This window comes from Beta vulgaris, chromosome 3, assembly GCF_026745355.1.
Source record: "Beta vulgaris subsp. vulgaris cultivar EL10 chromosome 3, EL10.2, whole genome shotgun sequence".
NCBI lineage: Eukaryota > Viridiplantae > Streptophyta > Magnoliopsida > Caryophyllales > Amaranthaceae > Beta > Beta vulgaris.
The window spans coordinates 4,480,876-4,552,964 of record NC_079204.1 but is presented as its reverse complement, the minus strand read 5'-3'; the positions used below and the strand labels follow the sequence as shown (position 1 = coordinate 4,552,964).

Here is a 72,089-nt window from a genome sequence, read left to right as displayed (position 1 = left end):
AAACTACTGATTAATAATTAATTCAAAACACTCTCCACTATATGAATCAAATTAGTTCAACTTAGAGCTATCATTATAATTACTTCATCTACCACTTAAATAAAGTTCGTACGACCAATTGTCGTCCATGATGGAGTAAATGTTAAGGTATTATGTAACAGAATCTTAAATAGTATGATCCCACCAAAGGATTTCCACCAATTAGACAAGATAACAGGAAGCCTAATTGTGCTACCTTAGTCAATTGTCAAAGACAAATTAAAATTTAGTTAGAAGAATAATATTCGAGATGACTAAAATTATTAAAAAGATATAAAAAGGGAAGCAAAACGCAGAAATTAGGTCTTCAAAAGTAAAATGGAATTTCAACCATAAAGGGAAAATCAATCAGTTCAGTATTAGTGGAGGATAATCATATAAGGGCCTTTTTTATGCTGATGAGTGATGACTACAAATATAAGTAATGGGCACTTTGGGGTAACTCGTGACTCACGAGAACAAAAAATATGGATTTATTATAATGATAATCGATTTTTTTAATAGGAAAATAATTAATATGCTGTAATAATTTAGACGAGAGACCATATAATTCCCCTTTGGCTGAGATTGGACGAGAGACCATATAATTCATTAAGGGCCTGTTTTCTTCGACATAAAACAGTTGAACTGAATTGATCTGAATTGAACTGAATTTAATTGAACTGAATTGAAATGAATAGTGATACAAATGGTCTCTATCAAAAAAAGAAAGATATAAATGGTCTAACGTGAGTATTAGAGACCATAAACTTGTAACTATATATATTAAAAGAACGAGGATATAATTTAAACTTTATATATATGATGGAGAGTGGAAGAATGCACTATAAGTAAGTCTGTTAACTAGTCGAGTCACAATGTTGATGCCTCGCTCGCAGTTGATGGTTGGATTGGGTTGGGGGCTGTCGCTCGAGATTCTCATGGCCATGTTCTATTTGCGGCATCTCGGAGAGTTAGAGCTTACTGGCCGGCGGTAGTGGCTGAAGCAAAGGCTGTGGAAATGGCGGTGCGTCTGGGAAAGAGATACGGGCTCCAACGCGTCAGTGTGGAATCGGATGGTCAACATGTGATTAAACGCCTCTCAAAGCATGTTATCTTTCTCTCTGATTTAGACCTTGTTCTCCATAATATTTTATCTGATTGTGTTGTTTTTTCTTCCATTCGTTTGTCACATGTTAAACGTGACGGAAATACAGTAGCTCATAATCTTGCAAAGTTCATCCCTTTTGGGGTTGAACAAGTGTGGGAGAACCACTATCCTAGAGAGGTGACTCCTTTTGTTTTGATGGATTCTTTATCTATGGAGTAACAGATGCATGCTTTTCCCCTCAAAAAAAAAAAAAAAAAACTAGTCGAGTCAAGTCCTGCTCATTTCACCAATTTTTTTTAATTTTTTTTTTTACTGAACTTGACTAATTTTTATTAGTGATATGCACTTATATAAGTTGAATCTCATTTACTAATTCTTTATTGTTTTCTTTTATATAGTCTAATAATTTTTCTTGTAAAAACTTATTTTCAATGTTAGTGAATATTAATAGCAAATTACACGGGTTAATGTTAGTATATATCTTAATTGCTTGAACTTGAAATATTTTTTTATAGAGAATAAAAAAAGGAAATTCTATATGGTGACCCTCAACTTTTTTAAATTCTATTTGGTAGACATTTTTTATCTTTCCTCTATTTGGTAACCCTCTACTCTATTTTTTTAATTTTATTCAACCTTATTGCATTTTAAAATCATTTTTTAATTTAAAAACTGATTTTTCGATTACAAAAAACTGATTTTAAAATTTAAAAAAAAAAAATCCTCCCCCACCATTACCACCCATCCCACCCTCCTTTCCCCTCCCTTAGCCTGTGACCACAACAAATTCCGGCGACCCCTCGCTCCCCTTCCCTTGTCCATTTCCGGCGCCTCATCCATGTTTCCGGCACCCCCTCCCCTTCCCTTCTCCATTTCCGACGCGTCCTCCCTTTCCCTTCTCCATATCCGGCGACCCCTCCTCTTCCCTTGTCCATTTTCGGAGCCCCAACCCTGTTTCCGGCGCCCCCTCCCCTTCCCTTCTTCATTTCCGGTTCCCCTTCCCTGTTTCCGGCGCCCTCTCCCCTTCCTTTCTCCATTTCCGACCTCGGCCACGCCAACTCCGTACCCCGTCCTCAATTTCGACCCCCTCCCCAACTCCCAACTTCATTTCCGCTTTTCCTGTAGGTTAAGGTTCCAGGGAAATCAGTTTCGTCGAGGTGGTTTTGCAGGAGTAGGGAAAGAGAATGGATTCTAGGAGGGGGTTGTTTTCGATAAGGGAGGAGGTCGGAAATGGAGAAGGGAAGGGGAGAGGGTGCCGGAAACAGGGGAGGGGGGCCGAAAGTGGAGAAGGGAAGAGGAGGGGACACCGAAAACATGGAGGGGGAGCCGGAAATGGAGAAGGGAAAGGGAGGGGTCGCCGGAAACATGGAGGGGGCGCCGGAAATGGAGAAGGGAAGGGGAGGGGTGGCCTCTATTTGCGGTGGTCACAGGGTAAGGGAGGGGAAAGGAGGGTGGGATGGGTGGTAACGGTGGGGGAGGATTTGGGTTTTTTTAAAAAATTTCAAAAATCAATTTTTTGTAATTGAAAAATCAGTTTTTAAATTAAAAAATGATTTCAAAATACAGTAAGGTTAAATAAAATTTAAAAAAATAGAGTAGAGGGTTACCAGATAGAGGAAAGATAAAAATTGTCTACTAAATAGAATTTAAAAAAGTTGAGGGTCACCATATAGAATTTCCCATAAAAAAAAATGAACATCATAAAACTATTTTATTTCGTTATAAAATTAACTACATTATTTCATGCCAATGTGATTATGAGATGTGGTGGTCGTAATAATGGTCTTATACATTCAAGGAGCAGTTGAAAGCGGTGTTACTCCGACACCTTCATTTATCTCAAAAATAGGGTATTGTGTTGCTTGTGTCATGTCCACGACACTTTACTTGGATACTTCATTTTAAACTAAAAACTTGACTTTTTTCTACAAAATAGACGAGCCGGACGCTTGGACACCCGTATCCGAGTAGACACTCAATCCATGTCTGAGTAACATAGGTTGAAAGTAAAATATCTATACACATATATATTGTTAATTTTATCAAAAGAGTCCGGCTTCTTCTTCAATTTTTTAAAATCTTTCATCCAAGTGAATAACACGCTTCCTATTCCATTTTATTAGATCATATTACTAAATACTACTAATAGTTTTATGTCAATACTTCAATGAATTTAACATTTCACTAATTATTTATTTATACATTTCTATAGCAGGATTTAAGGGTAATGATCATAAAATATACTCCCTCCGTCTCAAGTTCTTGTTTTTATTTTGGGAGTCAAACTTTAAAAATTTTGACCAAATATTCTTACTAATGTATGCAAAAAAATAATATTCATGAGGGTCTTGTTAGATTCGTCTCAATATGTAAATTCGTAATATCAACTTTTTATATTTTTTACTAATAAAAAATAGAAGATATATTAGGTCAAAGGTACGTCTTGGAGACTGTGCAAAATAAAACAAAAACTATATTTTGGGACAGAGGGGGTACAATATATTATCATATAATTATCGAACTTTAATATAATTAAGAAATAGATGTATGATAATCGGTAATATTTATAAATATTCTTATTAAAAAAAAAATTCCCTGCATTTTACAAAGGCTAGTTTTCAAGATAAACTCAAACACTCAGCAATTAGTCATCACCATAACTTCATATAAGGCCAAATGAGCACTTTGTGTTTGTTAAGTCTTGAGAAGGCTTGGACAAAAAGAAATACAGCCGCAAAAAGAGAAAACACCAACTATCATTTCTAAAAATAATAACATGAATGGAAATACCCACTCTTTTATGTCGAGTTAATGAACCAAATGAACTGAATTTAGCCATGTACATTTCTTTCAACTTTTTCCATTAAGAAGTTTCCTCACTACGTTTCTTTTTCCCAAACCCTATTTCCTTCAATGAGAATTGAATCCACAATACGTGGGTGAATATTAGAATCGTTTATTGGTTTTAACTAATGTACATTATTCTCATATTACTCCATCGGTTTCTTTTTAATTTACACACTTTCCTTTTTAGGTTATGTTCAGTTCACCTTATTTTTACTTATTTCAGATCTAATCAGAACAGATCAGATCAGATCAAAAAAAATAAGTTCAGATCAGATCACATCAGATTTAAAAATCATTATTACTATTAAATTTCTTTCATTACATATTAGTAAAAATTATAATAATTGAATATTAATAAAGTACTCATTGAGACGAATCAAATAAGATCCCACATGACTATATTTTTTCTTATATATTGAGAAAAATCTAAAAGATAAGATCTTGTAATCAGATCAGATCAGAAAAAATAAGTTCAGATAAGATCAGATAAGTTTAGATCAGATGATTTCAGGTGAACTAAACATAGCCTTAGGGTTTGTTCTCTTCGGCATAAAACAGCTGAACTGAATTGAACCGAATTGAACTGAACTGATCTAAACTGAACTGAATTGAACGGAACTGAACTGAAATGAATAGTGATATGTGAGAGTAAAAGTATTGTCAAGAGCTGAACTGAACTGGTCTGAACTGAACTGATCTGAACTGAACTGATCTGAACTGAATTGAACTGAACTGAAAATAAGTTGGGGAGAACAGGCCTTTAGTCCGTTTCTTTTTAATCTACATACCGTTGTTTTTTCCATTTTTGATAACATATCACATCTACTTTATCCCCTTTTCCACCCATGTCATTCACTTTTTTATATTTTAACCTACTCTTTTTGTTTCTCTCTCCATCTTTTCAGTTTCTCTCTCATACTTTTGTACTTTCTCTTTGGTTCTCCTCCAAAATGAGTGAGTAAATTAAAATGAAATGGTAGGAATATTAATTAAGTAAAAAGAATTTGTGAATCTAGTTGTTTTTTTAATTACCTTTCCTCCTATAATTCACATGCATGATATACTGATCTCATATAGGCTACATTCACTCCATATGATAATGTTTTTCTTGTTATCTAGAAATTAACTATCCATGTATGGCATAGCTACTTCAAAACTTATTAAAATCACCCAAAATACATTTGAAAATACAATTATACCCTTATCTTTATTTTTACTCTCGAACACTACCAGTTACCACCAATCCCACCATCCGGTTCTAGTAGGTGTTGGGATCGATTCTCACCCTTGTCAAGTTGGGATCCCCTTTATTCCCTCAATTTATCAAGGTTTATTCTTACCTTATTATATATTAAAAAAAACCCACCACCAAGCTCAACAAAATTGCTGCAGATAAAGGCAAAACTCTCCAGCAGCTGGAGTGTTAAAAAAATCTCCTCCTCGATGGCCAACACGTTCGGCCACGATGTTCCAGCCAGGGGGGAAATGGAACTTAGGGCCTGTTCTCCCCAGCTTATTTTCAGTTCAGTTCAGTTCAGTTCAGCTCTAATAAGTTCAGTTCAGTTCAGCTCCAATAAGTTCAGTTCAGCTCCAATAAGTTCAGTTCAGTTCAGTTCAGATCAGTTCAGTTCAGTTCAGTTCAGCTCTATTCTTTTATAACCATTTTGTTAATATTATTATTATTATGTTGGTATAATTTATTTTACTAATTACTATTATTATTATTATTATTTAAATATATATCATTACTATTAAGTATTATTATTATTATTATTGTTGTTGTTTCTAATTATTATTGTTATTTCGTGGTCCAACCCAATCATTATTTTTATTACTAAATATTTTTAAGTTATTAAATATAATTATTAAAATAGTAATATTAATTTACTTCTTAGATATTATTGTTATTATATATATCGTCAAGTATTAATATATTAATACAAATAATAGAAAATAATTATTATTAATTATCATTACTATCATTAATTATTATTATTATTATTAATTTATGATTATTAATATTATTTATTTATAACTATCATTTAAAAATATTCAAAATACTACTATTATTATTATTCATTATTATTACTTATCATTATAATTATTATTTAATATTTATATTATTATTGTTTAAAATATTATTTATATATTTATTACATTCAATTTATTTCAATGTAATATAATTCAATTCAATTCAATTCAATTCAATTCAATTCAATTCAATTCAATTCAATTCAGTTCAGTTCAGTTCAGTTCAGTTCAGCTCTGATAAGTTCAGTTCAGTTCAGTTCAGCTCCAATAAGTTCAGTTCAGTTCAGTTCAGCTTTGATAAGTTCAGTTCAGTTCAGTTCAGTTGTTTTATGCCGAAGAGAACAGGCCCTTAATAATAATAAATCAAGATTCTTCGTCACTAGTGAGAATTTCGATCACCAACCTTATTTATGGTTCAAATTGTACCTAGGTCCGTACTTTGGATTGTTCAGGCTATAAATCTTAGTTGGAGCTATTTAGTGCACTAACACTATAATTTAGAGTGTTGATACCAGTTTTGCCTATAAATATATTTCTTTTTACCTTTTTAATATATTTGATCATAAATCATAATGAACATCTTGACTTGTCAATTTTTTTTTTTTGAAAATAGGAAAATGCATTACATTCACTTGGCAATTGGCATGAAGTATAAAGTGTCCCCTTTTAAAGTGAAGCATACACTTGCAGATGGTAAATGTAGGACAAAAACCAAAATTTCTTTCTTTTTGCCATTTTTGGAAAAGCTAGAGAATGAATGTGAAGAATATGTAAAAACAAATGATTGCACAACTGTGGATGTGTTGTTGGTTCCAAAGTTCTGTTTGCTTATTCCCCTTCTTATATCTGGTTTCCAGAACAGAAACTTTTCCATAGTTTTTTTTTTATTCTACTATCCTTTGCATAAAAAATTGACACGTCAAAAAAGAATTTCCAATTATCTCACAAAATGAAAAAACACGCCGAATTAAAGATTCTAGCAATGATATATGGAATCAACAACAAAAGCATTAATTAGCTAGAAGCCACTAGACATATATATGGAGATAGTAGAGTAATGATACTATATGATCTTTTTACTCGTTGATAATGGTGGATTAGCTATACGATGGTAAAAGCCTTGGCGAAGTTGGATGTTAATTAAAATGATTGGTTACTGTTTTTCCCTCAAAAAAAAGCTATATGATGGTAAAACAAACACATCAATATCGACCTTATAATCCTCATTATTTTTCTAATTAAGAAACTACAAACTCTATTTTTAGGTTGGTAAGATAGATAGTGCGTTATTAGATCATAATTTCTTTACTTTTATTATATAAGTCGGGGGAGGAGGTGTAGTGTCCCATTTGAAATGACTTGAATATCCTCTAATAAATTAAAACAACTTTTTTTATAATAAATTTAAAAATGAGAATCAATAATGCAACTTGCCATATGGAATAAGTCAAAAATGGAATATGAAATCACCATTAATAACTTGATTAGATTGACACAATCAGTTCACGAAATTAATTAAAATTTTCAATTTTAAAAAAGTTAGTGATATATCCTGACAACGTAATACTTCGTATTTACAAAGTTCAAATAATATGGTTTATTAACATTTAAAATCGTTAAAGAACTATACTAAAGCCAATAAAGAATTATTAAATCTCGACCAAAATTTTCTAACAGTTAAAAATCGGTCACCTTTAGTTCAAAAGGATAACATCTACAAAAAAAATCTTAATCATTTAAGTCACTACCAAAGTAATTTTAGATTAAAAAAATATTGCCTATTCGTATATAAATCGACGCGTCGTGTGCATATACAACTAGTTTTCTTATAAATTAACTCGACTTAATTACACAAATAAGGTCTCGTTTGGTTGCACTTGGGAAGTTGATCTTCCCTTGATTTTTCACTTCCCATGAAATTTCACTTCCTAAAAAGTAAAATTATTTGGTAGGCTATGGGAAGATGGAATTCACATGGGAAGTGACACTACTTACCTAGGGAGAACTAGGTAAACAACTTTCCCCATTGTATGAGAAGTAGAACTTCCTATGCTCTAGTTAAACAAACATCTACTTATACTTGTACTTCCTAGGAACTTGCAATTCCTAGGCAATTAGATGTCAACCAAACAAGACCTAAGTCTTTGAGAATAGAGGGTAAGGATTCTCATCCTCAAGATATCTCTAAAGAAGGTTGGTCTAACAAGACCAAGTTTTGCTAAATTATTTTAAGAAATTTTCTACTAAAGTAAGGCAATACTGTAATAGTAGCAAGGTACATGTTAGGAAGGGTTTAAGGTTGCATATATATATAAATCAATATACAAGTTTAGGAGTTAGCTCAAGTGGATAGAGCGCTCCCCCTTGGCCCCTGAGGTCAGGGGTTCGATCCTTACCCCCAACATAATTTCCTTAGCATGTTATGCATGTCTTACCAGCCAATGTGTTGGTGTTTCCTACCGCTAGTAGCTTTGTAGGGGTTAGCCCTTGGGCTGATTTAATTTCCTAATAAATAAATAAATATATATATATATATATATTATATATATATATATATATATATATATATATATATATAAGGTTTGCATTTTAAAATTTAATCACATTAAAAATCTTTATGATTCTCTTTATCTTGAATATATATCTTATTTATTATCCCCAAATAAAATCTTGTTGAATACTTTATTTTTAATGAGATTTTGAAATTCTCAACCTATGCGTGCATAAGTTAGAAAAGTCCACATATATATATATATATATATAATATATATATATATATATATATATATATATATATATATATATTATATATATATATATATATATATATATATATATATATTGTCTTACATGTAACAGATGTTATTAACTAATGGATAGCTAAAGATAACAATTTTGTAAAGTGTATGTTAGAAAGTGTGAAAGTCAAAGTCTTGTAACTATCAAAAAACAAATGAAGTGGTATATTACGATTTATTTTATGTTTGATTTTCCATCTCACAATTATCTGATTTTAATATTTTTATCAATTCTCAAAGTTGCATGTACTCTCTCTGTCCCATAATATAGTGTTTGTTTCTTTTTTACACGGTCTCCAAAACATAACTTTGACCTTTAATATCTTCAATTTCATATTAATAAAAATTATAAAAAGTTGATATTATGAAACTACACATTAAGACGAATCTAACAAGATCTCGCATATATACAAATGAGAATATTCGGTCAAAGATTTTAAAGTTTGACCCACCAAAAATGAAACTATATTATGGGACGGAGAAATTAATTAATAAAAGTGGAAGGTGAACATAAAACCTGTTACTGTGGAAAATTAGGACATAAAATGAGGTGGATGATTCTTCCTAATTTAGTCCTAAAGAACCATGAAATGAAAAGAAAGAGAAAAGTTAAAAAAGTTTAGAATTTAGATGCTGAAGAATGTCAGCTCTCTGTGCTTATATTTATGTTACAGCAAATGTATTTTTCTACTGAACTTTTTTTTGTTTCACACACTATGAAATGTCTCCACTTTGGTTGACTTAGTTACAGTGATTAAGTGGAGTGGTAAATCCATTTTCTTAACTCCTCCTTTTTGTTCTCTTGTCGAAAAAAGTTTCATTTTCCACTTGACTCAACGCAGCCAAAGCACTATGTCAGTTGTCACCATTGGTAATTTGGTATCATAAATTCATACCACTATTCACGGATTGCGCGTATTTTTATAAGTTTAGCAGGCTAAACGCTGGATAAGCGCGAAGCGGGCAAACCCATCCCCCAAACTCAAAATGTCCGCCTGTAAACCTATTATGAGTTAAATTGCGAGAGGTTTCAATTTAATAGGACCCTTTGGGTTTGTTCTTTTCGACACTAGTTGCATATGCACGCGATGCGTGCGTCGACAATCTTATGCAGTTATCTATAAATGGACATATTTTTTTAATCTAACATTATTTTGATAGTGATGTAAATTATTGAGGTTCTTTTGTAGATGTTATTATCTTTTTAAATTAAAGGTGAATGATGTTTAACTATTCAATACCATCACTGTAAAATTTGGTAGATGATTTAATAATTTACTTTTCAGCGACTTTAGTATAGTTCTTTAACAATTATAGATGTTAATAAACCATATTGTTTGAATTTTATAAATATGAAATATTATATTATCACGATATGTTGCTAACTTTTTTTTGTTGAAGATTCTAATTGATTTCCTGAATTAATTGTGTCAATCTAGTTTGTCAAGTTATTAATGGTATTGCATATTCTACTTTTGACCTACTTATAAGTCATATGGCAATTTTCATTGATTATCATATTTCAATTTTTTATAAAAAGAAAATTTAAATGATTAGAGGGTATTTTAGTCACTTCAAAAAAGGACACCACACCTCCTCCCTTGGCTTATATAATAGAGATAAAACATCTGAATTGAACTGAACTGAAATGAATGTTGATATATGAGAGTAAAAGTATTGATCTGAACTAAACTGAATTGAACTGAAAATAAGCTGGGAAGAACAGACCCTTCATCAATCTACCATTGCGCGTATTTTTAGGACCCTTCAGTTTTAATTTTAAAAATTTTAAAGAAAAATATGAAGAAAATAAATAATAAAAGACGGGTTTGGTTAAGTGATATAGACTTCATAAACAAAATTAGCTAGCCCAAAAAAATGTCTAATGTTCAAATTTTACTTTTGTTATGCCCAAAAAAAGTTATAAATTATGTTCTAAAAAAGTGAGGCACGCATCACGTGCATAAATTGCTAGTGTTAAACTAATTTGTCAAGAACTCTTTTTTGTGTACCAATTTGGCAATTTAGCTGAAACATATATATTTAATTAATTAAATTAGCTAAATATCTTATTATACCATAAAAGAAGGGGGAATTATGGTGTCCCAATTGAAGAGACTATTTTACTTCGTATATATATTTAATTAATTGAATTAGCTAAATATATGTATATAACTCCAGCTTAATCTTTAGTATTTTCTCCGTTAGTTTTAAATGCAACAAATGAGTATTATTTGTAAGATACGAAATATTCATTTATTATATTTAAAACAAAATCGAGGAAGTTTATTAAAAAAAACCAACTCTATATGTCTTACATTTTAAATTCGATCAGCCTTTATCACATCTCAACAGGACAACGACTCTATGGCTAAAAAGCCATTTCCTTACACTTTTTTTTTCTTTGGGTGAAAGTGCATTTTTCATTTTAAAATGGATTTTTAATGTTAACATCATCACTGAAGAAAAAGGAATGGATTCTCTCTTTACTCTTTCTTGGTTCTTCCGCGTTAAATATTTTGCTGTCCACTTCTAAGGATAAGGTTATTTGATCGTAAGCATGTTTAAAGTATGCATCTGGCGCAGTTGAGAGTCACATCTCATTTCACAAATTCTTATGCGTGACTGTGACACATTGTATGAGTTGATGTATTTGACATCGCCAAAATTTGCATACATAAAAAAATTACTACCATTATAATTAGTTATCGTTTGGTTGCACTTGGGAAGTTGATCTTCCCTCGATTTTTCACTTCCCATGAAATTTCACTTCCTAGGAAGTAAACAAAATTGTTTGGTAGGTTATGGGAAGATGGAATTCCCATGGGAAGTGACACTTACCTAGGGGGAACTAGGTAAGCAACTTCCCCCATTGTGTGGGAAGTAGAACTTCCTAGGAAGTGTAAATTCCCATGATTTTGCCAACCAAACAACTTCATATATTTCTACTTCCTAGGAATTTACACTTCTCATGATTTGTTTTGTCAACCAAACAAGGCCTTATTAAAAACCCTTATGATAGAGTATAAATCTATTCCTAAGGCATCAACCATCAACTTAAACTTTTGGTTGAGTTGATCCTTTGACATGGTATCAGAGTCAGCGTGACAAAAAGGTCACGGGTTCGAATCTCATCCACTCCTCTTTTAGCTTTTGGTTGAGTTGGTCCTTTGACACCTTACAATACTGATAAAACAAACTAAAACCATATTACAAGAAACTAATAGAGTTAAGAGTAACATGCTTTCTCCCATGCATCCTTGATGTAAATGAAAGAAGAAAAGAGATGAAAGAGAGTTAGAGAAAGAGAAAGAAGGGTAAAGAATGAAGGAAAGACTTTTAAAAAGCATAAATAAAATCTAGCGATGAAGGTTAGAAAAAAAAACTTCCAGATGAAAACCGTAAAGGGAAGAAACCCTTCAAAAAAAACCCTAGAAGGAACCTTATTACCTAAGTAAAATCGTTATTTTGAGTAGTAATTTTACATGTATAAGATTAGTGAATTTTTATGTAAGAGATTAGATGGCAAATTGGGTTGTACCTATTATAGAGAAGTGAATGAGATTGCTCATTAATTAGTTGACAAATTTTGGTATTCAAAAGTTGGTTATTTACTCTCATAAATCCTTGAAGAATTGTGTTGGAGGATCTTAGTGGTGTGACCGTGAGTCCCTAATTATCCAATTTAGTTTTTTAGTGTTATTTCCTTCATCTTGTTTATATTTCTCTCATTATGTCCGATAGTTTGTATCTCTCTTTTCTTTGGAGTTGGTTCCCTCTTTTTGAGGAAAAAAAAGGATGCGAATTAGAAATCTAGTATCCATATAATATAAACTGCAACAATATCATCCCATATAATAGCGTTTTAACATTAAGGTTGAGGAATATTGATATTACTTTTCATCTCGTATTCCTGAGTTTTATTGATCAAATTATCAAAACTCATGAGATTCATTTAAGAAATTCTCTTTATCCGCCATCAAGTGAGCTCTCTTCATTTTTTTTTAAAAAAATTATTGCTTTGACATTTGTACTAGCTAGTAAAAAAGTTTGGTCATGAATCTCCAACTCTAGGTGATCACAAAAGTCATGGTGGGTAAAAAAAAAAAAAAGGGAAAAGAAAAGTTATTTTGGTCAAACAATATGATATGAGATCGACAATTCATTCATTAGATTATTAGTGGTCAATTGAAATAAAAAAAAAAATAAAATAAAACTTACTTTCAGAGCAATCACAACATGTAATAGTATATAAAAAAATTCACTCATAATATAAACATACAATTAAAGATATGGTTTCCCCTTTTCTATAGAATAAGTATTATTGGTAACTCAGAGATTACAGACGTATTTTTCCTTGAATAATGCCAAAAAGGAGATTAATTCCCAAAATGTGTGACAAAAAATTTTATTTCCCTGCGTACCGTCCACGTAGGACGGCACGCGAATTTTTTTTTTTTTAAAACTGCAGTAAAACCGCTATTCAGAGTAGCGGTTAATGCATAAAAACCGCTACTCAGAGTAGCGGTTATATTTAAAATCAACCGCTACTCTGAGTAGCGGTTTTCTTTAATGAACCGCTACTCTGAGTAGCGGTTTACAAGATTTTTGGACCCGTTGTAAACCGCTACTCGGAGTAGCGGTTCATTAAAGAAAACCGCTACTCCGAGTAGCGGTTTATAAAAATCCCCAAATCAGACCTAAATCCCAATTTCCCAATTTACAGGTGCTCGAAATTTTTTTTCTCTCACAATCACTTCACCCTATCTCTCTCTTCCGACGACGCTGCTCACAATCACTTCTCCTTCTCTCTCTCTTCCGACGACGCTGCCGCACGTTCCTCACCGCCGGCGACCGACGACAGTCCGTCACTTCTTGCTCTCTCTCTTCCGACCACAACCATCTTTGTGAGTATTTTTTTTGTTTTTTTTTTTAATTTAATTTGTGTAGCATGACATATTTGTTAGATGGAAATTGTTTAGTTTGATTAGTATAATTTAGTTGTTGATGATTAAAAATTTAGGATATTGTGATGGTTGATTTTGTATCAATTGGAAGGTTAGTATAATTGGAAGGTGATTAGTATAATTCAAAGGTTATTAGCATATTGTTTAGTTGTTTGATTAGTATAATTTAGTTGTTGGTTGGTTAAAAATGAATTTGAGCATTTTGTGATGGTTGATTTTGCATGAATTGTTGTGTTTATGTTGTAAATACTACTAGTATAGGTGAAAAATAGTGTTCATATTGTTTGAATATGCAGCTATGTCGAGCATCACATAGGGGTGCGAGGGAGTTAGGTGGCCCTGTGTTGTTGTTACAGATTTGGGCATGGGAGCACATACACATTGGCAGACCTCGGATTTCGAGGGTGCGGGACCCACCTCCACAGTTTGACGAGGCCGTTCCTATTTTAGGCTCCCAGCATGTTCCGGGGATTGACCCCTTAGCTGTCAGGTAATATTCAATGTCTCACATTTGTTGACATTCTTTAGTTTCATTTTTCTCATGGATAATGACGTATATTCTTTTCAGTTGGCTTCGAGTACACATCAGTAGGTCCCACACAGCAGGTGGGCTTCCTTACTACAGGGATGCACTTGACCATCAGACGGACGAGCAGGTACATAGGCTCGTACTTGCCTAACTTATATACATTGGTAGACTCTTCTTTTGCCTAATATTTGTAAGATTCTATTTTTTGTAGATGACTTGGCACCATATACTGATGCGAGACTGGCGTTGTTACCTGCTATATGTCGAGCTGATCGACATGTATGGCGCACAATGGCCCCACTTATCTGTTTCGACATTGTAGAGTTCCATTTCCCTGGTCGAGTTATGCGCCAGTTTGGATTCGAGCAGACGATTCCCGCACCTTCTGATACGAGCACAACCCTTCATGCCATAGATCGGAGGTCGAAGAACAAGAACTATCCGCTCAGACATCGACCTTACATTGCACATTGGATGAGCGCGAGGGACACATAGTTCAGGGCACTCCTTTTAGTGGTCGTACTCATGCCTTTGACGAGTATATGATATGGTTTCGTCGCATCACGAGGTTACGCCTGACGAATCCATCGAGGCGACCACCTTCTACACATTATCAGCCTGCGTCTGCAGATATAGTACTGGTAAGTTCACTGATTTTTAGTTGCACTTTTATTTATTTATACAACTATATAATATGTATTTTTTTCTTTCTATTCAGGCACATACTTTATCTGATATTGCTCATAGTGCGGTACTGTGCTAGAGGCTTTGAGTCATTGCCTCCAGATATGGTGCGTGACTTGTATGCGCAGACATTGCAGACTATGAGGGGACTGTGTGTTGATGCTGTTGGCCGAGCTGGACATGGCCACATCGTACAGGGCGTGCCTACTTCTGCTGGATATACATCGACTTCTACATCTTCTACGTCTGCTGCCCATATATCTACCACGTCAGCTTTGCTTTCACCTCCAGTCACTCAGAGGGCCTATCGACGACGTTCTGACACTACTCCCCCTTCTCTTGATGCATTGCAGAGACTCATGAAACCACACCTAGCTCATCTACACCTTCACAAAAGAAGAAGAGAGGGTTTTAGAAGTTTCATTTATTGTTTATGTAGTTAGTTAACATTATTTTCTCACTCTAACTTGTAACTAAATTTTTTTTACATACATTTGAATGTGTATGAACTTGGTGATGAGTGATCAATGTGTGGCTTATATTTGGTGTTGTTGAATGGAATTTGGTGCTGGAATTGCAGGTTGGATAATGTTGAAATTGGAGGTTGGATAATTGTTTGGAATTGCTGGAATTGCAGGTTGGATAATGTTGAAATTGGAGGTTGGATAATTGTTTGGAATTGCTGGAATTGCAGGTTGGATGTTTGTTTGGGATTGCTGGAATTTTTTTGGCTATCTGGCAGTTGGCCAGTTATGTGGAAACAATGCAGTTAGGTGTGTAGTGGGTACAAAACCGCTACTCAGAGTAGCGGTTTTAATGAATGAACCGCTACCTGGAGTAGCGGTTTACCCGAGGGAGAAAACCGCTACTCAGAGTAGCGGTTCAGTCATTAAAACCGCTACTCTGAGTAGCGGTTTATGTGAATGAACCGCTACTCGGAGTAGCGGTTTTGTTTGAAGTAAACCGCTACTCCGAGTAGCGGTTTACCTCCGTTAAAACAAAAAAAAAAAACTTTTTTTCCGCATGCCGTCCTACGTGGACGGTACGCTGGGAAATAAAATTTTTGTGGCACATTTTGGGAATTAATCCCCTTTTTGGCATTATTGAAGGAAAAAATTCATAAATATGATCTCACACACATAAATATGGGTTGATTGATTAATAGATAACAAGTGTATAAAACACAAAAATAAGAGTTCTTAAAGTACAAGAGAAAGAAAATTCACTTTTTTCTATGAACAGATAAAAATAATTTTTTTTTTATTTTTTAACTAGTTATTAAGTTCGGCCTATGCCCCGGGTAAAAAACATTTCATTTATTAATATAATAATTTATGATAACAACACTAAATACAACTTAGCCTAGTGATTAAAACTTTAGTATATGTACTTGAGGCCGGTCTCCCTACTCTATGCGATTTCTTAATTTATTTATTTTGTACATGGACTACATGAACTAAAACTCCATAAGAAGAGCGCCACGTGACACAATTTCTTGTTCTTGCACGCCTTTTAATATATTTGTATAGATGCTAAGCGTACTTCAACTGCTTAAGCTGACACACTAATTAATATACGCTTCAACAATTTGTTTTTACAAATTGATCCTTGTTAGTGTTTTATCATTGTTCGGGCGGTATATGTGCATATGATTGCAAAACGACCAAAATAACAAATTATATTAACAGATGTGATGAGTCGCAATCAGTTTGTATCAATCACAGGCTCAATTATTATTTGAAGAGGAATAATGGCCAACGCCTTTGTCTTGATAACTCAATGGAGTATTTTTGGTACCCACCAAATTAACCTGCCTTCCCTTATTTTCACTAGAACTTGCACTATTTTGCAGTACTTAGGTACTACAAACTCACATTATAGTACTTGGGTAGTACAAAACTAAACTTTGTTTTCATAATAAGAAATGTATCATCTAAAGTTCTTAATTTCTAACGGTTTTAGCTTCTAATTAAGCAATTAAGCTTTGCTTCTACACATCATCACATGAGTCATTTCGTCATTTCATCAAGCTTTTTCTTTCATGATATCGGAGGGTTAAATATTCAAAATATTCGCAATTTTTTGTTTTCCATAGTAAGTATTGTAGTTTAAAAGGCAAGCTACCCTTTTTATAAAAGTGGTTTTTAACACAATAAAGTTAGAGTAGTACCTAAAACCTAGAATTAAATATTAATATATAATCTACATCAGTATGCTTAGTTGCACTCTAACACTAAACACAATACAAGGTAATACAAAAATGATTATTTAAAAAATATTTACTTTAGAATATCTAAGGGTATTTAAACATGAATACACAACAAACAAAAATTTTATTGTGTGAACCAATCCATACAAGAATTACTACATTGAATTACCTTACCGCGTTTTGGGCATAATACCCCGAGTCTTCCTCCCCTTTAGGCTTTAGTTGCCTAGTAAAGTTTTTAGATAAAAACGTGAAGGCATGAAGTTCCTTTTTGGCAATTAAGGCATTGTTGCTACAAGCATCTATAAGTTCTTTATTAGTTCACATACACAACCATAGTATGAACCCTACTGTTTTAAAAGAAATTCTATTGAACTCATTAACACTTAACAGTTGGTGGAGTCGACTAATGTTATGTTAGTTAATGCTATATGTCACAAACTTCCTTAATTAACATGATTAACCTTGCTAGTATAAAAACCGTTAAGATAAAACTTGCTAGTATAAAAACCGTTAAGATAAGAGACCGATAAACCTCCAACAGCTTCACAGTTTTAATAATAATTTTTTTTACATAGTATTAGAAGCTATTAGTTTTACTCCGTAACAATGAAATCTGAATTACCTATGTCTTATATGAGATAAGAAGTGAATCATTGATTAGATTTCCAACCCTCAATATACGACATCTTGAATCTATATAATCATATAGGGTATGTTATCAAGTATCATGATGAGTCATAAAATTCTCATCACAAGAACAATAGTTTGGGAAGGTATGCATTACACCTATATAATTTAGAAAGGTACACTCAAAAAAGTTTTGGAAGGACCTTTTCTAAGGAGTTAGGACCATTGCAAAGTTACAACCACCTTCCCCAAACAAGACATAAATAATAGTGGCATGGCATCTTGAATGTGCATATGAACTTTTAGAAGAAAATGGCATTTTGATAAGGACCTATGTGGCATTATTAGCCACGTGTCGCGATGTGGTTGGGGACATTTAGAGTTGGGAATGATGGTTGCATTACTTCCTCTATGATATGCCTCTCTACGGCTCTTCCTTCCCAAAATTGTCCACCCATTCCTTCAACTTGAGGAAATTCCACCACAACAATAAACAAGTAGGCCATCTTTGCTCTATGACCCTCCAATAATAGCCTTGTCAACAAATATCAAACAAAATTTCAATAACTGTTAGTGTAACATTATTTCAATCATGTATGAATGACAAAGTGGCATTTTTTCCCTTTTTAACTAAAGAAATCTAGGCATTGATTTTGATCATCACCATAACAACTAATTAACTCTTAACAATTAAAATCTTTTGATTTAACTTTTGGATTAATGTGTTTATATATACAAAAGAAAATAAGTTTTCATGTTATTAAGATCCAGTCTAAAAGTTTGACGAATTTAATATCTTTTAACCTCAATATCTTTTTGACGTAAATTTAACTTAAAACCTGAACTCTTTAAAATCTAAAGCCTACATGACAAATCTAAAAAGTAAATATTTGTTCCAAACATAATTTACCACGTTCTAAATCAAATTATCTCGACTCAAAATTTACGGACTCCAAACTAGATTACCCAATTACCAATCGTGCAACTAACCATGTTGAATACAAATGAAGCCTAATGACTCCCTTCCAACTTAAGCTTTAATTGTGCTATTTTGGTATATGCTCCAATTATATGCCATATCATAACATTTGAAAAGTGTTCTAAAGTGTAACTACAATGGGAAAAAACTTTATCTACCCAGTAAGTCAACAAACCACTACTAATAGAAATAAATAAAAAGTGGAATCCAACTCATCAATTCTAATAGTTTCTTAATACTCTATTTCTAGTGTGTTAAATACCCATCGGGTAAATGTAGCATTGCCTGCTACAGTGCTACTAATCTACTACTCCCTCCGTCCCATAATATAGTGCCTATTTCATTTTTTGTGGGTCAAACTTTAAAATCTTTGACCGAATATTCTCATTTGTATATATAGAAAAACATATTCATGTGGGATCTTGTTACATTCGTCTCAATGTGTAGTTTCATAATATCAACTTTTTATATTTTCTATTAATACGGAATTGAAGATATTAAAGGTCAAAGTTGCATATTGAAGACTATGTAAAAAAGAAACAAACACTATATTATGGGACGGATGGAGTACCATGGTAGTCTTTCATTTCCAAGAGAAATGCATTCCGTCATGATTCACAGAAATGACAAGTCGACAAGTAGTTTAGCAACTGCTCCAGCATTTCATAAGTTTGTCCACGAGACCACGACCACATGTAGCATCACTTCTAGGCTTGCGGGATTTCAGACTTTCATTATTAACAGACAATCAGCCCTCTCAAGTTGTTGTAACAATATTAACCCCCACATTCATCGCACGAGAATTCAAGTTGTAATATACTTCTAGAAAACAACAATGAGCTCTCCTTATCCTAGTCATTCACTTCAATTATTACTTTCATCAATGCAAAACGTAAATGATTAAAAATGTGGTTGATTAGACGAAAACATTTACAACAATCAATGATTTTCAGAAGAAAACTCAATTCTAAATTCATTTTCATTTGTGTAGTTGCAAGGAAACTGACGTTTAACACATATTACCTCTGTTTTTTTTAGTTGCAACAATCAGACATAAAATGTGAGTAAAAAATGTCTAATCGTTGCAACAAAAAAACAATTTTCCCTTAGCCCAATTCAAACCAAACAGAGAAAAGTGTTTGCATTCTCTTCACCTTACCTAAAACATCATCTAAATCACGTTATGAGAGAGACAAAACAGATTAAAAGAACGAAATCATAAAAAAAGAGTCATACTTGCAGCTATAACATTACATATATGATTGAACAGGACCCGAATCAAGCGCAGGATGCACGAATGTACTGCTTAGCAAACCGAATATCACTTGCATATAAATAAGAGTTAAACAAAAAGCAATGTTCCCCTCTTCATGAGACATCTACCCTAGAGACTGTAACTACTATGAACAAGCTCAGTATTAGACATAACAAAAGCTTTCTTCAGTTCCTGTTTCGAGAATTTGCCACCCAAAAAATCATAGTCCATACCGACATCGATATCTAGTTAAACTTCGCGTTAGAAAAGTCCATTTCCGGATGCTGCATCAATTCACAAATCATAAATTAGATATGTTCACTGAAAATTTAACAATTATACTTTCATTCTCAAGAATGAACAGTTCTTTTTTTCCTTCATTAAGGAAGAGTATCAACAAACACTAACTAATTACCTCGGACATGAACTTCTTCAGCATGTCTTGCTTCTGCATATCATCACTTGTGGGCAAGCCCATGGATTTTTGCCTTTGGTCAAACTGCATAACAAAAAACATAGATCATGAGATTCATGATTATCAGCAATCTAAAATGAAAATACTTCATTTCTTAGTAGCTGGAACTTGGAACAACTACTAAGAAATTATAAATGACTTATCATTTCTTATTGGAATTATAAATAGGCGATATTTCAAATACATTAATGACTTCATAGCGTATTTGTGTACTGCAAACTCATCTGAGTTCTGGAAACGGACAATCAGTTGTTTACATGAAGAAGAATTTCAAACTCAGAATTGGCCTAATTATTCCAAACACAATTCAGAAGGCCCATTGAATAGTGAATTCGAAATTACATTTGTACTTCAAGTTCACAACTGATACAGATTCCTATGACTTTCCAAACCTACTAGTGGAATCAAAATTCTAGACTTCACAATTTCATTGTTTTTCCAAACACTGGACTTGACATTATATTTCAATATCCAGATATAAATTCAAGAAAATCAAAAGAATTTTGAGTTCCCAACCACTATCTGAGGTTAATCTAACATCATCTTACATAGTAACATTTTTTTTTTGCAAGTTAAAAATATGGTCAAGTTAGTATACAGTATAGAAAAAGACATAATACAAGTTCATTATTACTAGCAATTCAGTTACAAGTCGGTTTCATATGAAATCTTACCATCATCTTCTCAACAGTTGACCTTGTTTCAGGGTCCAAGTCAGACAGCTTACTGCTCTCAGGTTCAACCTTCTGAGTGTCGATTTCAGGTTCACCTTTGACCAGACTTCTCCACCACTCCATTTGATCATGCTTTGTTAGCAGCATAGAGATTGACTTTTGATCCTCTGAATAACAAACAGAAAAATATCAATTACCAAAGCATTCAACCTGATTTTGTGTGCGCAATATACAACGATGCTAGTGCAAAATTCAGCCCCTGCCAAGAGCTTGAACCAGGGCAACTCAAACTTGGTGATGATAACCCTTAAAAGGTTAACCTTGATTCAAGTTACGGGATACTTCACTACCTCCCCAATTCTTGCCTCACTCTCTTTAATTCTCTCTCAGTGATTTTCTTTGGCACCACAATCAGTGGTGGGACCAGAATTCATACAACATTTATTACGCCACAAACCTTGTTGCTTTTTTCAATGGACAATGTTGAAGGGCTGAGAAAGGGTAGACGAACGGGGAAAAAACCCTTGGATTCAAATTGATTAGCAAGAACATCAAATTCACGGATGAGCAAAGTTCAACTAAAAGTGGTGATGGATAAGCAGCCTACAATATAATGATGATCCATAAATCACAGAACCAGATTTTATTTAAGTAATATGTAATACGGTTTCAGCAGAAGAGGACCAATTAAACCTGGTTCCATGACTTATTACTTGCTATTAAGGTGTACAAGAACGAAATTTACATATTCACATGTAAGAAAGGATAATAAAGAACACTAACAGGCAAGTTCAGTTACAGAAAGTTAATAGCCTTAGAATGAAGCAGAGAGGAAGAGATGTGGAAAGATATGTACATACCCAAACTCCAAAAACAATCATCTGGCTTAACAGGCTTGAACAATTCACCCTGCGGCAAATAAAGATCAAAAGGTCAGAAAAGATATAACCAAGCACGCAAAAGCTTGGATTAAAATTGAAGAAACCCTACATCGATGATGGGAGGCTGACCCTTGAGGCCAACTTTCAGATGATTCTTCTTTATCTGACAATCGATAAACCTAGACTTTGTTCCAGGTGGAACAGGAACATTAACAGTAACTTCTTGCAAGGACTGTATCCATGAGTAGTTCTCGAGATCTTGACCATTCCCACTGTTTGGAGCTGAATAAAAAGAACTGTGTCAATTATGTCTCAACAATTTCTAACATATAGACAATGATATCACACATGATCAACATAAAACTATCAGTAAGTGTTCCCACACAAAAAATAAGGTTACAAGGTTACCATAGACGGAAAGCATAAAGTATACCAAACTCAACAAGATGCACTCATCAGAGCAAACTTGTTGCTCACCCTGGTTTCATGGCATTATAAGTTAGAACCTACCTCAATTGCAAAATTTCTACCACTTTTTGGGTAGAACCAAATGTGGTGCATATCAACCTTTAACATTGATTTCAAAACCATGAATTGTACACGTTCCTTATGCGATAACACAAGTAGAATGACAAATCATACTTTGCTGCATCTACATGGAAGAAGTATGCACAGGCAACTACACAAGATCAAAGTGTTTCTATCTGTCATGTTCGATTAACTTTTGGAATGGAGTGAAATAAAGGGGTGGAACAGTATGTTCAGTCACACTCTGGAATACGGAACAAAATTGAGGAAGGTAACATAAGATAAGGAGGGTAAGAGCTTGGTGAAAAAAGTTACCCTAATGAAACATAAACCATCATCCAATCCCTCATACCAACGAACGGGGTTCACTGTTTCCGTCTCCAACACTTGAAATATTCTCATACTAAGCATGCGCTTAGGTAACTATCATTGGATCGTTTAACAAATGTAAGTCCCATGAAGAAAAACGCGGCCATTGTTCTCTATATCACTGTGAAACTTTCTCAAGTCCCCATGATAGTAACAGGATAAACTCTACCAGAATCCCCCAAAAAAGTACATGAAAACCACCAGAAGACTCACTATTATGTATCAACAGCAGGAAATTGCGTACATCAATGCAGTAATTAAAAAAATACTTCAGCAACATTGTCTACAATCAAGACAATCATAATTAGAGATTGATTCACACTCATTCAATTTACTCAGCAACATAATAAAAGTTAGCCAATTTCAAACATTACTGTATCCAAATTACAACTTACAGATTCACAATCTCCAATATCAGCAATCAGATACTCTCAAGCACCAAAATATGCCAAATTAAACAGAAGAAAACAATTGCCAAGCACGAAAACCATTACAAAAAGTCACATGAAATCCTCATATTTGCAGAATTAAACAAAATCCATGCCACATTATAACATAACAAAAACTCTTCCTTTCCTATTTCTTCAGATTAGGATCATGAATCAACGATATAATCAACAGTCAATCAAAGTTCAACATAACAAGCAACAAATCTACACCATAATAAATTAATAATATAACAATGTAGCCGTAATCGAATGCATAATCTCAACAATCATATTAAAAGTAATCAGATTCATGAATCATCAAACCTTTGTACTTAGATTTCTCTGTCTCTTCCGCACTCTCATTATCATCAACCTTCTTCTCCAAATCAGATGAAGACGACGACGCAGCAGCAGCAGCGGCGGCGGCGGCGGCGGCAGATTCATCTAGAAGCTTCTTCTTCTTATTCTCGACTTCTTCAATGTACTTCTCCTTCACTTTCTGAACCAGAGAAACAACATCTTTCGCAGATGATTCCTTAGCGAAAAAATCGGACTCTTTTGAGACGAATTCGAGAGTAGATTGAAGAAACCCTAGCGGATTCGAAGGATCGAAAGTTGCTGAAAATTTCTTTGAAGGTTGCTTCTTTTCTGGTTGTGGTTGGTGTTCTTCTTCCTCGTAATCTGAGAGTATCGCCATTGTTGTGATTTAGGAGAGAGAAAAAGAGCTTTTTTTTTTTTGGACCGAGGAAAGTGAAACAAGGAGAAGAGTTGAAAAGGGTTTAAGGGAGTTGTATATATATAGAGAGAGATTGAAGAGGTGAAGAAGACTAGAAGAGTAGACCTTTCAGAAGGTTCCGGACTCCTGGTACGATTAGGAAAATATAGCCGAATAGGATCTCTATTATATAAGGCAACACATGGGGGACACCAAAAAATAGAAAAAGGAAAAAAAAAAGAAAAAAAAGAGGATAACTAACTATTTCATTTGAACGGAGGGGGAAGTAGGACATTTAAACTCAACATCAGTTTTTTGAGAAAATAAAATGTAAAGATAGTTTTTGTATCCAATTAATTTTATTTTTTCTACTTTATTTGTTATCACGCGTTCGCACGCATTGCGTGCATGTAAGACTAGTTTGGATATAGTTAAACGTCGCTCTAAAATTTCTTATAAATTGTTGGATAATGTTATATGTAGCCCTTAGGGCTACATATAAGCATTAAATACATTTCTTTAAATGGAAACAGTTTAAGAATTCAAGACACATTTTCACATCAATTGAGGTAATAAATGCTTGATTTAATATTTTATTTCCATTATAAGCACCTTATACATAGCCCTAAGGGCTACATATATCATTTTCCAAAATTGTTTCGGATTTACTTTTATTTTACTTTTTTTATTCGGATTTGAGGAAAGTGAAACAAGCATTTTATTTTTTTTCGACCACTCGCCAACTTCTGCCAACATCTTAAAAACTCTATTTAAATTAAGGAAAATGATATATGTAGCCCTTAGGGCTATGTATAAGGTGCTTAAAATGGAAATAAAATATTGAATCAAGCATTTATTACCTCAGTTGATGTAAAAATGTGTCTTGAATTCTTAAACTGTTTCCACTTAAAGAAAATGTATTTAATGCTTATATGTAGCCCTAAGGGCTACATATAACATTACCCTTAAATTAAAGATATCTTGGCCTAATGGTTAAGATTAAGGTGCAGTAAACGATAAATTACAGGTTCAAATTCCCACTCTCTTCTTTGCACTTTTTTTGGTTTTGTTTGAGAGGACCCTTCTTTGTACTTTATAATGCCTTCATGAGTCGTGACTCATATGGAGTAAAAAAAAACTCTAATTACAAAGAATTTTTTTTTTGAATAATGCAAAAGTGGTTTTTAATTCCCAAAATATGCCCCCCCCAAAAAAAATTCCCTGCGTACCGTCCACGTAGGACGGCACGCGAGAAACTGATTTTTTTTTTGTTTTTGCCCAGAAAAACCGCTACTCACAGTAGCGGTTTATTTAAAAATAAACCGCTACTTCAAGTAGCGGTTTATAAATATAAACCGCTACTTACATGGGCAAAATATTGCAAGCACATATCAAACTCTGGAGTTGGGGATTACTTCAGTCACTACTTGATTAATGAACCGCTACTTGAAGTAGTGGTTTACACTAAACCGCTACTTCAAGTAGCGGTTTTACTTAAGTTGAAAAAAAAAAAAATTCACGTGCTGTCCTACATGGACGATACGCAGAGAATTTATTTTTCTTTTTAGCATATTTTGAAAATTAAAACCCACTTTTACATTATTCAATGAAAAAATTCAATTAAAAACCCACAAATCATTGTTAAGCAGCCAATTAGAATTTACAAATTTGATATAAACAAGATAGATCACCTTTGACCAGATTCATATGCATATGCATGCAATAATAGAATGAAAGGAATCTGATCATTAATTTAATGTTGTATTGTTTTGGGAAAAAAAAGTGTGTATTGCTCTATATATAATTAATCTATTCGTGTAAACAATACATTTGTTCTAATTTCTAGATATGGAAGATTTTCTTCTTTTGAGCTGCTTCTTTTGCAAATGCAAGAAATTCCTCAATATCATCACATAGTCTGTGTGGTTCAGGAATCACATTTTGATCAACTGCTAGAACCAAAGTCATTTGATCCATATAACTCTGAAAATGGACTGTCAAAGCCTGCAACAGACCAGATAGAAATATTACATCAATACCATATAATTATTTGACCTGCATAGAAGTATATCTTATTCCCTTATTGCACCATCCTTTGTTCATACACAAACAACAATGCACTTTTTTTTTTTTTCTATTTTACCATCTATAATAGACTTTATCCTTGTAAATCAACATGGGTAATAATTATCTGATTATGTTAATATTGCGAGGGTGTGATAGAAAAAAAAACTCGTCAGTGTAGGATTGTAATTTAATGTATTATTATCCAAATATTATTGGTTTCTGTTAAGTTTCTCCTTCTGATAACTAATCATAATCTTAATATCGGTCATTCCTTTTTTCATTAATCAATCATCTCATTATACTACAAGGTTTAGGAAACTCCGTTAAAGCACTAGTAATAGTGGACTTCTCTTATCGCTACAATAGTATATCATATATGATATTCTATCAAGTAGGATAACTACGTTATCTTTAATAGTTTCCTAACATGTTTAGGACTTATATATGACTATCATTGTAAATACTTCTAAATATGATCATTAGAAGAATACTTAGAGTTTTCCCTAAATCTATTAAAGTTTTTAGGTGATCGAATATATACTTTTTTACGTGTTAAAACCATTTCTTTCTAAACTATTAACTTAATTAGAATACCAATTCTAATATCGAAAAGATAATGAATCTAGTGTAGACAAAAAAAAAAAGAGTTTATTGTGAATGATGTTCCATATGAGATTTTGTAACATCTTTATGCAATTACTAATTCTTTTTTTTTATTAGGAAAGATAACTAGTCCGAAGATCAATCCCTGTAGGCTACTAGCCTGCAGGGCACACCCGCTCAAAAGCTGGGTACAAGGTTAAACAATCCAGAATTAAATGTCCAACATATTTTGTGATGAAGATTCGAACCCTGGGCAATGCCCTGAAATTCGGGGTGGTACTCCATTGAGCTACCACCTCTCCCTCATGCAACTATTAATTCAAAACAAAAGGTAATACTTATGCATGGTAATTGCTACATACATGTGGGTGGCCGTAAACGCTAGGAGCAAGGAAAGTCATGGGATGACCATAAAAGCTTATTTCTTCCTTTGGACCGACTACATTTGAGAAGGACAAGGTAGCATTGGATAGAGCTCTGTGTGTTATAGTAGCAGTAACCTGCAAAACTATGAGGTTAATATTACTTTCATACAATCATATACTTACTCCGATTCATTTTAAATGCAACAAAGGAGTATTATTTGTAAGATATAAAATATTTATTTGTTGCATTTAAAACGAAAAGGAGGAAGTAGTATATTCATTATGCTTTTGAGCAAAGTATCATATATACATACCCCAAGGCCTAGTGCCTTTAGAATAAATTCCGCGCATATAAATGTGAAAACTGCTTCGAGAGATTGTTTCTTCTTGTCGATGGTGGTCTTAGCTTTGCGTATGTAATCTAATGGGTCGTCTCTTAATGCAATGTCGAATGGGAGAAGGATGTAACCAATTGAGTTCCCCCATTCCCATTTTCTCTTGGGATCGTTTGATTCCATTTGTTCTGCTAAATCCTGTATAATTACCCGTGTTACTAAGCGAATTATGCGCCGGGATAACTCAAATTAAAGGATGTACAAGGTGACATACGATATATGTAGACGACTCATTTTTCAGGGTCCAAAAATCTTAAATAAATTGATTATTTATTGGCGTAGCATTTTGAGGTACTACTATTATCTACCAACTAATGCAATTATATAAATAACTACCAACTTCAGCAAGAACTATCAAGCCCTTTTCGCTTCATCTAATTTAAACTGAACTAAACTACAAAGTAATGAAAGTATAAAGAAGGGGAGGGAAATTCAAACATGTGACCTAAAGTTCACATCACCTCAATCTTAACCACTAGGTCAAGACATTCTTGATATTTACGTCGCTTGTAATTATAAGCAAATACAGAATTGTTGTAACATGATATGTCGGAGCAATTTCAAAAGCAGAATTAGAATGAGTAATGCTGCTAGACTCAAACCTGAATTTTGGAAGTTGGTCTGATGTTTACAAGGAGGGTTGATCTAAGGCGGATATGTTGAGGCAAATGATTTTGCTGGACATTTTGATCTCCTTTAGACTCACCTGAATGTATGAACATGTGCATTAGCAAAATTATTGATGACATTTTCTTATAACTTACAGTTTCATAAAACTCAATTAATGAAAATTCTAATGTAAGCTTGTTGAAGACTGACCATACTTCCTGTTAAGGTAACGCGACAGACCTGCCTGAGTAATCCCCACAATCACATCGTTTATCGTCTGAAACAAGCATCAGCACCAGTAATTACATTAGAACAAACTAGCTACATTTTACTCGGAAATGGTCACAAAAACCACCCAAAACTTGTAGGTTTCCCAAACAACCACCCTAGAGCCTAGAGGTGATCAAGGTGAGCCCGACCCGAAAATTAGCGGGTTTTGGGCACACGTTTTTGGCCTGTGATCAGACCCGACCCGATTTTTTGGGCAATAATTCCAGGTTACGGGAAACCTAGATTTGAAAAATTAGGGTAATTTTCAGCCCGACCCGAAAATGTCCTGAAAAGCCCACTAGACCCAGCCCGAAAGAACTGGCTTTGGCGCGAATTTTTTGGCCCAACCCGACCCATGATCACCTCTAAACCACCCCATAGATCAGATAGGCCTCGACAACCCTATAGGCCTAGGGCAACCCACCGGTCAACTTACAAACCTAGAGGAGGTTCCATACTAAAATCAATAGGCAATATAAAGAGTAGCTCCTCTAGCTTATAATGTAGTACTTTCTTTCTTCTTTCTCTAAAGTGGGACAACTCACATGTGCACAACAAACATGGAGTTCAACGGTTTTCAATAAACCTAGCTAGAAACTCAAAATGCACAACAACAACTGAATATAACTGATTAGTTTCATTAGTAAACCTACAAATTATGGGTGGTTTCTTTACACAATACCCTTAAATTAGTTCTTTTAAGTAAGCATGTAGTAAAAGAAAACATACCACATTCATGACATTCTTCACCAACTTGATATCATCCAAGCTAAGAATCCTATACACAAACTTTTTAGGACCCTTTTCAGTCCCACGAGAAGCTTTCACAGGAGTGTTGGTGTCCTTGAGAAAAATCATAGTAGCCAAAAAGAAGCATAAATCTACAATAGTATTCCACAACATCTTCAAAGCAAACCACAACCACAAGAAGCAACTTAACAACCAAAATGAGCTACTATTCTCAAACAACTTCTTCTTCTTCTTGTCCTCTGTAGGAAACGTAGGAACTGCGTTCGGATCCGAGGTTTTTCGAGTACAAGCAAGGACTAGGGACATAAGAGAAACACCATCTCCTATTGAATGGTGTATTCGGAAGATTGCAATGGAGTTAGCATCCTTTGTTTTGATGTTTAGGATGTGGATTTCCCATAGTGGCTTTGTTAAGTCCATGGGAGTTTGAGTTAAGTTTGTAACATAGTCTTCAACAAATTTATCTGGTGAGTTTATATGAGAATGCAAATTCGGAACAATAACATGATCATCTACGTTCACCTTGGTACGAATCCATCCAACTGGTTTGCCATGTTTCTTGGGATGAAATACCTACTTTGGTTAATTCAATAACATGGTAAAGTTAATGCAAATTCAAAGAAAAAAGTACACCTTCTTATACAAATTACTGAATTAGAACAAATTATTACTTCCATTCTTCCATAAGATGAAGGTAAAAATGTAACAACCACTAAGTTATGTACTCCTTCCGTCCCAAAATATAGATCCTGTTTCTTTTTTTGCACAATTATTGTCTGTTTGTTGTTTTTGTTTTTTTCGTAAGTTATTTCGATGTCAAAAAAAAAAATTATTCTTCAAAAATACAGTTTAATTTGAAATCTTGAAAATTTATCCTTAACTTCCTCCCTTCTGTAATAATTACGACATTTTTCATTGACACGTTTTAAAAAAATCCATGTGAATAAAAAAGAAATAGCGATAAATGAAAAGTAGGATCGTACGTCGTACCAATATGATAAGATACAAATAGAAAGAATACATTACTAAATAAAGGAATGTTGTAATTAACATGAAACTTTCTATGAAAAAAATCTTGTAATTAAAAAAGATGGTAGGTTATATTATAAAATCGACACAAAACAATACTATTTCTGTTTTTTTTAGTTTATCCGTTTCATTGGACACACATGCTAATGTACTATTTTAAACCTCTATATCTATAATAATCAATAAGCAAAAATTACAAAAAGTTGATATTATAAAAATATACATTGAGATGAACCTACAAGATCACGCATGACTATATTTTTTTTTCCTTAAATACAAATCACATAAAATAAATCAAAGTTACATATGTAAATAGTATCAAAACTCAAAACGGATCCTCTAAAAAAAACAAAGGAATAATTCAAGATATCCATAAAAAGCAAAGTATTATTTTCTCAATTTCAAAATATAATTATCGTTTTTATTTTGAAAGTCAAACTTTAAAAACTTTGACTATATATTCTTATTAATGTATACAAAAAAACATACTTATGTAAAGTTCTGTTAAACTCACCTCAATGTATACATTCATAAATCAACTTTTTATATAATTTTTTTCTAATTCGAAATAGAATTACTTCCTCCGTTTTTATTTAGATGTTACATTCAAATCACGGATTCCTAGGTAATTTTTGGAGAGGAGAGAGATAGAGAGAATGAAAAATAAAAGGGTCCCATGTAAACATGTGATAGGAGAGAGATAGAAAGAAGTTATTACCCAAAATAAAAGTGTAACATCTAATTTAAAACTTCCTAAAATAAAAATATAACATCTAAAAAAACGGAGGAAGTATTATATATCAAAAGATACATCTTAAATACCATACGAAAAGAAATAAGAACTACAATATATTTTAAGATGTCGGATGAAGTATAAAAGAAAGACAAGGTTGACTTTCACGTGGTGCTAGAAAAAGAATGTAATAGAACCATGGAAGTTAAAGCTGTATTATAAGATAACTTACCAACTTGCTGGAGATCCGAGGATGCTTAACCATGGTTTGGTTAATCCCATCTTTAATAACCTCAACATTAATCATGGTTTTACACCCAACCATAGCTATTATACAGCAGTTCAGCTGCGGCGCGTGGAACAAACGCGACGCCGGACTTAGCGGCTCCACCACCTCATCTTCTGTTTTATTTCTTGTTGTGTTGATCGGCTTCAACCACTGCCCACACGCCATCTGGCGTTAGGTTATTGGACAGATAAATCCCTATTTTTTTGGTTTCTAATTTTTATTTTCTGACCATATAAGTTAGAAGTTAGGAGAAGAGAAAGGAATATGAACACAACTACTATAATTTACATTTTTTTTTTTATATATAACCCAAGTTTTTTTTCCTTTATTTTATTTTTATGCTTCGCTGTCATATGAAAGCTGTATCGAGAACATCTCATAGCTTTTAGAGCTGCTCCATCAAGGGTGATTACAGAAAGATTTTTGGATAATTTTGTTCTATTTTAGTAGAATACTAGCTTATTGATAGAGAATGGGAAAACTAACTTTGTCTATCTATTAGAGATCGATAGTAATAATTAGTGGAGTTCAACTTAGTAAAATTAATTATTTCAATTTATGATTTTTAATGGGTAGTTTACCACCATAGAAAACTAATACTACTACTAGTTTCTATTTCGTAAGATTATTCAATGGTATTAATTTATAAGATATCCTTATATTAGATCCTAGAGGTTTTGAGTTTAACGAATTATCGTTTGGTTTGGGGTTTTTAGGAAAGGATAATGGAAACAAATAGGTTGATTTCCTTACTTGTTGTTTGTTAGCACATTTTAATAATTCCCTTTACCCTTCCTTTTCTCCCAAACTCCTCTACTTCCATTACCCACACCCCAAGATTTCACTTACCCTTTCCGTCCTCTACTCCATGGTCACTTTGACCAATGATTGACCACCACCCCAACCACTAGAACAACCATCCCAACCACTAAACAACCACACCAACCATCGTCGCACTACCCCCAGCCATCGACACCATCTCTCATCGCCACCCTCACCACCAAACCACACCCACCGCCAACCCTCGACACCAGCCCCACGCCAACCACATGCCGGAGATTCTCCTACCCCCACACCCGAACACCCACCCCAAACCCGAAAACCCACCCTCATTCCTGAAAACACCACCACGACACCCAAAAATCCACCCATATTCTCGAAAACCCATTACCACACACCGACAATCCACCTCCGACAATCTACCCCGAAATCCAGCCATACTCACTAAACAAACGAACCATGACCCATGAAAAACCAACCACCCCGGTAAGTAGATCTAAGAAATAGAGAGAAAAAGTTCCTTCACCGCCACACAAAGGCCACTCATCCACCTATAAGCATCACCATATTAGCAATGAAAGAGAGAGAGAGAGAGTCAATCAACAACGAAACAAGGGAATGGGTGGGGCAACGACGCCGAAGGAAGGAGAAGGGGGTGGGGGAAGCAACGCCAAAAGAAGAAGAAGGCGGTGAGGGAGGCGCCGCTGAAAGATGAGGACGGTGGTGGGGGAGGCGGCACCGAAAGAAGGGACGGGGGTGGCAGCAAAGTGATTTTATTTTGAAGTAAAAGTGTGGTGGTGGTGGTGGTGGAGGTGGAGAGGTGGTGATATATTAAGGTTTTCCTTAGATATCTTGAAATAAACAACATAGTATATCTAAGGGTTTGCTTTTCCATTTTCCTTGTTACCGTTTCTTAAACCCTTACCATTTCCCCTCTGTGAACCAAACGCCCCCATCAACACTGATAAAGAAAAAAGTTAAATAATGGCATAAAGGAATCATAATTAACGAACAAGAATTTTTTAAATCATCATCAACATGCTTTTGCTTAGTAAAAAAAAAAAAAAAATTCCCCGTCAACAATAAAAAGATAAGAAATTCATACAAGGAAAATGATGATAAATTTTTCCTTGAATGTAACCTTTTATTAATGTAAGTCTTGTGTAAGACTGTCTTATCATAAATTAGTGTAAGTCAATCTCACTTTATTTCGTAAAGATTAAAAGGGTCATTTTGTACGTTAAAAATGTCATTTTGTATATGTTAGAGGGTCTTTCAATGAATTAAATTAGGTCACTTTGAGATAATGCGTCACCCTTGTCTTAAAAGGGTCGTACTATAAGTGGCTCATTTAAGACAACAAACCCATGTCTTATCATAAATCAAATCATGGTAAGACAGTCTTATATGAAACTTAGAGAATTATTAGATCTTTATAAATTAACAAATTTTACCATGATAAAAGTCCCTCAAGAAAGAAAACAAAAGCTTTTATTAAAGCCATAGATATAAATAATTCATTTTTTTTTTTTTGTATAATTAATTCCTTCCCAACACATTATGATAGTATAGTTTCTATATAAACTCTGCTGTATTTAGAAACAAGTACACTCAAGGCATACTTGATATTTCTAGATTTTTTTTTATAAGGATAAAAAGCTTAGGAAACTCCCTCAACCAGGAAGCCAATCTAAATGTTTTATATTTAGAACTATCAAACTAGTAAGTAGATTTTATCCTAAATAATAAATATACTCATGGATATACTACCATGTTGCTCAAATAGAAGAAGTCAAAAGATAGCTAACATATACAGATTAAAGGTGAAAAGAACGCATTCTAAATTTGTGAATGATAATCATTTTCAACATCAAAGTTAATTTACAAGGTATAAACACCAAGAAAGATGAGAAAATATACAAAGAGTAGAAGAAATTACATACCCATATTAACCATATGACAATTGTTTTAAGCATATTAGAAAGACAATATGCTTTGAGCATCAAATAGCGCATAATTATGTGTATTGACTATGATCAAAAAAGTTGCTTTAATCACAACTATTTCCTGCTCCTATGACTTGATTTAAGCAGACTTTGAAGTCACAATTCTGGCACACACCTCACGTCCTCACTGATTGCATGACAATGTAATTGCATTGTTAACGGAGTTAGTTATATACATTATTATGTGTATCTACCAAAAACAGATTTATATTAATTCACAAAACAACCATTTGTTTTTTTTTTTTCTGGACAAGAAGTTCATGGAACCTAATAATAATTGTATGTTAGCCTTTTGATGTTGCTAATAGAGGTTCTTTCTATATGAGTTATTATCACTGTGTTATGTGTATAGTAGATAATACTATAATAGTATGTAACTGTAACACAACTTGACATCTCTAGTTGATTCCACTCTGGCGCGTTTTCTTCACATAAGTGACCAATGAACCTTAGTGATGCAAGACTCCCTGGTTAAGGATCTCTTTAGCTTGAATGTATCCTCTATTTTGATCTTCCTCTTTTTTCACGAGCATGAGCAAGACTTCTAGTGTTGGGAAAGTCACAACCTCGTGAATATTACAACTAAAGAGGTTTGTGTTAAGCTTGAAATAATTAAATTAATTAAATTAATCTGAACCAAACTTATTAGACCTTGATTGACCTTTATTGAAACTTATTTTTGAGTGTTGTATTAGACCTGATCAAACCTAGTTTGAAATTATTGCACCTAAAACTTATTTTTTAAGGTGAAAAGAACACACGAACAAATGGACTAGTTATGTGTGATAAATCTACCATCTTCTCTAGATAAACGATCTTGTAACATTCAACTCATTTGTACTCTATCAAAGTTTATGAACTACGAAGAAAGATGAATAAGGAAAGTCAAAACTCTTACAAGCAAGCTGAATATAACTTATTTGAAAATATTGATCTCTCATTATTTTTAGAGTTTTTCAGTTAACAATTTCACCATGATAAAACTCCTTAAAAGATAATCTAAATGTTGCAACTATTGAAACATGGTGTATGTTTGTCTTTTCAATCAACAATTTCACCATGATAAACCCCTTAAAAAATAAAGTCAAAACGTTGCGACTATTAAAAACGGAGGTGGTATCCATTAATCCATATACGAAGTAAATAACCAAGTAGTACTTGGTCTAATAGTAAGATTTGTATCTCATAACCTCACTAGAGGCACTTTGAAAATGGGATAATATACGATCTAAATAGAGTTTTATCTTAAATATACTCGAGTGTATAATAATACCATATGGCCTAACGGACAATGTCAGGACATTGAGAGCTAACCCCTACAAATTTGTGAATGATGAATATTTTGAAGATCAGAGATAAAATGTTTGTAAAAAACAACATATCTATAAGAACTTAAGCTCTGTAATGATACTCCATCTGAAGTTATCCACAGACAATTCAGATCATATGTTTACCAGGTAATACAAGTCTTAAAATCGAGCTATAAAAGCACAGAAAACTGTGAGCTTCAACCTCGAGTGTTACACACTTTTCTGAAATATAAACAATAATCATGTAACATATGAATATTAAGTGATGACAAATTTGATGTTCTTTAGTCTTTACATATGACTTCAATTAAAAACATGTGCAATTGAGATCAAGAATCATGCATCCATAGATCAGTAAGCCATCATTCAATAGTTGGCTTAACAGCTCCTCTTTCTCTATGTTCTGTAATTTCACAATGCAAGTATGCAACTTGTAATTCGAGACAGAGGGAGTATGCAGACATTACCTATCAGGTGAAATCAGACTCGGAGTATAGCTCAAGACGCGAATGCTCCTTTGCTCGTTGAACTTGACAAGCCGAGTGTACTCTTTAGGCGATGAGCTTAAATCAACAAGTCCAAGTTCATGATCACTTGACTGTATCAAAAACTTACCAGCCTTACTAAATCCAAACACAGCACAGCAAGATCTTAAGTCCATGTCTCTATATAATCCAATGTATTCAATCTGTCCATTATGCTTTAAAATCGATATACTTACATCACCACGGTTGGTGAATCGAACCATGGCTAAGAACCCTCCCATACAACCTAAGAATCGAAAACTGCTTAGATACGCGTCACCAGGAATCAGCCCGCGGATTTCATTAAACCTTTCACTTGCTAAATCGAAACCAAAAATCCCTTGTGAACCGCCACGTTTATTCATGATCCAATACAGAGTCTCATTGATCAAAACCCCAGCCAAACAAGGCATTGAATGAAGGGTAAAAATAAAATCATCAAGTTTATCATCATAAATTTGCTTCCATTTCTGGGTTCTCAATGAAAAGACATGAACTAGTATATTTTCTTCTACTTGGCTTATTCTAACAACCTTATAATCATCAATTGAAGTTACATACCCAAAACCCCAAGCACAATTTTTACAACTTTTCAATAATGGGTATGAAAATTTACTCCATTTTTTAACAATAGGGTTCCAAATAATCAAGTAACTCAACAAAGAATGTAGTAACAATAACAACCCATTACATGATCCAACTACAATAATCTCATCATCTTTGAACAAACCATCAAAATCAATGTCTAATTGAAATAAACCCTTTTCATAACTAGCAGAAATATCACATTTTTCCACATCTTCATCAAAAGAATATAGAAAATAATCATTGCCAGATTGAATAAAAACACAATTTACTGGGGGAAATTGGTGATAAATTGGGGATAATTTGAAGTGGGTATTACCAAAATTTGAAGAGGAGAGAGAAAAGTACCATTGTTTAGAAACTGACTTGAATTGGAGTATGGATTTGATGGGTAGCCTTGAAATAATGTCATATATAATCAGATCATGAGGGAGGTCCATTTTTTGGATGAAAGTGATCATCTTTTTTGTCATCAAAATGTAAATTACAACTCCATTTAACCTGCATTGCTTGATATTATTTCCATTAATGGCAGTTACCCATCTCACAATTTTGCTCAAAAGATTTACTTTCTCTCTCCATTATCTTCTCCTACTTGTCCACTATGTAGCTTATCCTGGTTGTATTTATCATTGTAACTTTTGATGGGTTCAAGAATATAATACTTCCTCCGTTCCGTACTTTTTCACGTAATCCAACGCGCTTCTTTAGTCATTAATATCTATAGTTGTGTACGCGAAGGCCCGGCCCTGGGACAGGGCAGGCGGGGCGCCCGCCCAGGGCCCAGAAATCTGCCAATGGTTAAGTAGTTAATCCAGCGTTAATGGTATATATATATTTGATTGGAAAGATGGTAGTTGATTTTTGCGGGAATGTTGAGACCACAGGTACAACGGTTCGAATCCTATTATTGTAGTTGTCTATTAATTTTGTTAATTGTTACTTTCCTTTTCTTTTATATTTTATTTTTACAATATTTTCAACTTATTTCTTCATTCCTCTCTACTATCATATTATATTATTTTATTTTTTTAGTCAGTATAATTGTATATCTTATATACCTTGAAATTGTAAATTATTTTAAAAAATAATGTCTACAATCTAAAGCCAATACTTAGATTCTTAATATTCTTTATAGGTGTTGGGTGATAAAATATATTTCATATTTTCGATTTTATTCGTCAAGTTATTAGTTTATATAATTTTTTAAAGGCTACTTCATTCGTCCCACAATAGTTTGAACGCTTTGTTTTTTTGTTTGTTCCATTTCAGTTTTACATACTTTTATTTCTGGCATAGGCCCACTATTATTATGTGATCTCTCTCATTTTCAGTAAAAGATACCCACCAACTCCTATTACATACATCTATTTTTTTTTAATAAAAATAACATTTGATAACCACACTAGAACTTATTTCTTAAGTTACGTGACCTAATAAGTGTACTGATATTTCTAGGATGGAGTGAATATTAGACATATATTAATCATATAAAAATGAAAAAGTTTTTGTTTTAAGAAATAGTTGTTGATAAACATGAATTAGTCGATTCTCAAATATTTTTTATCCTATAAACATGCATATTTTGTTAAAGATATTATGCATTAAGGGCCCTTTTTTCATTATTGCCCCGGGCCCAATAATATTCAGGAACGGCCCTGTGTACGCGTAAAAAATATAAAAAAGTTATAATTTGATAGTATGCATCGAGACGAATCTAACAAGATCTCACTTGACTATGTTTTTCTTTATATAATAGCGATAAATTGGAGTCAAAATTGATCAATGAATAGTGTCATTTCATCCAATGTTTCATTTAAAACAGAACGAAGGAAGTAGAATAGTTTATTTTAAAAAATAAATCAAAATTTTTTTGGATCGAGAGAAACTGAAGCGAATGAAACTCAGCTGAACTAAACTGAGAGGATCTGAACCGGAGAGAATTACTGAAGTGATATAATTGAATTTAGAGAAACTGAACCGCATGTAATAATTAATAACTAAATTGAACTGAACTCAGCTTTTCTTTTCGGCATAAAACAACTAAATTGAATTGAAGTGAGGGCTTTTATTTTCGGCATAAAACAACTAAATTGAACTGAACTGAAATGAACTGGATTGAATTAAATTTAATTGAATTAAACTGAATTGAATTGGATGTAATAAATATGTAAATAATATTCAAGTAATAATAATATGAACATTAAATAATAATTATAATGATAAGTAATAGTAATACTAAATAATAGTATTTTGTATATTTTTAATGATAGTTATAAATAAATAATATTAATAATCATAAATTAATAATAATAATTAATGATAATAATGATAATTAATAATAATTATTTTTATATTATTTTTATTAATATATAAATACCTGATGATGATTTTATAATAACAATAATATCTAAGAAGTAAATTATTATTACTATTTTAATAATTAGATTTAATAATATAATAATATTTAGTAATGAAAATAATGATTTGGTCGGACCACGTAAAACTGCATCATAAACCGTTTTGACGCAATTTGATTGGTTTATGGGCTAAAAAATGTGGGTTTATTTGTGCTTTTGATCTAAACTTTGTTCCTCCTAATAATAATAATAATGAGTAAAGCTATAATAAACAAAATAATATATAGAAATAATAATAATAATAATAATAATAATAATGATAATGATAATGATATAATAATAATAATAATAATCATAATAGAATAATAATAATAATAATAATAATAATAATAATAATAATAATAATAATAATAATAATAATAATAATAATTAGACCAACATAATAATAATATTTAACAAAATGGTTATAAAAGAATGAAGCTGAACTGAAAATAAGTTGGGGAGAACAGGACATGAACAAAATAAACTAAACCGAAAATAAATCCAAGAACTGAGCTGAACTAAACTGAACTGAAATAAGCTGGGGTGAACAGGGCCTGAACGAAATAAACTAAACCGAAAATAAATGTCATAAACGTAAAGTAGGGAGATATGATAACAAATGATAGATTTTGCAAGGGAATTCTTACTTGTTAGTCAATTAATCATATACCGTAACTAATTTTATTAGGAAAAAAAATCAGTAACAGAGCTTTTATTATTAAAAAAATAAGTAAATCCAAGTAAAGGTAACTATTTTCAAAATTAAAGTACTCTTTTAATCAATTTCTAGAAAAATAAAGAGTCTAAAAGATGGAATTATAGTTGATATACAATACCTAATTCAAGTAGAAAACTTATGAATTTGAAAATCTAAATACAAAACCAATTATGAGTCGGATTAAACTTCTCAAACTTTTTGTTATATAAACTCTCTATATATTTCATTACATTCATAGTATTCATCAGTGCAGAAAAAAGTTGATCAATTTGTATTCTATTGACACAACTTTAGTGCTTTCAGTTAATACCAGAAAATTTACCATGGCAAAAGGTACGATACTCTTTAGTCTTTGTTTCTTTTTTAGTAGTATTACACCATAGTTTTTTATTCTATCTAGATAAAATTGTATAATTGGTTTAGTAACACCAAATCCATGAAAATAGAGAAAGATCGAAGAACTTTTTCTTGTAATGTGATCGTACCATTCGTTACCACTATGTTGTTAATGACTAATAAGGGAGAGTAGGAAACTCGTGACGACTTACAATGTTAGAGTTGGATGAACTTATGGCATGCATTTAAATTTCTAATTATTCGAAAATTTGCATTACTTAAATAGTTTTTGTACTAATATTAACTTTATGTGTTGTTGAAGATGAAAAAATACATCTAATATTTCTAATGTTCTTATTCAAGTCATACTAATGTTTCTTTTTTTCTTGTTCTTGAAGGTAATCGTAAACCAAAGACTTTGGCCAAAAAAGAGATACGTAAATGGAAGAAAGATGTAAAGAAATTAAATAAGTTGAGTTTACCAAGGGATGAATTTTTACGTATCATTAAACGTGATTTTCTTGGAAGAAAGATGGATGATTTACAAGAGAAGAAGCCTACAACAACAACAACATCTAGTGATGAATTCACGAAACATAATTATGTTACTATAACAGGGAGGAAGAATTTGCGAAAGTTGATATCATTTGAGATGAAAAAACTTCAAGAGGAAAAGAAAGAACTTGATAATGCCAAAAGAAGAGAGAGTAGTTAGGGTTGATCATTGTTCAAATGTGAAATAAGCATGCAAACGTATAGAAAATAGTTTCATGTTGTTTAGATATTGTTAGATAAGCATGTAAAAATATAGAGCATACATTCGAAAAAGTTGAAATTTTGAGGTGTTTAGATATTGTTGATTTCAATAAATATTTCATGTTGAATTTATTTTATTTCTATCAGTTTTAGTTTTTATCATCTAATATGGAGTGATAATACTCGTACTAATAAGGACCCGTTTGGTTTCCGTTGGAACTTAATTCTCATGGGAAGTCTTATTTCATGGGAACTAAATTCCATTGTCTATTTCCTATAAAGTAGTTTTGGGTGTTTGGTTGAGCCTATGAATTCTCTGTTTCCTGCATACCAAACAACTATCTTATTTTGTACTTCCTAGGAAATCCAAATTGTAGTGGAATTTGAGGTGAACAAAACGACCTCTAAGTTTATTATTAATGAGTCGGGTTTGTATATATTAGCCTGTATCTTGTATATTTGGAATATCCTATCTTTTAGGAATATATCCTTTTAGGAGTTTAGGTTTCCTTGTATTATACGTATATATACTTGTGTGATCATCAATACAAGGTTAAGCCGTTTTCTCCAATATTTCTCTGAGTTTAACATGGTATCACAGCCTCTCTAAACTAGAGATTATTTTCGATCCTGTTCTTGAATTTCGTTTCTCTTTGTTTCTTCCGCACAAACGAGATTACAGCTTCACAAAATTTTTTTTCTTTCCGGTTTTGTTTACACGCAATCTTGCGTCGGGTTTGGTTTTGTTTCCACGCAATCTTGCGTCGGGTTTGGTTTTTTTTGCCGGCGATCCTTGTCGTTCCACGGTGGTTCCGGTGTCGTGCTGCTGCTCCGTGCCCCTGGTCTTTGTTTGTTTGCCGTCTCGTTGGTGTTGTGGAGCGTGAGTTGGTGTGCCCTAGCCTTCTTTCGCTTGTTGTTTTTTTTTTCCTGCCATATTTTCTTTGAGGTGTGATGGGTGACGCAACTCCATCCAAGGGGACGCTACTCCCTCCAAGTATGAGCCTTTCACAGATTATTATCTTCATCCTAGTGAGGGTTCCCAGTTAGTTATTTGCCCCGTCTTGCTTACCGTGGACAATTATGAAGAGTGGTCCCGATCCATTCGCAATAACCTGCGCTCCAAGAGCAAGCTCGGCTTCGTGGACGGTACTATCTCTAAGCCTGCTGCCACATCTCCGGATTATCGTCAGTGGGGTATTGTTAACTCTACTCTTGTTGCTTGGATTTTTAATACAATTGATTCTAGTATTCGTTCCACTATCATTATTCCTGATGATGCAAAAATATTGTGGGATGACTTGCGGGATCGTTATTCTCTTGGTAACGGTCCCCGCATTCTTGAGATTAAGAATGCTATTGCTGATTGTAAACAACGCGGTCGTTCTGTTGCAATTTATTATGGTGAATTAAATAAACTGCAAAATCTGTTGTCTAGTTACTTGAAATTGCCTGCTTGTACTTGCTCCGCTGCTGCTGAATATGCTAGAATGCATGAAACTGCGATGTTGCATCAGTTTGTATTGGTTTGGATTCCCAGAAGTTTGGGTCTGTTGTGTCTACGTTGTTGATGAGTGATCCTTTGCCTACTATGAATGCTGCTTATGCTAAAATTATTGCTGATGAGCGTAAGCAGTCTGTGTCTGCGGCTCAGGAGGCCACTTCTGCTACTTCTGTTGGTTTCAGTGCTACTGGTTCTGCTTCTGGTCGGTCTTCGGATCGCCTGGAATGTAGTCACTGTAAACGGGTTGGTCATGATAAAGACCATTGTTATTCGCTTCATGGTTTTCCTGAGGGGTCGTGGTGGCCGTAGTGGCCGTGGTGGTCGAGGCGGTCGTGGCGGCCGGTCGACTGGTAAAGGCAGGGGTGATTTTGCTGGTTCAGTTGGTAGTACTGCTCGTGGCGCCAATGAGCAAGTTTCTGATTCTGATCGTGGGAGTGTTCCTACGCTTTCTGATACTCAATGGAAGGAGCTACTGGCTGCCTTAAAGGGTTCCAAGTCTGGTTCTGCTTCGGATAACACTAAACTTGGTACGTTTAACTCTATTGAGTGGCTCATTGACACTGGCGCTTCGAATCACATGTCTGGTAACATTGATTTATTTACTTGTTTGTCTGATATTTCTTCGCCTGTTGGTTTGCCTAACGGCAAAAGCACGACTGCCACTAAAGAAGGCCGAGTTATTTTGTCTGATGGTTTAACCCTTGATAATGTTCTTTATGTCCCTGCTCTTCAATGCAATTTATTGTCTGTGTCTCAATTATTAGAAAAACAATCTTATTTTATTATGTTCACTGACAAGCTATGCATTATTCAGGACCGCAATTTGAGGAACCTGATTGGAGCGGGGGAGCAGTGTGATGGGGTCTATATTTTTCGTCCTGTTCGTGCTCGGAATCTGCAGGCGCATAGAGTAGTTGTTTCAGATGCTAGTTTGTTGTGGCATCGGCGGCTCGGGCATCCGTCAATGCAAGTTGTTTGTTCTCTTCCGGGTGTTACTAGTAGTCATCATAGTACTTCTGGTTCAAGTTGTTTGTTTGATTGTGACATTTGTTTTATGGGGAAGCAACCCCGAAACTCTTTTCCATTAAGTTCCAATAAAGCATCTGATATTTTTGACTTAATACATTGTGATATTTGGGGTCCGAATAAAATTGCGTCTAGTTGTGATGCACGTTATTTTTTAACCATTGTTGATGATTTTTCTCGTGCTACCTGGGTTTTCTTGATGGTTGGTAAATATGACACTGCTCCATTGATTCGTGAGTTTTGTGCTATGGTTGAGACGCAATTTCACCGCACAGTTAAAGTGGTGCGCAGTGATAATGGACAAGAGTTTCTCGGTTTGGGCTCATTTTTTGCTGCTAAGGGTGTTTTACATCAGACGTCGTGTGTTGACACGGCACAACAAAATGGCAGGGTGGAGCGTAAACATCGTCATATTTTGAATGTGGCTCGCGCCCTACGGTTTCAAGCCAAGCTTCCTAAGTATTTTTGGGGTGAGTGTGTCTTTCTGCTGTTTATTTGATTAATAAAACCCCTACACCTCTTCTTCATGGAAAACTCCGTATGAGTGTTTATTTGGTCAAGCTCCATCGTATGCTAATATCCGTATCTTTGGATGTCTCTGTTATGCTGCAAATCGTCCTCGTGTAAAGGACAAATTTGATTCCCGTTCTCGAAAGTGTATCTTTGTTGGTTATCCCAATGGAAAAAAAGGGTGGCGTTTATTTGACTTGGAGACGAATGAATTTTTTGTAAGTAGGGATGTTCAATTTTTCGAAGACAAATTCCCATATCTTAACTCGCTTCCGGATGAGAAACGAGCTCTTTGGGAAGCTTATTTTGCTTCTCCACCGGTTTGGGAGGATGCTAATGATGATGATACGCCACCCACCGCCGGTACGCCGCCCACCCGCGGTCTCCCGCATCAAACCGCAGCCAGGTCGCGGACTCTACTGCTGCCTCTCCACCTTTACGGCAGCTTCCAGCAGCAACCGCGGCTTCCCCGCGGCACCCAGCCCCAAACCGCGGTCCTACCGCGGCGCCTCCTGCTGCCCCCACTTCGTTGCTGCGTGTCCCAGCAGCAACCGCGACCGACCCGCAGCCCGCAGCTCCGAACTGCAGCCCTACCGCGGTCCCTACTGCTGCGTCCTCAGCCCGGGTGTGCGACGCAGCCCCCAGCTCCTCCGTGCTGCTGTCCGAGGGTCCCTCACCTCCCCTTGGACAGCCCTGTCTTGGTCCTAGTGATACATCTTCGGTTGGTGATGGTGGTAATACTACAGGGTTATCTGAATTGAGGGGGAGTTCATCAACGGGTGATCGTCGTAGTGATCGTGAGAAACGTCCTCCTTCGTGGCATCGTCATTATGTTATCAATACTGTTCTTACGGCAAATATAGACCCCTCTCCATCATCTGTTGCTCCTACTCCTTCTTGTTCTTCAGGTAAACCTTTTCCTATAGCTTGTCATGTTGAATATAATAATTTTTCTATGAGACACAGATGTTTTTTGATGGCGATTACCAAAGGAAAGGAGCCGTCTTCTTTCAAAGAGGCGGTTAAGCATGAGGCCTGGCGTCAGGCGATGCAAGCTGAACTTGATGCTCTTGAGCGTAATGGTACTTGGACCATTGTCGACCTTCCTCCTGGTAAGAAGGCGATTGGTAGTGGCTGGGTTTATAAAATCAAATACACCGACAAGTCCACGGTGGAGCGTTTCAAGGCACGGTTGGTTGTCCGTGGCAATCGTCAAGTTGAAGGTGTTGATTATAACGAGACATTTGCTCCCGTTGCTAAGATGGGTACGGTACGCCTTTTTCTTGCTGTTGCTGTTTCTTTGAATTGGGAATTGCATCAGATGGATGTTCACAATGCCTTTCTTCATGGTGATTTGGATGAAGAAGTTTATATGCATTTTCCCCCTGGTTATGGTACTCCTTCTCCTGGCAAGGTTTGCAGGCTCCGGAAATCTTTATATGGTTTGAAACAGGCACCCAGACAATGGTTCTCAAAACTGTCTACTGCTCTGCGGAATTTTGGCTTTAAGAATTCCTACGCTGATTACTCTTTGTTCAGCTATGTCCAGGGCAGTGTTTCGTTGCATGTTCTTGTCTACGTCGATGATTTGATTATTGCCGGGTCTTCTCATGCCGCCATTCTTCGGTTTAAGACATATCTGTCTCAGTGTTTCTTCATGAAGGATTTGGGTGTGCTTAAGTACTTTTTAGGTGTTGAGATTGCTCGTAGTCCGGAGGGTCTTTTTCTCTCTCAACGCAAGTACTCGTTGGATATCCTCACTGAGGCTGGCATGTTGGGATGCAAACCGATTGATACTCCGATGGAGCAGCACCATCGTCTCGCTCTTGTTTCAGGGGAGCCGTTCGCGTATCCAGATCAATATCGTCGGTTGGTTGGTCGGTTGGTTTACCTCTCTGTCACTCGGCCGGAGTTGAGTTACTCGGTGCATGTTTTGGCTCAATTCTTGAGTGATCCCCAGGTTTCTCACTGGGATGCAGCCCTGCGTGTCTTGCGTTACCTTAAGGGTAGTCCGGGTCAAGGCATTTTGTTACGCCCTATGCCAGATTTACGATTGACTGCTTTTTGTGACAGTGATTGGGCCGCTTGCCCGTTGACTCGGCGCTCTTTGACTGGCTATCTTGTTTTCTTGGGTCGTTCTCCAGTTTCTTGGAAGACTAAGAAACAACCCACCGTCTCTCGCTCTTCCGCTGAGGCCGAGTACCGTTCTATGGCTGTCACCACTTGTGAGTTGAAGTGGTTGAAAGCTCTCCTGTGTTCTCTTGGCATCGATCACTCTAAACCTATGCAGTTGTTTTGTGACAGTCAGTCTGCTCTTCATATCGCCAAGAATCCGGTGTTCCATGATCGTACGAAACATATTGAGGTCGACTGTCATTTTGTTCGGGATGAGTTGTTAAAGGGTAATGTCTCCACCTCCTATGTCTCGACGACTCATCAATTGGCGGATATTCTTACGAAAGCCCTTGGCCGACAACAGTTTGGTTTTCTCTTACGCAAGTTGGGCATTCGTGATTTACATGCTCCAACTTGAGGGGAGTATTAATGAGTCGGGTTTGTATATATTAGCCTGTATCTTGTATATTTGGAATATCCTATCTTTTAGGAATATATCCTTTTAGGAGTTTAGGTTTCCTTGTATTATACGTATATATACTTGTGTGATCATCAATACAAGGTTAAGCCGTTTTCTCCAATATTTCTCTGAGTTTAACATTTATAATCAAATGATATCAAATCAGTTCATCTTCTAATAAATTTATTAAGAAGCTAGCCATTTGTTTTTTGACTCCATATATATCATATATGTAATTATGTTGCTCTTTACCAAGCCATCATTAATATATTTTGCGTAAGCACTGTTTGGCTAGAAGTTAGACATATGAGAGGTAGAATATAAAATGGCCAAATCCTTTTGCAATAATAAAAGTCAAAATTAGGCTTAGTTACACATATTCCTTTCATTTTTTTTAATCTGAAATCGTTTTACACATAGCCCGAGAAAAATATAATAAAGTAATAAAAGGTGAATTAAAAACAAGTTAGATTCAATATTTTAGAATTTTTTCCTTAGATAATGCAAAAGTGGGTTTTAATTCCCAAAATATGCCCAAAAAAATTACAATTCCCTGCGTACCGTCCACGTAGGACGGCACGCGAGAAAATTATTTTTTTTTTGTTTTAACCCACGAAAACCGCTACTCAAAGTAGCGGTTTAATTTTAAAATAAACCGCTACTCTGAGTAGCGGTTTATAAATATAAACCGTTACTCGGAGCGGTTTATAAATATAAACCGCTACTCGGAGTAGCGGTTTATAAATATAAACCGCTACTCCGAGTAGCGGTTTACCCTGGGCAAAATATGTAAGCAGATAGCAGTTTTCATAATAAACCGCTACTCGGAGTAGCGGTTTACAAAAAAAAAAAAAAAAAAATTATTTTTTTTTTTTTTTTTTTTTTTTTTAATTTTATAAACCGCTACTCCGAGTAGCGGTTTTACCTAAGTTGAAAAAAAAAAATTCTCGGCACTTGTAAACCGCTACTGCAAGTAGCGGTTTTACTAAAAAAAAAAATTCTCGCGTGCCGTCCTACGTGGACGGTACGCAGGGAATTTTAGTTTTTTTGGGCATATTTTGGGAATTAAAACCCAATTTTGCATTATCCAAGGAAAAAATTCCAATATTTTAGGCTTAAAGGGAACGAATTCAATTGCTTATTCCCTTTCGTCTTGTTTGGTTCATTTCCTCTTCAATCTATTACTATTACTCGATGGTGTACAAGATGAATTTAATATCTTTCCTTCCCCCTCAAGTAAAAAAAATTATTTTTTAATGTTAATGGTTATCGTTTCCTTCCATTTCATAACTTGAACAGTTACACTCGATAAGGTAACAAATTTCATTGTCATTTCCCTAATCTACTTGATTATATTCTCTTTCCATTTCTTTCCATTTCATAACTTGATTCAAAAAAGCACGAAAAGTAAAGAAAAGTGGAAGGTAGAGAAAAGAGGAGTAAAAATAAAAATTGGTGGACAAACATATAAGGGAAAACAATGGAGGTAGTAACTTTTAACACAATCCCCACAACGCCAAGGTGCTATTGTTTTGTACTTTGAAGTTTGCGACGTAAATTTCTTATTAATGGACAATGGTAATAATATTGCAACCGTGTCGTAGTTTAAATTCTAAACTGTAGTAGATGAAACCATAAATTCTCTGCTGAGATCACATTTTAATGAGACTTACACAAAGATTGATTAATCTCCCAATTACATCAATTTCTAAAAACTCTATTTTCCTTGGTGTTTACATAAACATGAGTAATACATGAGATGAGATCATAGATGATAGTAAATGATATAATGAATACATACAAAGATTATGTACAAGACCACCTTGACATGCAATATGGACAACATCTATCTCTGGTTGTCTTCTGGTTCTGCGACTGAGGTGAGCAGCATTCAGCTATACTTCAGTTTGTAAGATAAGTTTTAAGCTCCATTGGCTTTATCATAGATCAGGGAGGCATACTTAGATATCGTTCCTTCAGGTGATTGTCGAAGTTGGGCTATCACCTGAAACAACTCTGACGAACGAATGCAATGTCTACAAGGCGAGTGCGCAGACATCTTTGTGAGAGCAAAGAGTACAATTTTTAGAGGAGATTCATTCACCGCATCCCTTCTTGGGGGATTCAATGCTACTGTAGAGCACTCAGAAACCACCTTGAGTAAAGCCTGCAGGATTTTATGAAGATATGAAAGTGAAAATTCATAATCATATGTACCTGAGAGATCTATCTGTCTGAAACAGATATTCTTCGAAAACAAACCTGAACTAGAAGACCTCAAAGCAGTTTTAGCAAACTCATTTTACAAAAATATTCATAAACATGATTGATTACCCTTATTAGTTTATAAGGGGGCATAATCTGTTTAGCAGAAGACATATGGAGTAATTGAAAATACTTGATGTAATATGGGGCCTTTTCTGCTAGATTTGTGGAGGAGCCTTTTTTTTCTGGTGTGTATAGGAATCAGTGTTCCATAGGGACCAACCTCAACCATATGGCTAAATAAACCCCCTTCGTTCCTCGCTATCTCCACAGTCCACACTACTATATTTTGTATTTCTACATTTTTCTGTCAGTCTGGTATCCTAATGCAACATATGTGTGAACTTTAATTATGATATTATATTTGAAGATTGATGCAATGAGTAACAAGTCTTCAATCTGTGTGCATTAATTAAGCTGCATTATTCTAGATGTAAGCATATAGGGCAGTGATCTTCTAGCATTTTTGTCCACCAGCTGCTCGTGACACAATATGTGCTTTCCTCCCAAAGCCTAAAGCCCAGCCCCAACCAAACTCAATATCAACAGCTATGAATGAAACAGCAAAGAGGCAACTAAAGCAAGCATATGATCTCCATAATATCGTCATAGAGCAAACCTGGATAGCACCATTAGACACAATATCGTCACATAGCTTGTTAGAGTTTCGGACAAGATTGCTTAGAGCGCCAGCAGCATTTGCTTTTGTCTTATCCTCCTCAGGTGAAAGCAGCAGATTGGTTAGTTGATGAATGGAACTTCTTAATTCTTCATACAGCAAATCGTTATGGTAGGCTGCATTTCCAATCTGTGAAACAGCATTTAGAAGAGTAATATTATATCATAGAGTTTTGGCAGTTCTTATTTTTTTTCAAGGTGATATATTGGAAACACTAAAATGGTGTGTTATTTGGTCTGATTAAAGTATTAACAAGTAATAAAACACAAAACTAGATGTTGAGGTGAACAAATCTTACAGCAAAACAGGCAAATTTCCTGGTACGCTTGTCTGGGTCGGCACATCGATCAATGAGTAGACTGATGATACTATGCCTTGCCTAAACAATTAGGAAACACATACAAGCCTAAACTTGTTATACGAATGCCACAAACAAAATTATGCAATCACAAGTCATTCATAAGGGTTGCTTAGCAATATTAACGCTAAAAAGGCAAAGTTTCAGTCTTGCAACCCACCAGTGGATCATAAAAGTAAGAGCTATGCCGACACATATTTCCTATAGCACTGCAAGCCTTTGCACGCAAATCAGAATCTTTAGAAGCGAGGAACTCCTTTAAGCGTGTCAATATGTTTGCTTTGTCGATGTACTCGTAGAAGCCCTGCAAAGCATAACAGGAATACAGTATATTAGGATCCTTTTCAGCAGATAAGATCAGAGCAGTTTTAAGCTGTCATCTGTATCTGCACTTACGGGAGATTATAACTTTATAAGACCCTCTTAAATTCAGTTCTTAAGAAAACAATTACATAAATTTATAACATTCAGTGAAGAAGAGCGATTTCTTAGCTTGAATTTACAAGTGCAAACTTTGTATTCTGTATAGCGCAAAGACTAATATCTATGCCTTTGAAAGAAGGACAATGTTAGGTGATGTATGAGGCAGTCTAGTGTACTCTCAGGGAATAGTGTTTAAGGAGATCTAGGTTGCCAAACACATATTCCACAATCGATAATATCAAGCAAACTTGCTGCACCAAAAGAATATAGTCCATAGATTGTGGAGCTGAAGAGAGGGAACCGGCACTAATTTTCATACAAATCAAATTTAAGTAACATCCTTTGTGATCTCTCCTGGCAAAAAATCAAATACAGTAACATAACAAGGTCTCAGAGGTGCACCTCGGGAGTCTTAAGATGCATGATATTCATTATAAATTGCTTAAACTAGAGCCATAATGTTGTTTATCCTTTACCCCCTTAGGGTGACAGAGCTTAATTTTGTCTCAGGCAGACAAGCACACATGGAAGTTCCAAAAAGCTCATTATCTACAGGCAAATATGATGTTTAGAATTATGAATAGAGCTCAAGGCCAACACTAGTATTTTCACCTAGACAAAAGCTAATAAAGCAAAAATCTGAATTTTACAGAAACTGACCTTGTCCATACGAGCTAGTTCAGACACTATCATAAGGACATCCAGGATGACCCCTTTCGGGCATGATCCATCAAGCAATCTTCTTATTCTGGAAGCTTCCAGCATCCCCTTCCCCACAAGATGAATTGCCAAAGGTTTATTACTGGTCATTTTCGCAAGGAATGCCACTGGCCTTTGCGTGTCCTTCAACTCCAAACCATCAGCACACCGCAAAATTAAGATAGGTATCCCCGCCTGCAAACTCAGGAAAGGGATTACAAAATTATGGAAATATTTGGAGGGATAGCATAGGCGCTGCAGAAGGCAAAGCTTTCAAGAAGTTGCTTCAATATGATATACTTAATGCTTCTCTCTTGCATTTTACTTGCATATACTTTGAAAGATGGATCAAGAACAGCAGTTAAATAACAAATAACTCATTACTCACACAAAGTGATAAGTACGCTCTCTACAGATATACTCCAGATACTAGGACGGATGCATGAAGTACACGTGTCAATGATCAAGAAAATGCCCCTAAATTAGCTTCCGGTCTACACATAAAGCTTGGAATAGTAGCAAGGTTTGTACTCTGAACAACCTTGAGGTTGTGAGATCAAACCCCACTAGGGGCACTTTGGAGGTGAGGATTCCCTTACCTCTTAGAGGTTTTAGTATGGTAGGGCAGTTCTTTTCACCATTTTATATAAAAATAGAAAATAAAAGTTTAATAAAGCTTCGACAATTAATGATAAAGGAAGGTCATAACCAAACTTTCATTGGAGATACAGAAATTGCATAGTTTGGTTTGAAAAAAAGGTGAAAGACTATCTACCTCTAGAAGAATCTTTGTGTACTTTTCTGTGTTTTCTTTGATTGCTTTCATAATTTCTGAGTCTTTGCTGCATACTTTTGCACCAGGTGAACCTACATTAAGGAGATGCCCACTGCTCATAGAAGCGTTGGCAGATGGCAAACTAGTAGCATTTTGAACAGCAACAAAAGGGAAGGCCAGAAGATCAATCACTGCATTTATGATATCCCTAACTCCGCTCTTCCCCCCGCCAGGCCCAGCCCAGATTTTAAGGAGCTTCAGATGAGCATCAGACACCAAGTCACGAATGCATTCGACATGTTTATTCTGCAGTAATATCTGTCGAAATGTCACAGAGCCACCTGGAAGGCAATGACTTAGACATGAAACAGCCCAGAACACTCCAATAGGAGATAGCCCGACTAGATCCTGTGCAGAATCTGTTGCTTGAGTTTCAATAGGAGGATTGTTACCCAGCAAATCCATAAGAAGTTGTGGGAGTCCACTAGCACAAGATTGTTGGACAGCTAAAGGTCCTCCCCATTTCAATCTATATTCAAGCAAGCCAACAATTCCATCCCTCAACCCATGCCAATGAGAAAGCATATAGGTAGCATTGCAGTTGCTCTTGTGCTCAACTTGATAATTTATTTTAAGGAGGTCACACAGAGTAGCAGTGCGAGGAACAAAAGGCATAGAGCTATCAGATAATGAAGACTCAGCTGAAGTCTCGAGAGATAAAATAGATGCATAAGCAAGCATGACTGCTGCAGAATGAGGTTGAAATGAGGATGAAACTCCATCATCAGAAGAAAAAAGTTGAGCAAGTGATGAAAGCCTTGACTGTTGTTTCTTTGAGGAGGTAGTTAGAATAGATGTTGAGTATCTTCTCCCGACTGACTTAAAAGATTGAGCTATCGTTGCAAGCAGCAAGCACGAATGCAAAGCAAGCCCGTGAGGATTACTGAATTTGCTCTTTGAGCCATTAGCTTCACCAGCTTGTGAATTTTTGCTCAAAGATGATCCACAAAGAGATATTATTGAAAATATCTCAGAAACAAGCGTGTGATCCCCTCCACCGCTTACCTCAGTTGTAGCAGGCAAAGTACTGGGAAGGCCACAAAGTACGCTCGGTACTATTCCACTGTGCATAGAACACCTCATTAGGAGCTGAAACAAAAGGAAATCTCATATTCAGCTTGTTTAATAGTATCAGTGAACATTTTATTCATTTACAATTGCAAATTCAGTTTCTTGAGTCAGAAGGTGATTCCTTGCAAGGAAGCTTCTACTAGTGTTTAAATCCTTTCACCATCCCCACCATATATATGGTATGATATGATATCTGATATCGTATGCCTATACAACAAACTATAAATCCAGAACTTTTTTGACAGCAAAAGACAATGATTCATTACCTCTATCACTAAGCACTACCAGAGGACTGTTGGCTGTTGAGCAGTAATACTAAAAGACCTGTGTTATTACTATGTAAATTGTAAAGTATGATTTCTAAAATCTTTTAAAATCTGGAAGTTTATAGAAATTACAAGGCAATGATAACAAAGAATTCAAATATAGACCATCTTACATTCCTAGCCATCAGCAACAAAGTGCCAATTCATAACGAATGATGAATTAAAAGAAATTTGAAGTGAATGCATCATATCAAACCTGGATACCAGCTAACAGCACACCTTCATTACGCTGTCGAAGGCAGTATAATATAGCACAGTGAACTGGTTTGGAATCCAAAAATGCTCTTGTTATAGCATCAAGAACTTTCTCACAGTCGGTTCCAATATCTGGAGACCTGTCATGCTCTCTGATGTCAAGTCGGACTAATGAATGGCTGCGCAGAGAAGTCAGTGGACATGTTCTAGCATTTTCTTTGAGGTATAAACTCTCCAATGCATTTATTAAAAGCCAAAGTGCTCTGCAACCTTCTGCAGCAACACGTGACAAATTAGCAGAACCTGAAATCATACTTGTTCCCGATGCTGCTAAGCACAAACAAAGGTGATCAACCAAACCACTTGTTTTAGCATGATCAAGGATTTGCTTCAGTATATCAATAGCTTTAGGAGGGCCAGAAAGAGATAATTTTTTAATAGCTGAAGTAACTTGATTTAGCATGACAGTAATAGAGGAGGTAGATTCATAAAGGACCCTGCCGCTCGAATCTTCTGAGCTACTAACGACCTGTCAAACAGGTAAGAACTTAGTTTCGAAAATTACTTGTAGTTTGCTGAAGAATAGTTAAATGAAATGAGAGGGACATACACAAAACGTATTGCTGGCAAAATGTTAAGTGCTAAAATTGTAGTAAATAAGGTTCATAAGTTGTTATTCTTTAGAGCGGTTTACTTCTTAAAAATATGAAGCATAAAGGGTAAAGGCGTTATCTATATCCCTATAAGATGTTCCATAAACTTGCCAACAAACATTTTCAACATAACTCTGGAAACCAGATCTACAACCTAGCGTTCTATTAATTGCAAGAATTTAGATTTTTTCTAAAAAATAAGTTGAATGGACATAGTGAGAACCAAAGAAAAGAACAAAAGTAATACCTTATCTATACATAAGCAGTTGATCAAGGATAGATTAGCATATGAGAGTAAAAGTAACAACCACATCAATTAAGCACCAAATTTACAGTAGTAGTTACGAGAAAATTTCCAGTACAGAAGGACCACCATACATGAACAAGGTATTAAAATCACATTGATATTTTTTGGTCCAACATTGTGGTCATAGGTGTAAAGTTAAACTAGTAGTTTCTCTGGCAACTGACATACTTCATGACTTGAGCAAAATACCTATCTCTCAATGCTCTTCAGCGAAGAAAATATGGAACATGATTACACAAGAAACTTCGAAATCAACAAGCATTTTTCTGATGAATGTAAATTTCTCATATAGACAGTGCAAACTGTAAGAAACCAAAATTAGAATACCAGTCATAATATTTTTATCAGTTGATCCTAGTAAAAATACAATGTTTATCGGTAGATATGTACATAAGCTAAAATATCTATAAAATATCCAAACGCGTTAAAATCCTACTGGAAATAAAAGAAGCCTACCTGCAAAAACAGCTCAACAAGGGCAACCCACTGCGTAAAATATGAACTGCCAAAGCTGTCTCCACCACCATCAATCAATTTTCTAATCACCAATAAACTCTGCATAAACAGAAAGCACTCATCAAACATTCAGTTATTGACATAATAGATAGTTTCACAGTAAGAATAAAAAATAAATACATGAAGCATCTGTCTGACATGAGAACATATAAAAATTGATATTCCCAAGTGGAGCTAATTTTTGTTAAGCTGAATGTGATGGCAATAAGGTAGCTCAACAGTCACATAATAGCCACCCCTTTAATTGAAAATCTAAACATGCTTAGTTCTATAACTCCGATTGTGTGAACCATGTGCATCAGTCTGGCATAATTACAAATCCTCATATCCACAGGACCTCACTATCATGAGTCAATTACACAACCTTATGTAAAATGTCAAAGACTATTCAGCTGAGTGACACTGAAAATCACAAGACAATTTATTTGTGCTGTTGGGTTTCTCAAAATGATTATGTTTCTCCCATGAACCTTTCGAAAAGTAGGGCCTAAAAAGGAGATTACCAAATTGTATATGTGCTCATAGAGTATTGAAATTTCCAGAACACTTATTGCCATAACTAACAATGTCATTGAAGCAAATATTGTCTTCATTCCAGAAAAAAGGTCAAGACTATCAATAAATTGAATATTCGGTACCTATAAAGCTTCTTCAACACATAATTTGTTTTGCTTGGTTCACTGGCTAGTTGCCAATAGTTCAATATAGACAGGAATGTAGAGTATTGGTTTGTAAAAATTAGAGGTCAGAAACATTTCTTTCTTTTCCAACATGTTTATTACCCTGCACCAGAATGCATAGAATGTAGTTCATTTTTCTTATTTATTTGTTGTACCATGACGATTATATATGCTGATCCCAAATAATTTTGGGACTAAGGCTTTGTTGTTGTGGTTGTATATGTTGTAATACGACAGCTTTGCTCTTCTATTTGTTTGCTAGTACTGTGAGCTGTATGGTTTTTATAGGACAGTGCCTTGCATATAAGATTATAATTTATAAGGTATTCTTTTAGGGTGTGAAGAGTACGGAGCAGTATAGAGATTGCGATTGACTTCTCCCAAAAAAATTGCTTAAAAGATCAAAGCAAACCCAAATAAACAAATAATAATTCTGAAATAATCAGAATTTCACATATGTTTAGCAGCCTAATGACGCCAACCTAGATTGCACTTAAAAATCAGATTTTCCTTTTATTAAACATCTCCTTTGTTTGAAGAAGAGACTGAATCTAAACAAGGGTTCAAAACACCAGCAAAAAATATTTGGAAGGCAATAAAGAAAATGTGCTAGTACAACAAAATGGAGGCACTCAACAAAATTGATAGATATTAATCCAATATCTCATTCAAATCTAATATAGCACTACGGGTACTTAATAAATGTGCTACACTAACATTTCTAATGAATAAATCTGGTTGCAGCTTCAAGTATGAAACTCAACGGGATTTACGTAGAAAACAATACTTTCTGAAGCATAGAACTACTTGAAATTTGCAATCAACCATCGATATGGTATCGAAGTTGAAAACAAATCAATGGACTGAATCTCCAAATTCTTTCCTAGAACCAAGAGATTTATGACTGGGGATTTGGTCCATATAGAAGCAAATGGATTTGCGGTAGCAGAATTTCCAAGAACATTTGGAACATTTTGAAGAGCCATATACAGCTCTTGCTGTAAAGATTTCATATTATTTACTGAAAGGTGATGATATTGGTGTCTAGTTCCAATAAAAAAACAATAGCACATACCTTAGCAATCGAGTCATAAGCATCAATCTTATTTTGGCTAAGAAGGGTAGAAGTCAGCCCGAGAAGCTCAAAAATTATTTCATCCCTGCTGGTATGTGCAATAGCATCAGCTGCAACTAAGTTTGAAAGAATTCTCAGGGACTGATTCAAGTTGAGGATGTCTTCCTTCCTGCCAGAGTTAGAAAAGAAAATTCATTTTTCTATGGCATAAACAAGTAATTATCAAGTTTTGACGTATCCCAGTAGAAATTCTTTAGCAACCCCATCCATTAGGGATTAATGCTCTGATATTCTTCTCGCAAATTTCTATAAGCAAGCCAACATATTAATGTTCAAGATATTGAAGCTACCTTCAAAACTAATTTTGAAGAATTTCATTACCTCACAGGGTTCCCCTTTCCTTTAGAAAAAGTTTGAACTGGTTTCAGAATGAGTGTCAGAGCCTCCTTCTCTTGGCCTATAATTTTCGCACCTTTGACGGTGCGAGAATTACTTTCCAGCCTATCTACTGGTTTAGCACCTGAACAACAGATCCATTCTTGATATAAGTGGACAGAGTGAATAACTACAAGATGATAATAACAATAAAGTCAATCATAGATAAACAATACATGCGAAACACACACAGTAGCAGCAAGGTAGCGATGTAGCATATATCTGAATCATATCAAACATAATAGGTTGACTAGAGTATAATTCTTTTGCATAAAAGTTCTAAAAGAACTGGAAGACATAGACTTGAATTTGCCAACAGTCTTCTGTAAGATTAGAATCGATATGACCTTTATTGGTCAATTTCACATCAACACTCGCACCAATGTGTTGGCATGTCGCCACCAGATGATCTGAATCTTATCAGTTAGAAGAGAAGTATGAGGCTTTAACAGATAGTTTTAACCCTTTGAAGTGCAGGATGCAAGATTGATGCAACTGACCACAAAGGTCATTTGTATGTGCATCGGTGGCCAAAAGATAATCATGTAATGGGTTCGTATACCAGAATAAGGTTTTTCAAAGAAAAAACGGAGATATTAAATAAATAAAATTCCAACAATGGTGAAAAGGTTCACCAAAAGACATAATAGAATTTCAGTGCGATATGACAAGATTTTACTAACCTGTAGGCCCAAGAGATGCCTCTGTCGAAGCCAAGTCAGACTCATTGGGTTGGGCATCACAAGGTGCACTTGACGAATTTTCGTTACCAATAGCACAACGAGAATGATTTTCATCTGTGGCAGTAGCAATTTATGCAGTTCAGAAAACAACAAGAACCTTAAAACCAAGCTGATAATTGCAGACATCATTGTTGATAAAGCCTTACTTTCAGAAGTCACAGTGTTAGAGCGCACAGGCAGTGGAATTTTCGGAGCTTCGCCTTTCCAAGCAGCTTCACACCCCATCGATGGCTTTGTAGCTGAAACCAACTCCTGAGGATACAGGGAAAGTTAGAAAGGAGACCTATAACAGTCATTTGCCACAATTACTTTCAAAATGTGTTCACTTGCAAAGTAAACCGGGACCACAGTACCCTTGTCTCCAAGTTAGCAGAAAAATCTTTGATAAACGGGTGCTCAAGAAGGCCAGGCCAAGAGAGTCGTTGTTGTGGAACCTGATTCCAAGAATGAAACAATCCTGTCAGACTATGGTTGGACGATCAGGAGAAACACAACTGATGATGAGAATAACCTTATTAAGCAATCCTTTCAAGAAGCTTTTAAATTCTGGGCTCATATTCTCCGGATATTTAACTGGATCCTGCATATAGAACGAGATAAGGTCACATGTTTCTGCAGAGCCGTATAATTTATGTCCTGCACAGCATCAACTGTTTACAGAAGTACCTTGATAATATGTCGTATAAGTGCATAAACTGAGTTCGTATAAAATGGAGGTTGGCCAACAAAAAGTTCATACCTGGTGCACAAACAAGTTAGCAAACTCAGATTTGATTGGCTTTTTCCAATGTAAGATACAGGTCTAAAGGTACATAAAACACTAGTTTTGTTCATTTGGGTAGGCTGTAGGCCAATAATATAATTCAGGAGATTGAGGTAATAATGGGGTTGAACTGATCTTCAGCAAGATAATGTCAAGGTACATACAAAATCACTCCAAGAGACCACAAATCAGCTGTGTGATTGTATGGTTGTTCGCGAACAAGCTCAGGAGCCATGTACAATGGAGTACCTGATACAGGCAGATGCAAACTGAGAAAGCAAATAACAGTAGAAGCTGTTCATGGATATACAACTTCTCTAATCCCTCTCTTTATTGCATTTGTTGCTGCTGAGTGGACAGTTACCATAAATTACCAAGTGGTTTGACAATATAAAAGAAAACCAGCTTAATAACAGAAATAGAAATTAAGTCTACAAAAGAAAGATGCAAAAAACATTTGCATCAACTATAACAAACTTGGAAGTTGGGTCAATTTTTACTCACAAAGCAAGCAAATGACAATCCTGACCTTTGATCGAGCGAAGTACAACAGTGTTCATTGACATGGCACGTGCAAACCCAAAATCACAAAGCTGAAGTAAGGAAAGAATACATGTAAGATGACAAGTAGAAGCAAAATCCAAAAGGTCAAACTGATAGTACTCAACTACTCATACCAATTATCATCCACATTCACACTACCCCATTGCCTCTAAGAAGTCGACGATCCTTGGCAGGGAAAGGGGAGAAACTATAAATTGCCTTACCCTTGTGCTAACCTCTAAAAGAGAAATTGTTCCCAGTTAAACCTAAATCTGAGATGCAACAGCTATAACTACTTCATAATAAAGATAAACAAAAGACCCAACAAATAGTGAATCTTTAACTCCAATAAGAGGACAGTCATAGAATTATAGCCATATCAATTAGACTATGTAGATCCCTAAAAATATAAGCGAGGTGACTTGAAACTGAGGAGCTCAAACAAAATGTTTCTTGAGCAATAAAAATAAACTATTACGAAAAGAAAATGACAACGGAAACTATGGATGGGTAAAGGGCCAAAAGGAAATTTTTCTGATACACATGGAATAATATAGTTCCAGGATACCTGACCTTAACAATGGAGCCTGAACCAATAAGGATGTTTTGCGGCTTCATGTCCCTGTGAATAATTCGGTTGGAATGCAAGTAATGCAGTGCTCTCACCTGGATTTTTCATCAGCAAAACAATTGAAACCCTTTTATTCCCTTAAAATGTTAAAGCCATAAAACATCACAAGGTACATCTGAGGCAATTATAGGAACTTTTTCACTGTAAAAAAAAATATGATAGACAAGTTAAGAAAAGTAACTTAAAGAGGAAAGAATACCAGCTGCTTTGCAATTGCTTTAACTTGTTCTTCAGGCAGGCACTTATCGTCCTCAAGAACCTCAAAAAGTTCACCCTAGACATTATAAATCCATCAGACACTAATAAATGCATTATTAGATGACTTTAACAAGCTTGTACAGCATTAAATACATTTAATATTCCTAGAAAAATAAAGTCTAGCATTATAAAGATGTTAATGACATGCAACAGCAGTATTCCGTTCAGGTATGTGAAGAATGGGGGAGGAAATAACCTGCGCGAATTCTGTGACTACACAAAATTCTTGTGCGGTCTCGAAGGAGTCAAGCATTTCTATTATATTCTCATGTTTCAGCTTCCTGAGTATCTGGAATTTACGTAAACAAGAGTCAGCTTTAAATTAAACATCAATGAGTGATGTGAACAGTAATACAGCACTTAGCTGTTTCTTAACACCAACAAAAGGAGTTATCTCCAACCAACAAAGAAGTTAAGATGGAGACATGGAATAAATAAATAACTAATAATTGATTGCTCCAGCAAATGGAGCTAAGACAAGTAATTGAAGAGCAAACACATAAAATAATTGAAAAAGGTAAAATAGAAACAACTCCAGTATTTGCAGATCTAAACAAAATTGAGCTACATGAGTTCAGGCTACACGGACAATGAACAAAGCAGAAAAGGAATAAAGCACGAGAATATAGATAGATCTAATTTGGAGAATGTTATCATATCTGCAACCCCTAAAAGGTTCTAGAGTCCATGCTTCTAAGAACTAAAAAAGTGAAGTTTCTGGTATCAAGCCAAGAATGCATCATTGTCACGTTTGTAGGACAATTTATTAAGACCCCAAATTGTAGGTGAACCTCCTCAAATTTCAGAACGAATAATGGTGTGGAACGTACATACCCAATGTCTATAATGAAGCTACGCAATAAAAGGTGAAGAAGTCCTGGGCTTTCTGAAGTCAACGAAGCCACATAACAAGCCAAACTTTATTTCATCTATCCTCCTATTCTCCACGAGTACACAGGCACATTATTAATCAAAACCTAAAACAAGAAAATTTGCGTATCCAATTTATTCGTAATCAGAATGAGACCGTTCAGAATTATACTCTACAATGAAAGCAAAGGGCATCAGTAAGGCCTTCCCATAGACCATTTGTAATCTAACTCAACAAATTCAAGTCTTCAGGGAATTAATTTACGAAACGCATCTCCCCAAGCAAAGTAACTACCACCTGGAAGTCTGGAAAAAGTCAGGCACATAGAAACTTTGACCAGATACATGATCATATTAGGGGACAAATAGGAAGGTTGCACCTCTTATGTCAACCATATAGATAACTGCAGTGATAAAAAAAAAATGTTACTTGTGGTTAGCTAATTCAATGTATATTCACATAATGAGTGAGTGAACATCTGAATCATATAACAAGACAGACCACATATAGTACTATTTATAGGAAAATAAAGCAACAATCTAAGTTTTGGTTAACTAGAATAGCCATAAATTTTGTTCGATAAATATAGAAATGGTACCACCTCGTAACTCAATTGACCACATCAAATGTTCATTTGATCACCATTGATCATTCAATATAATCATATGAGCATGTACTATGACCCCAAAATGGGTTTGTCCTAAGTTAACCAATAATTCGAATTCTTACAAAAGAATAGCCAAAATTAAACTGTTGTTAATGTTCCCTTTTTGACATCACTTGCATTACATCTTCATAGCACTACAACAACACCAGTCCACCACACACCCTCTCAGCATCAATCATGTACATATAACAGATTAAAATAGCAGGATCCATATAAACATCGGTACAGAACTCATAATTGAAGTGTAATTGCAAGTAATTTGACGGCACACAAATACTTCAACTCCAAAATCAAAAGTCCAAACTACACATTAATCGAAACGACTGCCCATCACAAGTATCAGATCATACTGCATACTAAACCAAAGAGTAATCAATCGCAAAATTAACCGAAAAAACAAGAAAATAAACCTCAATCTCCTGCCTAAGATTATGAAGATCTTTATCACTCTTCCCATGCTTCATTATAAACTTCATAGCAACAGTCTGCAACATCATTAATTCACAATAATCAGACCTTAAAATCAAACAAATTGAAGAACTATAAATTACTATAAAAATTTATATTTAATTACCTGGCCAGTGTATTTTCTTCTACCCTTGTAAACTTTCCCAAAAGAACCCTCACCAACAAGCTCAATAACGTGATAATTTTCAACCCCCATTTTTCCGATCTTCGACGGAATTCGATAAATAAGGTAGAAATGTAGGAGTCTGAAGTTGAATTTGGGGAATAATTTGTGCGATTGAAACAAATTGCAGGGATTTTGAATTAGGGTTTTGTGAAATCCTGCAATTTAGGGGAGGTTTTAGCCGTTGAGGTATATTCGTTAGTTGTGACTTGTGTGGTGTGAGGAATAGAGTTTTTGAATTTTGCCGCTCTCTTCTTATTTCAATTTGATCAAGTGGAGATGCGGTTCAAATGTCTGCTGATTACTTCTTTTGCTCTTTCCTCTTCTCACTCCCTAACTGGTATATAAGGCATATTCTCTTCGACATAAAACAACTGAAGTGAACTGAACTGAACTGAACTGATCTGAACTGAATTGAATTGAACTGAACTGAACTGATCTGAACTGAACTGAACTGAATTGAACTGAACTGAATTGAACTGAACTGAAATGAATAGTGATATGTGAGAGTAAAAGTATTGTCAAGGACTGAACTGAACTGATCTGAACTGAACTGAACTGAATTGAACTGAACTGAACTGGCCTGTTCTCTTCGGTATAAAACAGCTGAACTGGACTGAATTGAACTGAACTGAACTGATCTGAACTGAACTGAACTGAACTGAGCTGAACTGAAATGAATAGTGATATGTGAGAGTAAAAGTATTATCAAGAGCTGAACTAAATTGAATTGAACTGATCTGAACTGAATTGAACTGAACTAAACTGAATTGAACTGAACTGAATTGAACTGAACTGAACTGAACTGAAAATATGCTGGGGAGAACAGACCCTTACACTTTTTATGCATGTCAATGCAAAATTTTGAGGATATATATCTTTAGTTTTGTATTTGTAAAAATTATAAAAAGTACATATTGATAAAATACATGTTATGATGAATCTAACAAGATCTCACATAACTATATTTTCATCTACATATAAATCACAAATGATGATCGAAGTGAAATTTGTGATAGTATAAAATATCAAAATGTAATCATTAAAATGAAACCGATGGAATATTAGTATAGATCAATTTACTATACCACCTTTTTCTACTTTGAATTTTTATAGTTATAGTCAAATGTAACACTAATTCATGATATGGGTCAAATGTACAAAGATTTTTAAATGAGGATGATTGACAATGATTTGTTTTCACATCATTATACTAAGGTCTGGAGTTTTTAATTCTTTTCTAATTAAATCTGCAACTTTTTCAATATGTGTATTTTTATACATTTTTTTCAAGAAAAAATACTTTTAATTTAGAAACTCAAATATATATTCAGTTTAAAAAACATGAACATATATCTTTCTCAATATACTAAAATCAAAGTATGTATTATATTACGGTTTCGATTCTCTTATGCAGGTATTTTCTTAAACTTTTTTTAAAAAGATGACGACAAATCATTTCTAACCAACCTAAAATCGGATCAAAATGAAGGTTATTTATGACACGAAGCATCCAAATATCCAATACAACGCGTGCAAAATAAATATTTTTATTTGTGTATAAAATTGCTACCTATCTTTCTATCATTTATGGTAAATTTTACTCCTTTTAGAGATCCACAAAACAAAACTCCACAAATTTTGCAAAGTAATTAAAAGAACTCATCATCACATATAGTAGTCATATTTTTCCTCTTGATTGTTATAATTGGAATAGTTTGCATCATTATTCTCATATTAGATGAAATATTATGCATTGTGGTTTCAGTTCCAATATGCACATATTTTCTTAACTTTTTTCCCTTTTAAAACGACCTTTTGTAAGAGACCGTCTATTTTTAAATTAAAATTAGGCAATGATAAACCCAATATTAAAAAAAAAATTAGCCCAATAGTGACTAGATTAGTTCCTTTTGGTGACTAGTTTAATCCATTTAGTTACTAGGTCTACTTTTATATTAAAATTAGACCGTCTTTTTTAATAATATTTGTTGATGCTAATCTAAAATTCAGATAAGAATAATTTGATCCAATATAAAATACATAAGTTTTTAATCCAAGTCCATTGGGGTTTCTATTTAGGTCCAGTTATGGACTTGGGCACATGTTTACTACTAATTACATTTTTGGGGGTTAAATGTTACCTTCAATTACTTGATTATCTTAATATGTTGTAGGGTAGAAATCCCTCAACAATTATGTGATTTCTCTTAAATGGTTGAAATAAGATGTTGTTAATTAGCTAATAACACCAACATGTTTAATTGATCAAAAGGTTTGGATTTTTAACATACTTTTGACATCAAGGTACTTTATTTTGTAAATACACGTGTGTTAAAAGATAGTATTTTGAAAAATAAAGTCCTACTTAAACTGGTAAAAATACTCAAAATTAATCATGCATTCCATAATATATATATATATATATATATATATATATATATATATATATATATATATATATATATATATATAATATATATATATATATATATATATATATATATATATATATAAAAAACCATGCATACAAGTCTATGTGCATTATAAAAACCAAAAGATAAATTCCATGCATTAAAAAATGCACTCATTTTAAAAAGTATTATACCCAAAAAGATAAAATGCAATTCAAAAAGAAATTCGTTTAGAAGAATATTCATTTTATAGAGCATTACGACACTGACATTATCCCTTTATATATAAAAAAATGTTCCTCAAAATGCACAAAAGATCTTATTAAAGTATGCTTGAACATCTCATGACTTGAAATAACTTTAAGTTGATCTCGTACTATTAGAGGATAACATATTAGTATATTATCGTAAATTTGCTTCACCTAAAACTTGTTGTGAATATAAATAGTCGAACTTTTAATTACACAAATGCAACACAAAATGAAGACCATCTATGTACACGGATCCATCCAACAAAAACCGCATAGTAAGAAATATTGTGTTATTTGTATTTCCTCCAAAGTATACAAAATTGTTAACATATAGTATCTATTAGTTCTGGTAAATTTTACTCTATAAAGACGCAAAACAAAAATCTACAAATTTTGTAAAGTGACCAACAAAGTAAAAGTCATTTAAAAGAACTCATCCAAGGGCCCTTGCCTGCAAACCTGGACCGGGTTGACCTGAGCGAGGTTCCGATCCGGTTAGGACGCCTTCTCATCATTAAAAGAACTCATCATCATCGTCGTAGTAGTCATACTCTTCCTCTTGATTGTTATAATGTGAATAGTCTGGATCATCTTCCCAGCCATTTACTTCGTCTTCAGATTCCTCTGCTACTTCTTCATTCAACTGGGTATCAACTGAACTTTCGCCCACTATTTTGTCTGAATCGACATCTTTCCGCCTCTTCTGCGGGTTATTATCTGAGGTGGACTGTTCAACAAGTAAAGCATTAAGATTTGAAGATGAACATAAATTACATTGTAGATTGCTGCTATAAAAGGGAACACAAAAAACACAATCGACCATCTTATGGGAATGAAAACTTCAACAAACCCAAGACTTACAGGTTCATCGAGGGATTTGGACAGTGCATCATAGTTGATTCTATAGTGAGGCCGCTGAAAATAAATCCACATATTATTAGAAAAGCAGTTGATTATTCAGGATTCACAAAAAGAAGTTAAAAGATAGTCTATGTTGATTGGACTCTAATGCTAGAATCAAGTATTAGTTTCAGCCTCAGGTACTAATGTTGGACAGGGGTAAGTGTTCAAGTGTCCGACTCAGCTATTATATGAAGAATTTCAATGATGTCCATCCAAATTGAAGTGTTAAAGTGTCGGTTACCATGCCCATGTCGGAGTGCCAAAGATCCGACACGGATAATTGAGGTAAAAATGAAGACTTACATATAGTATAGTGCATGAGTTGGTAATTTAGTACATAACACACAGTTCTATATTTATCATTGCCTTAATTCAATCAAACAATTCACAATATGATATGCACATAGCCACAAGTATGGGCAGACTGGCAGTGTATAGCCTGCTGATTCAACCATTTTCTTTCTTCTAAAGTTTTCACATACCTTCTTAGGTGATGTTGGACAAGTTGGTTTAGCTGTAGATTGTGTTTTCTTTACACCTGTTGCCCTTTTATGTCTGAGGTCCTGCAAACAAGTTGTCCATGATAAGTAACAGTAACAGATACAATAAGAAGATCTTAGCCAAATTATACGAACTTTCAAGCCAACATTAAAGCTACTGGATACACCAAGATCCAAAGTGAGAATTGAAGCCTGTAATAAGACTAATAGTTAGCTCTCCCCCATAACACCCCTTAGTATTATGTCATTGTAGCTTATAATGGTAGTAATCCTTACAATTCATAGAGGAGATTCTTTCTATTGCTGGTTACACAATTCCAGAACCCAAGTACATTCTGAGATAATTACTTCCAGATTTTTGGACTCTTGTATGAACAAGACCACGACCTCCACACAAACAGAAAAAACCTGAAGAGACAGTCTGAGGTCATTAAGATCCAATAGATGATTTAGCTGAGTTCCTACTTCATGCATCTTATGAGAGAAATATTCTAGCAGTTGGTTAATATGAAATCAGTGACAAGAATGCACGGTAATTACAGTGTGTACGTGCAGAGAAGATACTAAAGCATCTGAAAGAACTAACCGTTTTAGAGTTTGTGACATTAGCAGCAGCAACTCTTTTCGCTGCTTGTTCCTGTATACAAGCAGAAATATAAGCGACTATAGTCTATATGCTCTAATTTAGTTGCTTAAATCAAAGCAAGGATCAAAGTTGTTATGGCAGTAATGATCAACTCCACATGCAACCTAATGTCTTTAATGAGGAAATTGACACCAGTACATGGTGAATAATATAATAGAAAGACCAGATCACCTGAAGATACTCTTGATTCATCATTTCCCAAATTGTTTTCTTAAAATTCTTCTCTTTCTCATTATTCAAGTAGCTGCCAATCTACAACATACTCATTGTAAGATCACAAGGTAAGCCATTAAAAAAAGATCAATATAAGACAGTTAGAAAGCTCAATTTAAATAGAAAGCTCAATTTCTACAATATACATGTCAGTTAAATCCAAACACATTATTGCATCTTAGAGATTTTCAGAAAAATGATATTCGAGATGCTGTCGTTGTTTCTGGTAGTCTTTGAGAAAATCTCATGAACTGAAACACAACCACAAACAGATTTATGCAGCTAGACTAAAGATTACGCATCAGTGCTTATTACGACCCATAAAGTACACCACCATATGTCCATATGATTGATGTTTTTCTTTTATCAGAATTTGCAGAATCTATGGAAAGAAGCATGTATGATTGTAGTTCCATGATAAACAGGAAGGGTATGTTAACTTATAGCTACCTACGCTATAAGCAGGCTTCTCGTGAAAACCAATATTAAGAGAAAAAAGAGTACGTAAAGCAGAATATGCTGATAGCTGAATTCCCCCACATTAATTATGTTCTACAATATGCATCTTGTAGCTCATGCAAGTTGTGGGGTGTAATGACAATGGTGCATTATGAGTGAAGCACGCCTAAGATGAAAGACAATGAAAACTACACCTAAGTTTTTCTTTCTTTATTATTATTACTACTCTATATCTTCATTCTCTTTGTACAGTAAGAAAATTATAATCAGAAAATGGCAGATAAATGCCATGAGATAAGCAACTACTATGGACCTCTGCGTCATCAATGTCAGAAAGGCTCTCTGATTCACCTTCCTTGTGCAATTCGTCACCAGGAACATCTGTAGTTTCATCTGCAGAAAGAACTCTTTCAGGTATTTGAAAGGATGATCAGTTAAAAGAATCAAAGGTATTATAACTTAAATAAGGCAGAGGAAAGTTTTGGCAAAACATAAAATACCTTCAGAATCAGTTGTTTCCCACAGTTCGCTTTCACATGCATCGACATTGTCCATGTTCTTCTCAAGGCAAAGAAACACAAAACTAGCACAAAAAAAATTACAGCTTTCAGGTCATCTTAAACAGAAAACTCATGGAAAACCAAATACTTTCATTCTAGTCTTAATCAATCCAAACAAATTTTAGAAGACAAACTAATTATTAGGCCCACTCGATTCCCCGGGTTATTAATATTTTCATGTCAAAAGAGTAACATCTATGTTGCATAGTTCGTTAGTTAGAAAAGGTCATGTGGTTGAATCTTATATGGAGCATGTTTCTTTAATGTATGTTGATGACATATGGAACGAAACAACTAAAGAGATAGTGCCACGTGGCATGTAGACTTGTTTAAGAACGCTTTTATTATATTTGTATAGATAGCAATTCACCCCTCACATTAATGCTTTGGCTATTTCACCTAAAAAGCCCTTATGTGAACTTATTCGAACTTTTTGGCCCTTAAGCAAACTTATTTCAATTGTGAATGATAACCGTGATCTAAATATATCCGAGCTTGTATTCAAACTTACAATTCCTCGAACTTACTTATCTCTAAGTTGAAAAGAGCGACGCTATGGAGATCAATGCTAACAATGTTGGAAAAAAACGATGTTAGATGCAGATAATGACATTGACAATGGACATCATTTCTCCTAGGTGAAATTACAAAGACTCTGCAATGTGCCCCAACAACATATAGTCACCAACTTGTCACAAATCAAAATGGTTTTCTACCCCTAAATCCTTTAACGAAACGAAATCGAAAGAGATCAAAGATGAAGTAAGTTCCAAATTACCACACAACCAACAAACCAATCCATAGTCCATAGTAGTATGAAACAACTACATAAGATGCCCATCTTAAGGAAACTTTAAACATATTTATGAAGATCACACTCATAATTTTCCTTTTAAAAAAATTACAATATGTTAGCACCTAGATATAAAGTTGAATGTTCATGTTTAAGAGGAATTACTTAATTTCATAATTATGAAAAATAATGAATAACCATCAAAACAATCCCAGCAAAATTATACAGTATTTCAAATACTGTATTTGTATGTAATTAAAGCAATCTATAATAATTAAAGTACAGAATTTACTTGGAAAAGAATTCCTAGAAAATATAACATCTGGGCATCAGTTAAAACAAAAAGTTCAACAACATATTAATTCGTAGCTTCAGCTTCATACAAGAACTCTCTTAATTAGAATATAGTATTTTATTTCAATTAGAATTTCCATCGACAGATTTAGAATGTTTCATTGAAGGAAAAAAAAAGAAGGAAGAAGAAAAAAAAAGTAGAGATTTTGGCGTACCTGGGTGACAGAGGAGAAAGCCCTGTAAAAGTTTGAGGAGAAAGAGAAATTGTAACCTCAGATTCTGACCGTCGGAAGATTCGAACTAGGGCAGAATACAACGTTTGTAAGTTTTCCGAAGGTTAGAGTTTTAGAGTTTAGAGTTTTGCAAAGTTTTATAAAAGACCGTCTCATGTTAACAGTTAACACTAACGTGAGACGCGTCTGTTTTTCCTCCAATTTTCAGTTTTGGCCTTTAATTATAGTTTTATGGTTGATGGTTGGGATTCTGGCTATTAGTTACCGTTTTCTAATAAATAGTTATGATATTTGGGTATTTAGTTATTATCGTTTTTTACATTAGTTATGACTTTTTATTTTTTAGTTACGGTTTTATAGCTAATAGTTTTAGTCTAGAAAATAACTGCAAGTTATAATATAGAATATGAATAATTATTTATTAATTTCATGACTCATGAGTAACAATGATGCATGGTTTTAGGGCTATAGTTTTGATATTTGGTTAATAATTATACTTTGAGGGTTGAAAGTATGCGGTCAATATTTATGATTTTAAGGTCATTAGTTTTATATATTGTATGTGTTAGTAAACATTGTTTTTGCATTGGTTATTTGAGGTTGCATAACTAATGCAAAAATGTGATAGTTATTCAAGAAAGAGAGATCGAATTAGTGCGAAGTTATTTAAGAAAGAGTTAATTATTTATGCGCAATACTGAAATTATGGCCAATAAAATGCATTATAATCTGATTTTTATGATATAACTAATATACTTCAACGCTTAACTGATGTATTTTAGCGCTTAACTAATGTACTTCTACGCTTAACTAATTCATCCAGAAGCAATTTAAGGCTAGTATAACTAATGGGTGCAAGCGCTTAACTAATTCTACTGCTGATTTGATGCACGCACGTGATGTCAGCATGACATCAGCAGTCTCACGTTAACACTAACGTGAGACCGTCTCTCCAAAAACACGAATCTAGAAATTTATTTCGGACAATTGAATTTTCTCGAACAGTTTTTTTTTTAGAACCAAAAAGATTTGTGCCAAAACAATAGATGCAAAGAAGAACAAAAGACCTTGTACGCGCAGAGGGTCTTGAAGTACTATTCCTGCGTCTCCCTGACCAAATCCACCCACATTAGGATTACTCGTTAATGGTTGATCAAGTTTGATGGATTCACCCTCTGAAACAAGAAGCTTTGGTACTGGAGGGATAAAATCAACCACTTCACGTTTATCCGAGGCATCCACTATGTTTATTTTAGACCCCTAACTATATTTAGGAGTGGGGCGAGAGAGTGAGGATAGCTCGGTTGGTTAGAGATTTCCTCTCGGTTTCAACCTTTCAGGTATTCCTGGGGTCGATTCTCATCCGTGCCCTTGTGGTTCATTATTCACACCAAAAAAAAAAATATTTAAGAGTGGGCCAACAAAAATTGAGTTTGAACTGTATTGAGTGCACTTATCGTCCATGATATTTTGCAAATAAGTAGGGGCCTGTTCTCCCCAGCTTATTTTCAGTTCAGTTCAGTTCAGTTCAGTTCAGTTCAGCTCTAATAAGTTCAGTTCAGTTCAGTTCAGCTCCAATAAGTTCAGTTCAGTTCAGTTCAGCTCCAATAAGTTCAGTTCAGTTCAGTTCAGTTCAGTTCAGATCAGTTCAGTTCAGTTCAGTTCAGCTCTATTCTTTTATAACCATTTTGTTAAATATTATTATTATTATGTTGGTATAATTTATTTTACTAATTACTATTATTATTATTATTATTTAAATATATATCATTACTATTAAGTATTATATTATTATATTATTATTATTATGTTGTTGTTGTTTCTATATATTTTTTTATTATAGCTTTACTAATTATTATTACTAAAATTATTAGGAGGAACATGGTTTAGGTCAAAGCACAAATAAACCCACTTTTTTTAGCCCATAAACCAATCAAATCGCGTCAAGACGGTTTATGACGTAATTTAACCCAATCATTATTTTTATTACTAAATATTTTTAAATTATTAAATCTAATTATTAAAATAGTAATATTAATTTACTTCTTAGATATTATTGTTATTATATATCATCGTCAAGTATTAATATATTAATACAAATAATATAAAATAATTATTATTAATTATCATTACTATCATTAATTATTATTATTATTAATTTATGATTATTAATATTATTTATTTATAACTATCATTTAAAGATATTCAAAATACTACTATTATTATTATTCATTATTATTACTTATCATTATAATTATTATTTAATATTCATATTATTATTGTTTAAAATATATTTATATATTTATTACATTCAATTTATTTCAATGTATAATTCAATTCAATTTAATTCAATTCAGTTCAGTTCAGTTCAGTTCAGTTCAGTTCAGTTCAGTTCAGTTCAGTTCAGCTCTGATAAGTTCAGTTCAGTTCAGTTCAGCTCCGATAAGTTCAGTTCAGTTCAGTTCAGCTTTGATAAGTTCAGTTCAGTTCAGTTCAGTTCAGTTCAGCTGTTTTATGCCGAAGAGAACAGGCCCTAGGTGCACACGTGTGTATGATGAGGAAGATGTGCACGATGAACATCAAATACTAGGTTATGAATATAAAGACCAATACCAATGAACATATACTAATAGAGATGTACATATGTTCATTTGACATGTTAACCATGAACCTGTATTCATTTGACTTGTTATTCATGTACATTTGATTTGTTAGTCAGGTATATCGTCTGCACACCTTACTTATCATAATATAATGAAGGGTCTTAACTTTTTCTTTTTGGGGGGTAAGAAAGAGGGGGACAATTGACAAGTTTTATTATTGATATTTGTTCTAACCTTATGTGCTTTAACCGTCTAATATCTAGGGTGTTTAATCTAAATATGTGACTTTATACACTTGATCAAAAATATAATGGAGGCTGTCCCAAATT

At 34.3% G+C, this 72,089-nt stretch overlaps 5 protein-coding genes across 11 annotated transcripts; all 5 read right to left on the bottom strand.

Moving 5' to 3' along the window:
* Positions 1–20,005: 20,005 nt before the first annotated feature.
* LOC104888255 (protein BOBBER 1) lies at positions 20,006–24,201 on the bottom strand. The gene is made up of 6 exons (XM_010673161.4): positions 23,738–24,201; positions 22,198–22,370; positions 22,068–22,116; positions 21,208–21,374; positions 20,474–20,557; positions 20,006–20,342 (listed from the first exon to the last, which is right to left on the bottom strand). Exons 1-6 carry the CDS (start codon positions 24,108–24,110, stop codon positions 20,304–20,306), a joined length of 885 nt encoding a protein of 294 aa, XP_010671463.2. The 5' UTR covers positions 24,111–24,201; the 3' UTR covers positions 20,006–20,303.
* Positions 24,202–25,870: 1,669 nt separating this feature from the next.
* On the bottom strand, positions 25,871–31,842 carry LOC104888253 (wax ester synthase/diacylglycerol acyltransferase 6). 3 transcript variants are annotated; one of them, XM_019248508.3, is made up of 7 exons: positions 31,182–31,842; positions 29,167–29,760; positions 28,378–28,444; positions 28,161–28,264; positions 27,478–27,696; positions 27,161–27,298; positions 25,871–26,132 (listed from the first exon to the last, which is right to left on the bottom strand). In XM_019248508.3, the coding sequence occupies exons 1-7, from the start codon at positions 31,401–31,403 to the stop codon at positions 25,971–25,973; spliced, it is 1,506 nt and encodes a 501-aa protein (XP_019104053.2). In that variant the 5' UTR covers positions 31,404–31,842; the 3' UTR covers positions 25,871–25,970. The 3 variants fall into 3 exon arrangements, with proteins under 3 accessions (XP_019104053.2, XP_019104054.2, XP_057249504.1); XM_019248509.3 differs by having other exon boundaries at positions 29,167–29,280; positions 31,182–31,838; XM_057393521.1 differs by having other exon boundaries at positions 29,167–29,763; positions 31,182–31,322.
* A 2,018-nt stretch (positions 31,843–33,860) lies between these two features.
* Positions 33,861–37,069, bottom strand: LOC104888254 (F-box/kelch-repeat protein At3g23880). Its single transcript, XM_019248507.3, has 2 exons — positions 35,802–37,069; positions 33,861–34,151 (listed from the first exon to the last, which is right to left on the bottom strand). Exons 1-2 carry the CDS (start codon positions 36,914–36,916, stop codon positions 34,121–34,123), a joined length of 1,146 nt encoding a protein of 381 aa, XP_019104052.2. The 5' UTR covers positions 36,917–37,069; the 3' UTR covers positions 33,861–34,120.
* Positions 37,070–47,868: 10,799 nt separating this feature from the next.
* On the bottom strand, positions 47,869–62,204 carry LOC104888252 (serine/threonine-protein kinase TIO). Of its 2 annotated transcripts, XM_010673155.4 has the most exons (22): positions 61,835–62,204; positions 61,671–61,745; positions 59,919–60,011; positions 59,664–59,738; positions 59,407–59,499; positions 58,820–58,883; positions 58,455–58,539; positions 58,194–58,266; positions 58,039–58,107; positions 57,881–57,961; positions 57,674–57,779; positions 57,468–57,581; positions 56,731–56,869; positions 56,350–56,518; positions 54,535–54,633; positions 53,120–53,647; positions 51,467–52,615; positions 50,653–50,886; positions 49,730–49,873; positions 49,510–49,590; positions 49,152–49,340; positions 47,869–48,434 (listed from the first exon to the last, which is right to left on the bottom strand). In XM_010673155.4, the coding sequence occupies exons 1-22, from the start codon at positions 61,922–61,924 to the stop codon at positions 48,189–48,191; spliced, it is 3,996 nt and encodes a 1,331-aa protein (XP_010671457.2). In that variant the 5' UTR covers positions 61,925–62,204; the 3' UTR covers positions 47,869–48,188. The 2 variants fall into 2 exon arrangements, with proteins under 2 accessions (XP_010671457.2, XP_057249503.1); XM_057393520.1 differs by lacking the exons at positions 58,820–58,883; positions 59,664–59,738; positions 59,919–60,011; positions 61,671–61,745; positions 61,835–62,204 and having other exon boundaries at positions 59,407–59,461.
* A 2,609-nt stretch (positions 62,205–64,813) lies between these two features.
* LOC104888251 (uncharacterized) lies at positions 64,814–69,264 on the bottom strand. Of its 4 annotated transcripts, none has more exons than XM_010673154.4 (8): positions 69,140–69,264; positions 67,778–67,860; positions 67,591–67,670; positions 66,777–66,857; positions 66,546–66,596; positions 65,942–66,022; positions 65,418–65,471; positions 64,814–65,283 (listed from the first exon to the last, which is right to left on the bottom strand). In XM_010673154.4, the coding sequence occupies exons 2-8, from the start codon at positions 67,830–67,832 to the stop codon at positions 65,071–65,073; spliced, it is 615 nt and encodes a 204-aa protein (XP_010671456.2). In that variant the 5' UTR covers positions 67,833–67,860; positions 69,140–69,264; the 3' UTR covers positions 64,814–65,070. The 4 variants fall into 4 exon arrangements, with proteins under 4 accessions (XP_010671456.2, XP_048496822.1, XP_048496823.1 ...); XM_048640865.2 differs by lacking the exon at positions 69,140–69,264 and adding an exon at positions 68,923–69,119; XM_048640866.2 differs by lacking the exon at positions 69,140–69,264 and adding an exon at positions 68,365–68,641.
* Between the last annotated feature and the right edge of the window lie 2,825 nt (positions 69,265–72,089).

Bases quoted from the DNA above. Each gene is read 5' to 3' on its own strand.
- LOC104888253 (XM_019248508.3), bottom strand. From the start codon at position 31,403: ATGGCGTGTGGGCAGTGGTTGAAGCCGATCAACACAACAAGAAATAAA. The intron at 28,445-29,166 runs GTATGTTTTCTT...TGCTTGTTTCAG, and splicing joins TGAAGAATGTCATGAATGTG to ACGATAAACGATGTGATTGT. The intron at 27,697-28,160 runs GTTTGAGTCTAG...GTAATTATACAG, and splicing joins GACCAACTTCCAAAATTCAG to GATTTAGCAGAACAAATGGA.
- LOC104888255 (XM_010673161.4), bottom strand. From the start codon at position 24,110: ATGGCGATACTCTCAGATTACGAGGAAGAAGAACACCAACCACAACCA. The intron at 21,375-22,067 runs GTATGTACATAT...TTTGTTATTCAG, and splicing joins TGATTGTTTTTGGAGTTTGG to AGGATCAAAAGTCAATCTCT. The intron at 20,343-20,473 runs GTAATTAGTTAG...GAATTGATGCAG, and splicing joins TGAAGAAGTTCATGTCCGAG to CATCCGGAAATGGACTTTTC.
- LOC104888254 (XM_019248507.3), bottom strand. From the start codon at position 36,916: ATGACAAAAAAGATGATCACTTTCATCCAAAAAATGGACCTCCCTCAT. The intron at 34,152-35,801 runs GTAATGTCTGCA...TCATGCAATCAG, and splicing joins AGTCTGATTTCACCTGATAG to TGAGGACGTGAGGTGTGTGC.
- LOC104888251 (XM_010673154.4), bottom strand. From the start codon at position 67,832: ATGGACAATGTCGATGCATGTGAAAGCGAACTGTGGGAAACAACTGAT. The intron at 67,671-67,777 runs GTATTTTATGTT...TTCTTTCTGCAG, and splicing joins GGAAACAACTGATTCTGAAG to ATGAAACTACAGATGTTCCT. The intron at 65,472-65,941 runs GTATGTGAAAAC...ATTTATTTTCAG, and splicing joins GTCCAACATCACCTAAGAAG to CGGCCTCACTATAGAATCAA.
- LOC104888252 (XM_010673155.4), bottom strand. From the start codon at position 61,924: ATGGGGGTTGAAAATTATCACGTTATTGAGCTTGTTGGTGAGGGTTCT. The intron at 58,884-59,406 runs GTCAGGTATCCT...TCCTTACTTCAG, and splicing joins GTTCAGGCTCCATTGTTAAG to CTTTGTGATTTTGGGTTTGC. The intron at 53,648-54,534 runs GTAGGCTTCTTT...CCTGTTTGACAG, and splicing joins TTGTTGAGCTGTTTTTGCAG to GTCGTTAGTAGCTCAGAAGA.